The sequence below is a fragment of the Cynocephalus volans genome, chromosome 6 (assembly GCF_027409185.1).
Source record: "Cynocephalus volans isolate mCynVol1 chromosome 6, mCynVol1.pri, whole genome shotgun sequence".
In the NCBI taxonomy this organism is placed as follows: Eukaryota; Metazoa; Chordata; class Mammalia; order Dermoptera; family Cynocephalidae; genus Cynocephalus; species Cynocephalus volans.
Genome location: NC_084465.1, coordinates 80230544 through 80302632, shown reverse-complemented (window position 1 = coordinate 80302632; position 72089 = coordinate 80230544). Strand labels below are relative to the sequence as shown.

The following is a 72089-nucleotide window of genomic DNA, read 5'->3' as shown; positions in this document are numbered from 1 at the left end:
CAATGAGAAGGGAGGGTATGAGACTGATGAAGAAATCAATGCAACTGTATTTCGCATGGTGCTGGATTATTACAAAACTGGTATCATCAATTGTCCTGATGGCATCTCTATCCCAGACCTGAGAGATACTTGTGATTATTTCTGCATTATCTTTGACTTCAACAACATTCAGTATCAAGATCTGTGTGCTTTACTGCATGAACTGTCTAATGACGATGCTCATGAGCAGTTTGACCACTACCTCAAAGAACTGATCCTGCCCATGGTGAGCTGTGCCAAGATAAGGGAGAGAGAGAGCGCCTCGTTGCTGTGCTGGCGGATAAGGATCCTATGATCTGTGATGAAGACCACCTCCTCACCAATGGGAGAGGACTATTCCCAAATTCTTTATAGCTCCAAGCTCTCTAGATTCTTCAAATATATTGAGATTTGGGATATTGCAAAAACAGTGTTAAAGGAATGGGGCCTGAAAAACATACTCATTGGAATTGAAGGTTACCCTACCTGTAAAGAAAAAATTAAGAGAAGACCTGTCAGCTGGTCTGAAGTCATCTATAAGTATGTGCAACACCTCTTTATCCAGATGTCATGGGAAAAGAAAGAAGGAAAGAGTCACCATGTGGATTTTCAGTGTGTTCTAAGCAAATCTCTCACTAACCTGGTAGCTGCTGGAAAGGATGTCTTGGAGGACCAGGAGATATTAATGCACCACTCACCCCAGGTGGATGAAGTTGTCCAGAGAAATGCCCCACTTTCTCAGATGGCTTCTAATGACTTTCAGGATTAGGGCCAGCTGTGGGTCTACCCTTTGTCAGAGGTTTTCTCTCTCTGGGATGCTCGCAGCCGACCTCCCCATCCTCCCTGTGGTTTGTTTCACCCCGAGTAGGAGACATGCTTCTCCCCTAATTCTCCAATAATTAATGTGTCCTTTTCAGTAAGTCCATGCTTCTGACAAAGGATGAAGCAGCACTCACTGGTTAATTAAGCTACAAGCTTTACAGCAGCCCTGGTGATGGAGTTTGGATGTGTTGTCCCCTCCAAAACTCATGTGGAAATTTGATCTCCAATGTGGCAGTGTTGGAAACTGAGTCATGGGGGCGGATCCCTCACAAATGGATTAATGTTCTCCCTGGGGGAGGGAGGATTAATGAGTGAGTTCTCGCTCTATTAGTTCCTGCAAGAGCTCGTTGCTTAAAAAGACCCTGGCACTTTCTCTCTCTCTCGTTTCCTCTCTCTTGCTTCCTCTCGCCATGTGATCTGCTTGTACCCTCCAGCTGCTTGCCACTTTCCGCCGTGAGTAGAAGCAGCCTGAGGTCCGGGCCAGATGCAGCTGTCCAAGAATTATAAGCCAAATAAACCTCTTTCCTTTATAAATTACCCAGTCTCAGGTATTTCTGTTACAGCAACACAAAACGGACTAAAACACCTGGTAAATTGAAAATTTGGGGTCTGGTACTGTTCACTGAGTCTTTGCATAACCGCAAAAGCAGGAAAGGAAGTCAAGACTCCTATTGCCTCATATTTAGCAAAGCAGCCCTCAGCCTTTATACTTTGTTCCTGGTTTCTGTTTTGTTTTGTTTCGTTTTATACCAGGCAGATTTCTTAGTAGCAAAGGGACCCAACTTAAAAGGAGACAATCTCCATCTTCTAAAAGTAGGCACTAATGGGATGCTCACGAGAGGTTAATTAAGATGCCTGGTGGCCTCCACACCCAGATTGCATCTGGGAAGAACTATGCTCTCATTCCAAATGTCTAACTTTTAAGAGTTTAAATTCAGCTTTCCTTCTCATTAATGCAGCAAATAATCCAAAACCTCACATACAGATCCCTTGGCACAATGTTTAAGAAACTATTTTAATTTCAAGTTTTTTAAGCCTAAACAAAGTAATGATTCATTTGGAATGAAATTGCAACTCAAGCAGAAGAACCTCTCCAAATCACGCCTATTGGAATATCCTGGCTTGGGATCTGGAGTGAAGCTATAGGTGTCAACAACCTGGGGCAGTACATTGCTGTGGGTGGGGCTGACAGACCTTAGACACGGAATAAAGTTTTTCAAGATGAGGGCAGAAATTTCTCCCAAATGCTCGGTTTCCCAATAGAAAGTCTTATAAGAACTCCAGGGAGAGGGCATTTGGGCTGAAGTTGAGTGGGAACCATCATCTGTGCAGACTTGGTCTTGTGGCATCTTTCCTTGCACTTTTCATACTATGGAATTTGTTTGGATATCAATATATTTCGGTAGCTTATCTGTTCACACACTGGGTAACAAGATGATACTGTATCCCCAAAACAAGGGGGAGGTGAAGGGAAATTAGGTCTAGTCATTTTGTTTGATGATACCCCAGAAATGGCTCTCCCCAGCCACCACAGTGCTGAACCACCTTCCTGACGTCTCCATGGCTACTGACAGCAGAGTTATATTTAGAATCCAGAGCCAGATACAAGTGTTTTAGGATTATCTCCCACTTTGTCGTAGAAGTTGACCCCCCCAGGCACCCACCCAGAGCATTTAATCATCATAAATTGTGAAGAGGCATAGAGTTTCCTTAAGGTTCTTTAAGAAAAGAATGTGACTAGTTTTCTTCAGTTCCATTCCCATAAGATACTATAGGGAAAGCTGCTTGATTCCATTTTGTGAATGCCCTAGTCACAGTCCTCCAAAGATAAAGTCAGGTGTTGAAAGCTCCCCTTTCCAGAGTTGAGGAAAAAGAGTGTTCTTAAGAAGTATGTTCTCTGGGCATGTGACCAGCATCACAGTGAAAATCAGTGCTCTGTTCCTTACTCAGAAAAAGTAGTAAACTGAGCCACCCCCTACCTAGAGTTCTTCTGATAACCATTGGCATCCATTTGCAAGGCTGATGGCCAGAGTTAAGGTTAAGGGTTAGGTTACTTGTAGCCAGAAGGCAGTTTCATTTCTGTGAAACTAATTAGCTCATATTTGAGGTCAGGTTTGGCTTTGATCTTACCAGTAGCATATACATACATATTTGCAGTTGACTGGCCCAGACACTTGTTTAATGATGCTTCCTTTATGCTTCTTAGAAGACTTCCATGCCATTACAAAGGAAATTTGAATTATCTAATATCTTTATATTCCATAAGGATGTTCTTATTCCATAAGAACTTCTCCTGTTGTACAGCTCATGTATTGTTAACATTTCAGTGTAAACACGACACAGCTAATACTTTAAAATGAATTAGTTCTTACATAGGGGAAGACAGATATGAAAGCATGGCGTGTACTTGACACTTTGTTCTATATAATCAATTAATTTCTCAGGCTTTCAAGAACTAGGTCTTCTTTCCTTCGAATTGGGCTAAACATGCTCTCAGGAAAAAAGGCTGGGTTGTGATCATCTCCTTTGGAGTCAGTTACTGGCCCAATGGGCAAGGGGCATTTCTCTAATAGAAAAAAACACCAAACCCAAGGTTCCACTTTTTCTAAGTGCCTAAGTAAGTAAGCCAGGCTGTTTATAGAGAAGCATTTTCTAAAAAATGTTTTAACCCAGAGTATCTTACTCAGTTTCTCAGCAAGCCAAGATGAACCTGAATTTGAGGTTTAGAATCTTAGGTTTGTGTCTGCATCATATCATGTATAGTTAATTGATTGGGATACATTTGCCATGGAGGAGTTGGAGAGAGGGCAAAGAAACAGTGTTAAAATGTGTCAGGCTAGAGTGTTTAATGGTTTCTCCAAAGTGGAGGAAAGTTATTGAAAGAATGACAGCAAAAAGGGCAAGAAAGATAGAAAGCTGGATTTACTGCACAATATGCAATAGTCAATATTATTTAAACTAAATCCTAAGAGAACAGTGTGATATCTAATGTATACAGATCTATGAAAATACTGTGGAATAAGCCCAAGAGGGATAGATGAATTTGCAAATAGTGTTCCAAAGGGTCCGTCTTAAAGTAAAATATTCAGAGCAAAAGCTTTAACTTAAACTCTGTCATAAAGACTGATATGGAGTCTTTTCTTTCTTTTTTAAATCAAGTGTCAATAGAAAGTTAAATCAAGGGTTTTTAGTAATTTACTTAAAGCCACTTCCTGCCATCGTTTTGAAATTGTTAAAATGGGCAAGGTGAACTCAGAAAGCAAACCTGATGCCTTCATGAAAGAAGGAGCCACATTTGTGTTCTGGGTGGAATCACATCTGCAGGAGAACATTACATTATCTCTTAAAGGCAAAATGCTTGTAGGTTTTGCCTCTTTACTTTGTATTTACTTTTTTAAAATTTTTTTATTTTTTATTTTAATTTTTATTTTATCGATATACATTGTGGCTGATTATTGCTCCCCATCACCAAAACCTCCCTCCCTCCTCCCTGCCCCCCTACCCCCCAATAATGTCCTTTCTGTTTGCTTGTCGTATCAACTTCAAGTAGTTGTGGTTGTTATATCTTCTTCCCCCCCCCCCCAGTTTGTGTGTGTGTATGTGTGTGTGTGAATTTATATATTAATTTTTAGCTCCCTCCAATAAGTGAGAACATGTGGTATTTGTCTTTCTGTGCCTGACTTGTTTCACTTAATATAATTCTCTCAAGGTCCATCCATGTTGCTGCAAATGGCAGTATTTCATTCGTTTTTATAGCTGAGTAGTATTCCATTGTGTAGATGTACCACATTTTCTGTATCCACTCATCTGATGATGGACATTTGGGCTGGTTCCAACTCTTGGCTATTGTAAAGAGTGCTGCGATGAACACTGGGGAACAGGTATACCTTCGACTTGATGATTTCCATTCCTCTGGGTATATTCCCAACAGTGGGATGGCTGGGTCGTATGATAGATCTATCTGCAATTGTTTGAGGAACCTCCATACCATTTTCCATAGAGGCTGCACCATTTTGCAGTCCCACCAACAATGTATGAGAGTTCCTTTTTCTCCGCAACCTCGCCAGCATTTATCGTTCAGAGTCTTTTGGATTTTAGCCATCCTAACTGGGGTTAGATGGTATCTCAATGTGGTTTTGATTTGCATTTCCCGGATGCTGAGTGATGTTGAGCATTTTTTCATATGTCTGTTGGCCATTTGTATATCTTCCTTAGAGAAATGCCTGCTTAGCTCTTTTGCCCATTTTTTAATTGGGTTGCTTGTTTTCTTCTTGTAAAGTTGTTTGAGTTCCTTATATATTCTGGATATTAATCCTTTGTCAGATGTATATTTTGCAAATATTTTCTCCCACTCTGTTGGTTGCCTATTAACTCTGTTAATTGTTTCTTTTGCTGTGCAGAAGCTTTTTAGTTTGATATAATCCCATTTGTTTATTTTTCCTTTGGTTGCCCGTGCTTTTGGGGTCGTATTCATGAAGTCTGTGCCCAGTCCTATTTCCTGAAGTGTTTCTCCTATGTTTTCTTTAAGAAGTTTTATTGTTTCAGGGTGTATATTTAAATCCTTAATCCATTTTGAGTTGATTTTAGTATACGGTGAGAGGTATGGATCTAGTTTCATTCTCCTGCATATCGATATCCAGTTATCCCAGCACCATTTGCCGAAGAGGCAGTCCCTTCGCCAGTGAATAGGCTTGGTGCCTTTGTCAAAGATCAGATGGCAGTAAGTGTGTGGGTTGACTTCTGGATTCTCTATTCTATTCCATTGGTCAGTGTGTCTGTTTTTATGCCAGTACCATACTGTTTTGGTTATTATCGCTTTGTAGTATAGCTTAAAGTCAGGTAGTGTTATGCCTCCAGCTTTATTTTTTTTGCTCAGCATTGCTTTGGCTATGTGTGGTCTTTTATTGTTCCATATAAATGACTGGATAGTTTTTTCCATTTCTGAGAAAAATGTCTTTGGAATTTTGATGGGGATTGCATTGAACTTGTATATCACTTTGGGTAGCATGGATATTTTCACTATGTTGATTCTTCCAATCCAAGAGCATGGGATATCTTTCCATCTTCTTGTATCCTCTCTAATTTCTCTCAGCAGTGGTTTGTAGTTCTCATTATAGAGATTTTTCACCTCCTTGGTTAACTCAATTCCTAAGTATTTTATTTTTTTGGTGGCTATTGTAAATGGGCAGGCTTTCTTGATTTCTCGTTCTGCTTGTTCACTATTGGAGAATAGAAATGCTACTGATTTTTGTGTGTTGATTTTGTATCCTGCTACTGTGCTGAAATCATTTATCAATTCCAGCAGTTTTTTTGTAGAGGTTTTAAGCTGTTTGATATATAGGATCATGTCATCTGCAAACAGGGACAGTTTGACTTCATCTTTTCCAATCTGGATGCCCTTTATTTCCTTCCCTTCTCTGATTGCTCTGGCTAGCACTTCCAACACTATGTTGAATAGGAGTGGTGAGAGTGGGAATCCTTGTCTAGTTCCTGTTCTTAAAGGAAAAGCTTTCAGCTTTTCCCCATTCAGGATGATATTGGCAGTGGGTTTGGCATATATGGCTTTAATTATGTTGAGATACTTTCCCTCTATACCTAACTTATAGAGGGTCTTTGTCATGAATGAGTGCTGAACTTTATCAAATGCTTTTTCAGCATCTATAGAGATGATCATATGGTCCTTGTGTTTGAGTTTATTAATATGGTGTATCACATTTATTGATTTGCGTATGTTGAACCAACCTTGCATCCCTGGGATGAATCCCACTTGATCGTGATGAATAATTTTACGTATGTGTTGCTGTATTCTGTTTGCTAGCAATTTAGTGAGGATTTTTGCATCTATATTCATCAAGGATATCGGCCTGTAGTTTTCTTTTTTGGTTATATCTTTACCTGGTTTTGGTATCAGGATGATGTTTGCTTCATAGAATGAGTTTGGGAGATTTGCATCCGCTTCAATCTTTTGGAATAGTTTGTAAAGAATTGGTGTCAATTCCTCTTTGAATGTTTGGTAAAATTCTGCTGTGAATCCATCTGGTCCTGGGCTTTTCTTTGTTGGGAGCCTTCTGATAACAGCTTCAATCTCCTTTATTGTTATTGGTCTGTTCAAATTTTCTATGTCTTCATGGTTCAGTTTTGGGAGATTGTGTGTGTCCAGAAATTTATCCATTTCCTCCAGATTTTCAAATTTGTTGGCGTATAGTTGTTTATAGTAGTCTCGAATGATTCCTTGTATTTCAGATGAATCAGTTGTAATATCACCTTTTTCATTCCTAATTTTTGTTATTTGAGTCTTCTCTCCTCTTTTTTTTGTTAGCCATGCTAATGGTTTGTCAATTTTATTTATCTTTTCAAAAAACCAACTTTTTGATTCGTTGATCTTTTGAATTGTTTTTTGGTTTTCAATTTCATTCAGTTCTGCTCTGATCTTAATGATTTCTTTCCGTCTGCTAACTTTAGGTTTGGATTGTTCTTGTTTTTCTAGTTCTTTAAGGTGAAGTGTTAGGTTGTTCACTTGCCATCTTTCCATTCTTCTGAAGTGAGCGTTTAATGCAATAAATTTCCCCCTCAATACTGCTTTTGCAGTATCCCACAGGTTTTGGTATGATGTATCATTGTTTTCATTAGTTTCAATAAATTTTTTGATTTCCTGCTTGATTTCTTCTTGGACCCATATGTCATTAAGTAGAATGCTGTTTAATTTCCATGTGTTTGTATAGTTTCCAGAGTTTCGTTTGTTATTAATTTCTAGTTTTAATCCATTGTGGTCTGAGAAGATACATGGGATAATTCCAATTTTTTTGAACTTATTGAGACTTGATTTGTGACCTAATATGTGATCTATCCTGGAGAATGATCCATGTGCTGATGAGAAGAATGAATATTCTGAGGTTGTTGGATGGAATGTTCTGTAGATATCTGCCAATCCCAATTGGTCTAGAGTCTTGTTTAGATCTTGTGTTTCTCTACTGATTCTTTGCCTAGATGATCTGTCTAATATTGACAGTGGGGTGTTCAGGTCCCCTGCTATTATGGTATTAGTGTCTATTTCCTTCTTTAGGTCTAATAGAGTTTGTTTTATAAATCTGGCTGCTCCAACATTGGGTGCGTACATATTTATGATTGTTATGTCTTCTTGATGGATCAGTCCTTTTATCATTAAGTAGTGTCCCTCATTGTCTCTTTTTATGGTTTTTAGTTTAAAGTCTATTTTGTCAGATATAAGAATAGCTACTCCAGCTCGTTTTTCTTTTCTGTTTGCATGGTAAATCTTTTTCCATCCTTTCACTCTTAGTCTGTGTGAATCTTTATGGGTGAGGTGGGTCTCTTGTAGGCAGCATATAGTTGGGTCCTCCTTTTTGATCCAGTCAGCCAGTCTGTGTCTTTTGATTGGGGAATTTAAGCCTTTTTCATTAAGAGTTGTTATTGAAAGGTATTGATTTATTCCTAGCATTTTATTGGTTGTTTGGTTTTCTTAGGTGTCTTTTGTTCCTTGCTTTCTGATTTACTGTTTGTTTTCTGTGTTTGTTGGTTCCTTAGGTTATAGATAGCGTTTTTGTTAGCTTGTTTTCTCTTCATGAGTGCCATTTTTATTATACTAGTGTGTATTGATTTTTCTTGGGTTTTTTATGGCAGTGGTAGTTATTTTTCAGGAACCAAACCCAGTACTCCCTTGAGGATTTCTTGTAAGGGTGGTTGTGTGGTAGTGAACTCCCGCAGTTTTTGTTTGTCTGAGAAATATACTATTTGCCCTTCATTTCGGAAGGATAGCCTTGCAGGGTAGAGTATTCTTGGTTGGCAATCTTTGTCTTTCAGTATTTTGAATATATCATCCCATTCCTTTCTAGCTTTTAGGGTTTGTGATGAGAAGTCTGATGTTAGCCTGATTGCGGCTCCCTTATAGGTGATTTGACGCTTCTCTCTTGCAGCTTTTAATATTCTCTCTTTGTCTCTGAGTTTTGCCAATTTGACTATGACATGTCTTGGAGAAGGCCTTTTTGGGTTGAATACGTTTGGAGATCATTGAGCTTCCTGGATCTGAAGATCTGTGACTTTTCCTATACCTGGGAAGTTTTCTGCCACTATTTTGTTGAATATGTTTTCAATGGAATCTCCATTTTCCTCCCCTTCTGGAATACCCATGACTCGGATATTTGAGCGCTTAAGGTTGTCTGATATCTCTCTCAGATTTTCTTCCATGTCCTTGATTCTTTTTTCTTTCTTCTTGTCTGCTTGTGTTATTTCAAACAGCCCGTCTTCAAGTTCAGAGGTTCTCTCTTCAACTTCGACAAGCCTGCTGGTTAAACTCTCCGTTGTGTTTTTTATTTCGCTGAATAGCTTCTTCAGTTCAGCAAGTTCTGCTACATTTTTTTTCAGGACATTGATTTCCTTGTACATTTCCTCTTTCAGATCCTGTATACTTTTCCTCATTTCATCATGATGTCTAGCTGTGTTTTCTTGTATCTCATTCAGTTTCCTTAGAATTATCACTTGAAATTCCTTGTCAGTCATTTCAAGGGCTTCTTGTTCTATAGGATCTAGAGTTTGAGATTTATTAACTTTTGGTGGTGTACTTTCTTGATTTTTTGTATTTCTGGTATCTTTTTTTTGATGTTTATTCATTGTGGCAGGGGGTTTCACAGTCCACATGTTTGACACTATTGACTGACTAAGATGTTGCTGTGGTTGCCAATTTGGTATGGCTACCTCAGTGACTACTCAGTTGGCCACTAGTGCCTTGCGTGTGTGGTTGCCTCGGGTCTTGGGCCTCTCCAGTGAGCCACCTCTCTGGTCAGCTTGGACTCTGCCGGGCTGCTAGGTGACGGGGCGGTACCGTAGGGTGTCGCTCCTGCCGCTGCCGCTTCCCCCGCTGCTCAAGTCGCTGCCGCAGGCACCACTGCCGCCAGCTCCGCTGCTTATGGAACTGCAGGACAGGAGCCAGCTGGGGGCCGGGTGACCACAGGCCTCGCTTGCATCAGCTGTAAGATGGGGACAATAAGAAGGCTGCAAAGACAGAAACCATCTCTCCTCGACTGGAGGGAAGCGGTGGGGTCATCCACAGACAGGACTCTTGTGTTAAGGCAGACGTGTCTAGGTGGAGCCAGGGAAGCCTCGAGCGAATATCAGGATTCTTGGTGATTACTCTCCTCCCCTTGACCAGTAGCAGTTCTTCTTCACTGCGGCTGGCTTTTCAAAAAATCTCATTTAGTTTCTGAGGTTGGGAAGTCCAAAGTCCATTTGGTGGTGGCAACAGCAACCCAGGGTCTCACATTGCAAGATGGTGAAAGCAGAGAGAGCAGAGAGAGCTCCCCTGTGTTTTCTTTTAGTAGTTTTATAGTCTGGGGCCTTACATTTAAGACTTTAACCCGTTTTGAGTTAGGTTAACACAATTCTTAACTATGAAAGATTGAATGCTTTACCCTAACATGGGGAACAGGGTAAACATCTCTACTTTTACCAGTTTTATTTAGAATTGTACCAGAGACACAAGAAGGATGAAAAATAAATGAAAGGAAGAGATTGAAATGAGAAAAGTAAAACTATATTTACTCATGGACATCTTAAATACATATGGTAGAAAATCTTAAGGTATCTACAAAAAAGCTGCTAAATTTAATAAGTGAATTTTACAATTTCAGAGGGTATAAGAACAATATCCAATATCAATTGTATTTCTATATTCTAACAATCAATGATTGAAAGATGAACTAGTTAAAAGAAAAAAATTTATAATGGTATCCACAAATATGAAATAGTTCATGACAAGTTCAACAAAATATGTACAAAATCCGTATAGTGAAAATTATATAAATCACTAAGAGAAATTAAGTTAAAGACATGGAGAGATACACAACATTTATGGATTGGAAAACTTGATTTTTTAAAATGACAATCCTTCCCAAATTAATCTGTAAATTCAATACATTCTCAATCAAAATCTCCACAGACATTTCTGTGTTTCTGTGTGTGTGCGTGCACGCATGCATGCACTCACGTTGAATTTGACAAGCTGAGACTGATATTTATATAAAAAGGCAAATGATCTAGAATAGCCATAACAACTCTCAAAAGATAAAGAGACCTACACTGCCTAATTTCAAGACTTACTGTATAGCTACAGTAATCAAGAGTATGGCACAGGCATAAACATACAGACCAAGAAGTAGGATAGAATCCAGAGACAGATCCACATATATATGGCCAATTAATTTGTGACAATTGTGCCAGTGTAATTCAATGGACAAAGGTTAGGCTTTTCAACGAATAATGCTGGAGCAAGTAGACAGCTATATGTAAAGAAAATGGATATCAACTCTTTCCCTACATGAAACTCAAAAATTAATCAAATGTGGATTATAGACCTATACATAAAAGCTAAGACTAAAAAATTTTTAGAGGAAATATAGGAAGAGTTTTTTTGCAATATTGAGGTAGGCAATGATTTCTCAAAAAGAACAGAGAAAACACAAACACAAATTTAAAACATGATAAATTTGATTTCATAAAAATTAAAATGTCTGCTCTTTATAAGATATAGTAAGGAAAATAAAAAGGCAGGTTACATTCTGGGAGGCAATATTCTCTCTGACAAAGAAGCTGTCTCCAGAAGATAAAACTACTCTTAGTAATAAGAACATAAAATAACAACATAATTTTTTAAATAAAGGAAAAATATTTTAATACTTTCACCAAAGAAGATATGAATGGCCACTAAGTACATGAAAAGTTACTCCACATCATTAGTCATTAGAGAAATGCAAATTAAAACTATAATGAGAGACTTCCAATCAAGATGGTGGAATAGACAGCCCCCAGTGTCACTCTGTCTCACAAACCAACCAATTTACAACTATAAAAAAGCAACAACAGCCAAGCTGGGGCCACTAGAGCTCAGGGGAAGAGGAGAAGAGACCTACAGAGTTCATGAAAGTGGGAGAAGACACAATGAGAGAAAGAAAAAACTGCTCAGAGCATTTTGGGCCACAGCTGCTTTAAGGCTGGAGCTGCTGAGTGCATGGAGTGGGAGCCAGCAGAAGATGCAGCTGTGCCCTTCAGATGAAGTTGCATGGAGGCAGCAGGGGGGAAGAGGGCCTTGGTGGCCCCCAGGCCAGCAAGACCACTAATAGGGTTCCTGTGAACCTACACAGGAGCAAGAAGCCACAATAACTGAAAAAAAGGGAGCCATTCAGAGGCCAGTGAGTCAATGAAAGTGAACTGCACACAGCCCATCCCATGGGAAGTGTTTGGAACATGGGCAGTGGGGGAGATGGGCCCACCACGAGTATACTGGGGCACAGCAAGGACAGCCAATCTGCCCCCAAATCAGCACAGGACCACTCAGAGGAGACAGGTCAGGAATACAGAATTACATTGGGTGTAGTTTGATGAAAAGACTCAGGCCCAGATCAGAGTTTCTACACAACCCAGGTGCAACAGGTCTCTGGAGAGCCAGAAGTACCTGTGAGGTCAACCATTAAACCCTGAGCTGCACAAAAAGCTTTACATGGGGAAACAGCAGCAAAGCAGCAATTTAGCTCAACCACTGGTTCCCCCAGGAAGTTCCCCCATATTAGAAGCAAATGACAAAAAATTAATTCCCACCAGGGGACCTGAGGTGTGGAGCTGAAGACCGGATGCACCTACCCACAACCAGGCACACTGCCAGTACCTTGGGGCCTGACTGAAGTCCTGAGGCACAAAGCCAGGGACCAGAACCCCCACAACCAAGCACACTGCCAGCAATAAGGAGCATGCCAAAAATATCACCTCCATGTGGGTGGCCTGTCACAGCCAGCACAGTAACCACGGCTGCTGTGACAGTAGCTAGCTGTCACAACCACCACACAGATGGTCCACCAGCCACTGGAGTACATTGACACAAGGAGAGTCACCAGCAGCAACTAAAGAAAAGAAGAGGATGCCTCTCTCCACAAAGCCCATTCTAGAGTGACAGAAGCAGCATCTGCTGTGTGATAATGTTATGGGACCTGAACACACCTCTCAGCATTGGACAGATCATCTAGGCACCAAAACAACAGAGTAACCATTACTCTTTCAGAGGGAAAGAAGTATTCTAGGGTTATCAGAGGTGGGAAGGAGGAGAGGGGCGGGGGATAGGGAGTGATTGGACAACGGGCATAAAGAATAAGTACAATTTGTAACAATATATATACTAGTAATATTGATTTGATTAACATATGTCAACATTGAACCCCCAAAATATGTATAATCAATTATGATTCAAAAAAAATTTTTTAAATGAATAAATAAAAAATAAAACTATAATGAGACAGCACTACACATCCATGGGATGCCTAAAGTTAAAAAGACTGACAACAGCAGGTGCTGACCAGTATGTGGAACAACTGATGGCAATGTAAGTTAGTACAACTGTTTTGGAAAACATTTTAGTAGTTTCTTATTAAATTAAACATACAGGGCTGGCTGATTAATTCAGCAGTCTAGAGCACAGCCTTATAGCACTAAGGCTGTGGGTTCGAATCTCCACATCACCTAGCCACCCAAAATAATAATAATAAATAAATAAACTTTAAAAAAAGCGATGGTAAACATACACTTACCATATGATCCTGCAATTCCTCTTGCAGATATTCACCCAAGAGAAATGAAAACAATCCAAATGAAGCCTGGTACTTGAATACGCATAACAGCTTTATTCATGATAACCCAGAGCTAGAAAACAATGCAAATGTTTAACAGCAGGCGAGTGGGTAAACAAAGTAAGGTATATCTACATAACAGAATAATACTCAGAAATAACAAGGAATGAACTACTGGTACATGCAAGATGAATCTCAAAATCATTGTGGTTAGCAAAAGAAGCTAAACACAAAAGACTACATTCTATATCATTTTATTTGGAAAAGATAAAATTAATCCATAGACACAGAAAGTACAGTAGTGTTTTCCTGGGCCTGGGAGTAAGAGACTGAATGTAAAGTGGAACAAAGGAATTTTGGAAGCTAATGGAAATATTCTATAACTTAATTGTTCTGGTGATTACATGAGTATATACTTCCCTCAAAACTGAGGCCACCAGAGGAGAGGAGGAAGTAGTGAGAAATTGGTAAAGAGCCACAGAAAATGATTACATTGTGTAATGATAAATGTGGTAATTATACTGATTTAAGGATCACATATCACACACAGATACTGATATTCAATGCGGTACCCCACAGATATATACAATCATGTTTCAATTAAAAAAAATAAACATAAAAAAGTAATTGAAATGTAATTTTATAAATATGCATTTTATTGTGTTCAAATGTGATTTTATAAGAATGCATTTTATTGTGTTCAAAATTATCAATAAAGATGTAAAAAGCATGTACTTATACATATTCCTAAAATCAAATCATGCTACTAACAGTGATTTCATCCTTAAAGCAGTCACCCATTGGTGACACTCATTCTGGCTCCTAATGTGTTCCTCTCCATACAGATAAAAAGCCATTGCTATTTCGCAATAGCTACTGGTTGGATGTTTTTCTCTGTGTCTTTCAGATAGAGGAAGTTGTCTTTGGGCTCCGTTCTTCTGCTGTGCCTCCTTGCCCTCTTTTCAACTTCTTTCTACAATTAGCAGTAGAAAGGGGCTGGACATACGGATATCATGTAGCCCAGGATTTAGGTATTTGTGTTCTTCCTCCCCATTTGCATCCCAATCAAGTTATATTAATCTATGCCATCTCTTTCCCCTTGCTTCTCACTGTGTCTTGATTCAATAAACCATGTGATTTGAGTATCTTAATTTGGTCTGTGAGACTTTAGACTCTGACCTCTGAAATAGTTTTCTGGTAGCATGCTTGTAAGCTATGATAGCATCAAGGTAGCTTCTCATCATGACAAGAGCACAACATATGCTGTGAAATCCATAGACGTACAATAGGATCAGTCTTAAGAATGGGAATTGTTAAGACAATGGAACAAAAAGTATACATGTATCAATGAAATACACTATAGAGAAAACCTCAAGTGAAAGTGGGTAGGTAAACAATGAGAAATGGTAGGATTAGAAAAAAGTACTTTCATATAACAGTGAAAAAAGTACGGCTTATTGTGATATCAATGCCTGATGTTGGTGAGACAAGGTCCCAATCATGATGATAATTATTAATTCTCAAAGTTATAGTGTCAAAGAATATGTTCATATCTTTTTAATTACATAACTCATCCATACTTTTGTCAGTGAACTTTGAATCATAAATTTTCAAAATTTTAGCATAATTGTTGAGACAGTTTGACCGGGGCAGGTTGAGACATATAAAGATATTCCTCTTTCCTGCTATAGAAAATTAGTAGTTCTAAGTCACACAAAGATTAATATAACACAGATAATTTAATTGTAAGTTTGGTTCTGAAATAGCAAGATAATGACACAGGTGTCCAGAAGAACAGCTTCAGTAATTATAGCAGATTCAAAACATTAACAGAATCACTGGTTTGACATAAGTCATAGGTCTATCTCTTTTCAATGAGGACAATCAACAGAAAATAAAAATATCAATCAAATATCAAATAAGAGTTGGACTCCACTCTGGGATCATAATCTAAGCACTGCAAATGATGCGAAAACACCTTGAACAAGAAAACTACCTGCCCTTCAGGCCCTTACAATCTAATCTTTCTTCTCCAACCAATCTACATGCAACAGTTTGCATGTAATGCAAGCTGGTATATCAGTTATAAGGTGGAGCAAAGAAAAAACAATCATTGTTCAAGATACTTTAAAACAAACTGTATTTGTCACCAGTACTGAGAACTCCACTCCTATCCCCACTATCAGTGTACTCCCTGGGATCATGAAGGTAATGCACGCACATCAGATACTGATTTGCCTTTCTGAATCTTGAGAGATGTATTAGCCTCTTGATGCCCATCAGAATCACAGGAGCAGATGAATCAAGGCCTCTATCGCAGTTCAAAGAAAGAAGACGTGGAAATTTATAGAACAAGCTTCTCTGTACATCTTTCACAGATTTCCTCTCATGTAGGACCTTCGTATTACTAAAGCCATTATTATGCAAAAATTAGCATTTGAGACCATTATCAAGAGGGTGACAAGAATGAACTTGGAGTTCAAACCAGTGATCATGTGGGCCCCTTGATAAGCTAAATTATATACAATCAAGGCTGATATTCAACCAGTAGGTACAGGTGCAGCCATTCCGGTTGTTCATATGTTAAAATGTGTCCCCTGTGAATTGATAAATAAGTGCTCCCCATTAAGTAATTCCAACACACACACACACACACACACACACACACACACGCACACGCACACGCACACGCACACACGCGCGCATGCGCACACACATATATGGAGCACTATTTTTCTCCCTGGAAGCCCTAGCCACCACTAGGTTTGATTCATTGGTACCTCTGCCATTCAATTATTTAATATTCTGAATCTATTCCAACAGTATGTGCCAATCCACACACATGTAAAGACAAATTTACCACAATATCCCTTAGGAGGATGGACTTTTCAGTTCACGATGTTGCCTGAACAATGAAAGGAAGCATCAAATGGACCACCCCTCCCTCCAATTGTTTGTGGGTATTTTGCCTAAGTAAACAAATGTGAACATACTTCTAACTGTATACTTAACACACAAATTTTAGAGACTTGGAAGAAAAAAATTTGTTACATATGAAACAAATTTTTAACCTGAGATTATTGAATCTTAGTTCTTCACATCTTCACCAAGCAAAACTATTTTTTGAACCCCTGATAAGTTATATAATTAAAGAATATTTTTTAAAAGATTTAAGCTTTAAGCTCATTAGAAGAACTAGACTCTCAGTAATCTAGTCTAGTGAAATTCTCATTTATAACCTATAAGGATTATTCTGCTTTGAAAATCCTTGAGGGCCTCTAACAGTTTTATTATCAATTAGGGGAAGAAACAGACAGATATGCAAAGTGATTAGAAGTTATTCCTAGTCAATGTTTTAAGAAAATGGACACTATTGCTGTACATAAATTAAGATGTTTCTTTCACACCATGGCAATGTGGACATGCAAATCATGTCACAGTTTCTTATCCAAGTACTTTGTACCACAATTTAAATGTGTCTTTTCCCTCCACGTTCAAGTTCGCCCTCCTCTGCTCATTTGCTCACTCTGCTTTCCTTTGACTGTAGTGACATCTAATGTCACAATCAGAGAGTATTTCAGCTCAGCCCCTGTCAAGCTTTCAGATTGACTGGGCTCTTTGGGTTGCAAACCTACGTTCTCAATGGACAGACAGCTCACTAGGATAATTTGTTGGCCCAAGAAAAACATGGAAGAAATGGAGTTAAACTTGTTTAAAATTAAAATATAATTAGTTCTTGAAACACTTTGAATCATAAATTTTCAAAACTGGCTGCTTCTCATCCTGAGAGAAGTCTCCCCTTTATGAAGTCATACACTTTTGGAAAATACCTAATATTATATTAGCTCACCCTATGCTGAAAGAGTTTTCTTATTTAGTTCCTGGGGTTAGTGGGCTCACTTTAATAGCTATACAATAAATAAGAGAAGCTAGTATTTATTGGAAAATCATCATGAAATGTCATTTTTTAATTTTCTTTTCCAAAAAAGCGAACTTGACCTTTGCATTCTCTGTCTTATCCTCAGTAAATACAAGATAGCCTGGTCCAAAGTAGGCCCACATGTCTGGGAAGGTAGTATCTGCTTTCTGTCACTTTTCATGTTCTCCATCATTTAAACTTCATAACAACCCTATAAGATGAGCATTATCATTGTTTCTATTTACATTAATAACTGGTCTGAGGTCACAGTGGCTACAGATTCAGATGTGAACCCAGACATCCTGGCCCTAGAAGAGAAGGGTGGCTGGAAGCTGGCTACAGAGGGAAAATGGCCCTGTGATCACTGTTCCTCACATGACTCCTGTAAGTAATAAGCTGTCATGACCATTGTTAAGGCAATGAGGAAAATGCTAGAGGAGCATCATGAAATGTGCAATTAAAATCAGTGGTCACACTGTGAGGTATACAGCCAAAAGAAAGTTCTCCTTTTGTGTTTGTGTCTTCCTTCCAATCAGCACTGGAGAATCAGTTCTCCATCATGGCCCACCATGGGCCCCCTCCTCCAGATGTTAGAACCTGTCTACTTCCCTCCCTTAGGACCCCTGATCTCAACCACCATGTACACTGCCTTCCAAAGCAAAAAGAAGACAAAGTCTGGGTTTAAAAGATTTAAGTCTGAGGCCAGACTCTGCAACTTACTATGAGTGTGGGCAAGTCACTCAACCCACTGTAGGTTCAATTTAAAGTGGGGTAAGTGGAAGCTTTTACAAAATGTCAACCTGAGCCCATATTCTTCTAAACTCTCCTTCCAGTAGAGTAGGGAAAAAACTATACTTTCTTGGAAATGACAGGAAGGTATACTCAGCCAAACTGAAAATTCAAAGAATCTCTCTAAGATATTACAGGCAATATCAGAGGGAGAGAAGGACTGATGTGCCCATCATCTAACACATATAAAAGAAAGCCTATGGGACATAAATGAAAGGACCCCCGCCCCCAACAGATTTGTAGTGGAGCCTGAAAATAAGGTTAAGTCACTGGATGTTATGGGAGAAAAATTCAGTTCTGTTGCAGTTTCCAGGAAATACAAAGACAAACTTGGAGACTCCACGCAATGGGGAGCTACAAAGGCACCCACAGTATAAACTGGGCAAAGATGCTGGCTTAGGAAACTGAGGTCACTCTCAAGGTTTAAGAGCTGGCTGCATCCCTTACAGAGGCATCTGATCATATGTATATAAAAACGAGATCTGTGGTCATAAACAGAGAATAATTTGAAACCAGAAAAGAGGTTTAAAATAAAAAAGTGTGATTGCTATCTTTTTTTTTACTGTAATGGAAGCAATAAAGAGTAAAATGAATACTACAAGAATCAAATAAGCTAATTAGAAAACGACCTTGAGAAATTCAAGGCTCTGAGGAGGAGGCCAAAGAGATAAAAAACTATAAAGGACACATAGATAATAGTGTCGTATCTCTAATACACGCAAAACAAGTTGAACAGAACGAAAATTAATAACCAGCTGGATGATAAAAAAATATTTCTAAGAACTGAACACAGACTTGGATGTTTATATTAAACAACTTCATTGAGTTCTAGGCAAAATTAAAGAGTAGCAATTTATACTTTACAACATCTTGATGAAATTTCTTTTAATTTTAAGAATAAGCAAAGAATCCTGTAAACATATGGACAGGGGATAAAAAGGTCACAAAGTAAAGAGAATCAGCTTCGCCTCGAACTTTTCTTCTACACTAAACCGTAGTGTACACTAAGTAAGTAAAACACTGAACAGCTACATGTATAATATACGGAACTACAAATAATTCAACATCCAAGCAAGCTCTCATTTCCATGAGAGGAACAGAAAGACATTTTAGACTTAGGTTAGTAAATATTATCAATCTGCCCTTTCTCTAAAATTACACATACTCACATACAAAATTACAGCCAGCCTATTAGTAAATCAAAATAAATAAGCAATGAGAAAGATGTGACATAAGAGAAATGTCAATGAGAAATGAAGCCAATGAAAATAAATGCCAAAAATTTTTAATTTAATTATGAAACAAGCAAATGCTAAATAATTTTATTAATTAGGATGCTGTTGGCTAAAAGTAATAGAAAACTCTGACTCAGCTGGCTTAAACAATAGTAAAAATATCTTTTTTCTTAGAACAAACCCTAAGATACAACAGTTTCAGACTGATTAAAATAGTGATTGTGCAATTAAACACAAATACACAGACACACACATGCTATACACATGCGCACACACACAGATTCTCTCCATCTTTTTATCAGGCTCTTTAAAAAATATCAACATTGTCCTTCCAACCACCCTCATGATATCAAGATGGCTGCCACAGTTCCATGCATTACATCTAGACATGGCTATACCCAATGGAAAAAGAAGCCATTTTCTTTACATTTATTGATTTTTATTAATAAGAAAAAATTTGCCTTACATTTCCCCTCACACTTCATGGGCAATAATTACATCACATGTTTATGTTTAAACCTACAGTGGCTTAGAAAGGGGACCACCACAACTGGGTTGATAGACCAGGGGTTCTCAGCCTAAGCATATTGACATTTTGTGCTGGATGATTCTTTGTTGTGGGAAGCTGTCCTGTGCACTGTAGGCTGTTTAAAATTATCCCTCCCTTCCACACAGTAGATGCCAATAGCACCACCACCTCCCAATCAAAAATGTCTCCAGGCATTGCAAAATGTCCCCTGACTGAGAACCACTAGAACAGACTAATCAAGACTTCCCTCTGGGGCTAATTATGGAGTCTCCCTCCCCTAAAAATGGAACATAGAAGAAAGAGAATACCTGAACTAAATTGATATCTTTAAGAACAGAGGCCAATATGAAAGAAAAATAGTCTTAAGTAAGAAAGCAATGGTATTTAGTACAATAATTCTTTAAAAGGAATACATAACAAATGTTAATAATATGAACTTAAAATTAAGAGGGAAATGAATGAAGAGCTTTAGCAGTATTGAGGACTGTTAGTGTGTTGTTTGATCATCAAGCACACAAAATATCAGTTTGTACTATAAGAATTATAATAGACAATTTAGTTGACTTTTACAAATATGTCTTTGAGTATTAATTTTCACTGTGGGTTTGTATATATAATATTTAGCCCTTAAGAACCTTGACCAAGTATTACATTTGGCTGTGTGAAGTGGAAGATCCACTGAAGGGAATATATTCTCTTTCAGAGAATACTCCTTTATTAATATTCTTAAAAGCTATCAAAATAAAATGATTTCCTGCACAGAGATTTATAGTTCCCCTAGAAACATAATTTATTTTATAGCTTGCCCTTTCACATCTGCAGTTTAAGAATAAATTTAGTTTTTACATGTCAAAATGTAACTTTAAAACTGTAATTGATCACATAATGAATATTAATTTTTTTAATATTAATTTGCTATCTTGAAAAGATTCTCTATCCTCTCATCTCACAGTAAGACTATACCCACTCTCTCCCCAGCCCTTTCAGTGGGCTGGCTGTCCCACACCTCTGCCAGGAACCCTACCTCTGTTTACTCCCCAGAAACATTGCTTGCTAGTTTCCCACTCATTTCCCTAGTTCTATGAATCTCCAGCTCTGCTTTCTTATTCCCACTATCTGTATCTGCTCTTCATGCATTTGAGAACTATTTTTGGATTCTTCTTCAGACTAACCATGACTGCCTCTCAATTCTGTCCACTCCATAACTTCACCCATATCTTCTAAAAAAGGCCCTCCCTTAACTGAACTCTGGGGAAACAGGCCAGTCTAGATCCCTGATCTCCCACCATAGAAAGAAAAATGCTATGCCTATTCAAGACATGGAAACATTTTTATGGAAAAAAGTACAAGGGTTATTGCCATAGGCTACTGGTAAGAGCCTGACTGAAGGACTTGATCTCTAATCCAAAAGCTACATTCACAATTCTACTTAATCTTATTTAGCCTACAGGACAAGTACCAAGAAATAAATCTAATTTATATCCACACTGTGAGAATACCACATGTTTACTGAGTATTTAGTTGTACTACCCTAGGGCTAGCCAGTTAGCTCAGTTGGCTAGAGTGCAGCATTATAACCCCAAGGTGACAGGTTCAGATCCCCACACTGGCCAGCTGCAAAAAAAAAAAAAAAAAATTCTAAGTTTTAGATGTACTACCCTGATAGTTCAGGGCCTTGATATATATAATGGAAATAAAAGGGTTATTATTTTGCAATGAGAAGTGTAACCATTCTTGACAGAGTAAGAACCTATAGGTTGCAGACATTTAACATTAGGGACTTATAAAAACATTAGGTCACAAATCAAGTTTCAACAAATTTTAAAAAACTGAAATCATTTCAAGTATCTTTTCAGACCACAATGGAATAAAACCAGAAATTAATAACAAGTGAAACTTTAAAAACTATACAAATACATGGAAATTAAACAACCTGCTCCTGAACAACATATGGGTCAAAGAAAAAATTAAGCAGGAAATCAAAAAATCTCTTGCAACAAATGAAAATAAAAGCACATCATACCAAAATGTACAAGATACTGCAAAAGCAGTACTGAAAGGGAAGTTTATTTGAATAAGTGCTGACATCAAAAGAATAGAAAGATTTCAGATAAACAACTTAATGTAATACCTCAAAGAACTAGAAAAACAAGAAAAATCCAACCCTAATGTTAATAGACAGAAAGAAATGAAGACCAGAATAGAACTAAATGAAATACAGGCCAAAAAATATTACAAAAGATCAATGAATCAAAAAGTTGGTTTTTTGAGAAGATAAACAAAATAGAAAAATGATTAGTTACACTAATTAAAAAAAGAAGAGAGAAGACCCAAATAACAAAAATCAGAATGAAAAAGGAGACATTACAACTGATACCACAGAAATACAAAGAACTATTAGAGACTATAATGAATAACTATACACTAACAAATTTGAAAATCTGGAGGAACTGGATAATTTTCTGGACACATATAAACTTCCATGATTGAACCTAGAAGAAATAAAAAATCTGAACAGATCTATAAAGAGCAACAAGATGGAAGCAGTAATCAATGGTCTCCTAATAAAGAAAAGCCCAGGACTGCATGACTTTACTGTTGAATTCTACCAAACCTCAAAGAAAGAATTAATACCAATCCTTTTCAAAACATTCTGAAAAACCAAAACAGAGGCCATTCTCCCAAATTCATTCTATGAGGCCAGCATAACCCTGATACCAAAATTAGACAAAGACACAACAAAAAAATAAAACTATAGGCTGATATCTTTGGTGATCATAGATGTAAAAATCTTCAACAAAATATTAGCAAACAAAATACAGCAGCACAACAAAAAGATTATACACCATGATCAAGTGGGATTCATCCCAGGGATTCAAGGATGGTTCAACATACATAAATCAATAAATGTGATACACCACATCAACAAAATCAAGTACAAAACCCATATGATTATCTCAATAGATTCAGGAAACTCATTTGACAAAATTCAATATCCCTTCATTATAAAGACTCTCAACAAATTAGGTATAGAAGGAAAATATCTCAACACAATAAAAGCCATATATAACAAACCCACAACCAATATTATACTGAATGGGGAAAATCTGAAAGATTTTCCTTAAGAAAAGGAGCAAGAAAACAATGCCCAATCTTACCACTCCTATTTAATGTAGTATTAGAAGTACTACCAGAGCAATCAGGCAAGAGAAAGAAATAAAGGGCATACAAATTGGAGAAGGCAAAGTCAAATTGTCCCTGTTTGTAGATGGCATGATCCTATATATAGAATAGCCTAGAGACTCTACCAAAAACCTCATAGAGTTGATAAATGATTTCAGTAAAGTTGCAGGATACAAAATAAACACAAAATCAGTAGCATTTTAATAGTCCAACAACAAACTAGTAGAAAAAGAAGTCAAGGAAACTAGCCCATTTACAATAGTCACTAAAAAAACAAAATACCTAGGAATCAATTTAACAAGGACATGAAAAATCTCTACAATAAGAAATACAAATCATTGCTGAAAGAAATTAAACAGGACACAAGAAGATGGAAAGACATTCCATGCTCTTGGATTGGAAGAATTAACATTGTGAAAATGTCCATATTTCCCAAAATGATCTACAGATTCAACACAATCAGCATCAAAATGCTAATGACATTCCTCACAGAAATAGGAAAAACAATCCTAACATCCATATGGAACATCAAAAGACTCCAAATAGCAAAAGCAATCCTGAGGAAAAATAAATAAATAAATAAAACTGGAGACATAACACTACCTGACTTCAAATTATACTACAAAGTTATAGTAACCAAAACAACATGGCACTGGCATAGAAACAGACACATGGGCCCATGGAACAGAATAGAGAACACAGAATCAATCCACAAATAGCCAAGTGATCTTCAACAAAGGCACCAAGAGCATACACTGGGGAAAGGACTGTCTTTTCAATAAATAGTGCCACAAAAACTGGATATCCACATGTAGAAGAATGAAACTAGACCCTTACCTCTCACCATATACCAGAAATCAACTCAAATGTATTAAAGAATTAAATAGAAAGTCTGAAACTATAAAACTTCTAGAAGAAAACACAGGGGAAACGCTTCAGGATATAGGACTGGACAAAGACTTTATGAATAAGACCTTAAGAGCACAGGCAACAAAAGAAAAAAATGAACAAATGGAATTATATCAAACTAAAAAGCTTCTGCACAGCAAAGGAAACCATAAAGTGAAAAGACAACCTACAGAATGGGAGAAAATATTTGCAAACTATACATCCAACAAGGAATTACTATCCAGAATATACAAGCGACTAAAACAACTTAATAGTAAAAAAGCAAATCATCTGATTAAAAAATGGGCAAAGGATCTGAACTGACATTTCTCAAAAGAAGACATACAAGTGGCCAACAGGTACATGAAAAAAATGCTCAACAACACTACATCAGGGAAACACAAATCAAAACCACAATGAAATATCATCTCACCCCAGTTAGACTGGCTATTATCAAAAAGACAGAATTATTAATGCTGGTGAGGATGTGGAGAAAGGGGAAGTCTATACTGTTTGTGGGACTGTCAATTAGTATGGACATTATGGAAAATAGTATGGAGGTTCCTCAAACAATTACAGATAGAGCTTTCTTACGATCAGGCAATCCCACTACTGAGTATATACCCAAAGGAATGGAAATTATCATATTGAAGGGATACCTGCACTCCCATGTTTATTACAGCTCTATTTACAATAGCAAGATATGGAATCTACCTAAATGTCCATCAACGTATGACTAGATAAGGAAAATGTGGTGTATATACACAATGAAATATTATTCAGCCATAAAAAAATAGAAATAAAATTCTGCCATTTGCAGTAGCATGGATGAGCTTGGAGAAAATTATGCTAACTGAAATAAGCCAGGCAGAGAAAGAGAAATACCGCATGTTCTCACTCATAAGTGCGAGCTAAAATATACATAAATAAATAAGGAAGGATGGAAGGAAGATCTTAATCCACCGAACTTTCAGAAGGAAAGAACAAAACTGTGGTAACTAGAGGTGGGAAAGGGGGGAGTGATACAAGAAATGGGTTAACGGACACAAAACAACTAGTTACAAAAAATAAGTTCTATTGATGTACAGTCAGTCAAGCTAGGCATCTATAATTAACATTAACTTACTGCATGTTATCAAATGACTAGAAGAGAAGAGATCAAATGCCTTCAACACACAAAAAATTAGGTTTCGTAATGATGAATGTACTAATAATCCTGACTTGATCATCACACATTTACACAGGTACTGCTATTCAACTCTGTATCCCACAAATATGTATAATCAATTATGTTTTAATAAAAAGAAAGAAAAAGAAAACTTCAGAAAAATACCAGCTACCTGGTATTTCTAATTTAAATATTAATTACAAATATATATATTTTTATTTTGCCACAATGTTCATGAATATATTTCAAAGAATTTTACTTTTGAGAACAATTTTGAATTGAACCATTTGTGGTCTATTACACAATAAAACCAATTTTTGCTAACAAATATTTCAAAATCGTATCATTCCAATGACTTTTATTACCTCCTTTACTCTCAAAATTGTCCTGGTGTGAAGAACAAATTACATTTTCACATTGATGGGAAAGAACCAAAGACACTGATAAGCTCACACACCACGGGACCTAGTTTCACTTCCCCATAGGAACTTGACTTCCTCTTTCTCATCTCATCCTTGATGAGAGGAACTTGACTTCCTCTTTCTTTCTCATCTCTTCCTCTTTCTCTATCTATTAAAATGAATAATATGTAAGAAGTTTAACAGGAATGTCAAGAACAAGTTGAAAACTTTCTCAGACCTCCCTGTAACAGGGAAATTTAGGCATCACTGCCCAGCTGTTGTTTTGCTTCGTAAATGCTGGATTTAAATTAAAGTTATAGATCAAGTGCCTTAACCTTCAGCAGGAAACATTCCATTTAAAGAGCATGTTCCAGGGAAGGTTCCCTTTAAGAATCCTATACAAGGAAGAAAGCACAATTAGACAAATACACAAGTCAGTGGGACAGTAAAAGAATAATACAACCTGGCCACAAGGAAGTTTCCATTAGGAAAATGATAAAACTTATTATATCGAATAAGAAAACCCATATATCCATCTTTATGGAATGAAATTCATCCTTCCTGCTTTTCAGAGATGTAGTATAGAAATAATGGCTACCTTCTTAACATGGTAAACCAAATCTGGCACTATGTGTAAAGTTAAAACACTAAAAGCACACTCCCTTTACGTTCAGGAGCAAGACGATTGTATTCTTCAGCAGCACATTTATTAATACATTCAGAGCAATGAGAGAGAGAGAGAGAGAGAAGAAAGAAAAAAAGGAAGGAGGGATAGAAGGAAGGGAGGGAAGGAAGGAGGAAAGAATTTATGAGGACTACCCTGGATTAGGGACCAGCAAACAGGACCACAGAGTATACATTTTAGGCTTTGCAGGACATACGGTTTCTGTCCCAAGTACTTGACTTTGCTGTTGTAGTGCAAAAGTAGCCATAGACAATACATGAACAAATGAACATGGCTGTGCTCCATCCACGAAATTTCTATTTATGGACACTGAAATTTGAGTTTCATATAATTTCACATATCACAAAATTTAATATTTTTTTTCAATTTTTTCTCCAACCATTTAAAATTGTAAAAACCTTTCTTAGCTCCTGGGCTGTACAAAAACAGGTGGACCAGGTTTGGTGACCCCTTCCCTAGATCATTTTAACAGTAATTAATTTCGTTAATCTAATTACTGGCAGTTAATTAATTAAATAGTATCTAACCATTTGATAAATATAAAGAAATTTATCTAATTGCCTGTTTTCCTATTTTTTGCACAATAAGGTAAAGGTTTTATAGAAAGATGGTAAAGAGTAATCAAATTACGAAAGTGCTGGATTTTAAAACAGCATTTTTATTTCCTTCCTTCTTGCTCTCTCTCTCAGAAAACATCTGATCTCTCTAGCTGTTAATTATATTCCTGTAAACAGAGTAACCCCTAGGAATTTTATTTGCTTTATATCTAATCTACAGGCCTCACTGGACACTCATGAAGAACAATGGCATACACACAGTTCCTACATTCACTCGGGTTTCTTTCTTTTTTTCTTTTTTTGGTGCTGAACTCCAGCCAAACATTAAGTTACCTTGGGAAGTGAACGGTAGAAGAGAAAGAACTCGGCGATGGTATTTGGCCTCATTTTACAAGGACACTCAATCTTAATTTAGAGAAGGAGAAAAGAGGTTTTTTTTTAGCGTGAGAAGCATGAGAACTAGAAAGTAGAGATTTTCAGACAAGCCTACTTTTGTAAATTTGCAGGTGACTACACTCTTGTTTCTCTGCAGGTGGGGTTGTAGGTCAGGTGTGTGTGCATGTGTGTCTATAAATCCACACCCGTTTTTAACCAGAAACAGCCAGAATACACTTCCAACAAGAGCACTGGCCAGTTCAGGTAAGCAAGCAAAATTTCCAGATTATTTAATCAGTGGGAAAGCTCTGCTATCTTTAAATGACCAACTTCTGCGATCTAGAAGTGAGGCTTTCAGTAAAGAGTGCAGAGAGTGAGATGAAGTTGTATTTTTCTTCTTTTACTGAACTGGTTTCCTTTGCTGGTTTCATAGTTTTATTCCCTATTTATATTAATGATATTAGAATAAACTGGCATCAATCAAAAATGACTCTTTAAAAATTATTCTACAAGTAACAATGGTTCTTCCTTGTATTCTTTCAAATTTTGCTTAAAATAAAGAAATTTGAAATATAATGTCTAAGTAAACGACTTATGTTAAATTACTTTTGAAAAGTAAAACACTAGTGTCAGAAAATGCTAACTGGCTTGTGTTTCCAAAACCTAATTTGGTTATGTGCCTCCCAAGTGCACTGTAAGCTGCTGCCAGGCCAAAACCATGTTGTATTCATCTGTTTTCTCCCAAGTAATATAAACTTGCAACTGGTACTAAAGGGCCCTCAGCAATTCACACTCCATTTTACCAAGGGCAGCATTGTTCATTCAAAAACAATATTGTACAAATTTTATTGTTTGTTATAGAGTATATTTAATATCTATTTTATAATTTATCAAACAATGTAAAACAGAAAACCAAAATTTTTATTTTTTAAGTAGAAGGTATTTGAGAATAATACATAAATACTTGAAATTTGAAAAAAAAAATTTTTGGTTCCCACTCAACTCCAAACTTGGTAGCTTTAAATTAGCAAAAATGATTAAGTTGTACTTTATCTTTTTTCAATGTAGATTCCACATGTTTATCTCTATCTCCAACATAGAGAACATTTCTAATGCTTACTCCATATTGATTTTTCTTAACTTTTCTTTACATCCAAGATCCCTGTAAGAATCTCAAGACAATTTTGTACCTTCTGTCCCAGAAAATGAAGAGGCACATGAAATTTTACAAATAATTTCAGGGTTTTGGGAGCTTCCTGTAGCTCATCCATAGACCTTCTAGAAGCCCACTGGATCCAGGTTAAGACCTTACCTGGATGGTTGCACTTTTTTTTCCCCACTGCTGCTTTTAAGCTGACTGAGACTGCCCTCCCCAGCCTGGGTTGTGTTCCAGATTCAGTTCTCCCTATCCCCTAGTAAAATCTACCCTTTCTTGTTTCAGTCTTTAAAGTATAAAATGACCAGTCCTAAGATACAAGATGACACTCTGAAATGTTTTATGGTTTAATAAGTTACGGGAACTTAAACTGAGGTCCTTATCAGGCAACATGGTTATTGTTTAACAGGGTTTTTAAATACCTGAATACAAAGAAAGTTAAAAATGGGTCTACTGCAGATTAGGGAGGAAAATAATTTAAATAAAACAAACCTAGAGTGGCAACCACTTTCAATCCGGAGAGAGGACAGAAGAGAGACACTACCGGGAAAGGAAAAATACTAGAATGAGAAGAATGAGAAAATGTCTGGAGAAACTTAGGATCTAAAAATTTTCCCACCAGGAAGTTACTGTTCTCCATGAACAATACAGTCACTACTTTACAAAACTAGACTATTACAATTGCCAAATGCTTACTCGTGCCGAAATATTATGTTTTATTAATATTTCAGTTTTCCGCAATGCTTAGTGCAATTAAATACAGCAACTTCCAGGTTTGAACAAAATCACTATATCATTATTCACTATATTTTGGCTAGGGAATTTCACTATTTTGATGCAAAATTCACTAAATAACTTAAATCATCAGCAAAATATGTCTTAAAGGATCTTTAAATAAATGTCAAGGATGTCTGTACATTTATTTCACATTTTCAGGTGAAGTTTGAAAACTTCATGTGTCAACCATTTTCAAATGGGTTTTATATGCTAAAAATGTTGTAACTAAACAACATTTCACAGATATTAAACACTTCATGTTATATATTTATCCAGAGGCTTAAGGCCAGATTAGACTCAACTCTGAACTTCTGATTATATCTTAACATGAAAAGCATAAAGTACAGCACAGTGAATTAAGAACAGATTTGGATTCTAGCTAACAGAGAATGTAATCACAAGTCTACTCTTCTCTACACATGTTTAATTTATAGGACTGTGACAATACTTGAATTTTTTTTTTTTTTTAAAGATGACTGGTAAGGGGATCTTAACCCCTGACTTCGTGTTGTCAGCCCCATGCTCTCCCACGTGAACTAACCGGCCATCCCTATGTAGGGATCCGAACCCTTGGCCTTGGTATTATCAACACCACACTCTCCCAAGTGAGCCATGGGCTGGCCCTAATACTTGAATTTTAAAAGAGCTATGTTATAAACTAAAGGGCAAAAGGCTGAGTAACTGTTGAAAGAATGAGAAAGGTAAATGACTATAGAGGAATTAAAGGACAAGAATACCCATATTCTATTTTTCCTCTCATACCTCTTTTAAGCATTATTTATTTGTGCCTAATCTTATCTTGGTATGGAGTTAAAATGTTGTTTTAACCTATTGTTGACATCCATTTGTTTGCACCAAAAGAATCGAAAGGCAAAGAATATTTCTACAGGCTAAAAGTCGCCTTTGTGTTGCACTTTACACTTTAAAGGCTGTAAACAAATCGACCTTATTTGAGTTTCACAGTGGCGCTGTGAGCACCACACTGCAGCTGAGAAGCAGGCTTTGTGTGCCCCCATCCACTTCTCTTTTGATTACATTGCACTGTGCCCACGATGCTCAGAACATGACTTTTCATCAACTGAGCATTATTGAGTTGGACTGAATTTTTTATATATTTAAAAAATAAAATATAAATGAGAGTTTAGGTGGTTATACCATGTCTAATCCAAGAACCAGAGCAATCTGTCAGCACAGGTTTGGTCTACCTCTTGGCGAATATCTTTTCATAACAACCTTAAGTAACCTACTGGATTCTGAAAATTATCTTCTGTTATCTAGCTTCTTCAGAGAGACCCTCCAGGAGAAAGGATGTTACACGCAGCATTTGCGCTATGCCTTATACTCATCACAGTTTCTTCCAATCTTGCCATCGCAATCAAAAAGGAAAAGAGACCACCTCAGACCCTCTCAAGAGGTACTGTAATCTCATTTTATTTTCTAAATTCAATCATTGGGATTTTAAAAAAATACCTTCTGTCTTTACCCTAGTCTAGTAAAGCAAACTCAATTAACTGGAACATTTCTGTTGTGTATGACTTCAAAATATATTTTTAAAAAGACAGAAAGGATCAGTTGATTGTAGGCAGTGAATCAAACCAACTGGCAAATAAGAACAACAATTTGCTGTATCTTTTGCAGAAATAGTGAAGAATCAGCTTGCTGTCTATAACATGGTAATCAGATTCTAGAAAATAATGATTGATTAATATGTCATAATGGTGTTCTAAAAGCAATTTAAGATTTCTCAAAATTTGCTCAAATTCCAAGTCCTCTCTTTATTAAAGCAAGAAAATAATTTGGAATGATTTTATAAAAGGTTACCCAGAAAATTATACTCTATCCCAACCCCTGAAACTTTTAGGTAACCAAATCCTTGCTACATTAAGTCCAGAAGACAGACGCAGTGGTTTTAGACATCATAATCTAGATTTGTCATTGGCTATGTGTTTAGAAAACAATTCCATTTTTGTACTTACTATTTCAGTTTGGCCTAAGAAACAAGCATATCTTCATCTGTAAAGAAACACTTTACAAAGAAAAAATTCTCAAGATTCTATAATTCCAGAAATAGGAACAGAATCATTTGTCCGTACATGGCTAATTTAGAATTAGCAGTATAACCGAAAAGCACTTGAGCACTATTTGTAATATAATGTGAATGCGGCACACAAATGGAGACCCACAATAGTATAATTTCAAATTCTAAAACATGACTTGCTTCCCAAGTTCATTTGTTTCTTAACAAATGTATTGAATGCCAGCCAAGTGTCCATCAATATTTACCTAAATTAATTAATTCTACTTCAGTTTAACAATCACACAATTTATCTAGAAATTCAGTAGGTTTTTGCAAAGGAAATTAATTGAAAGGAGGAATATTTTTCTAAATATAATTTATCACATGTCTCTCTATGTAAACATAATAGTTGTGAAACAGTGAACTCAGTAGCCTTAAAGTGCCAAAGATGAAACTAGTCATTGCCCTTAAAGAACTTCCAGGGCTGAGTTAAGCAGCATTGCTATATCTACAACACAAAGTAACAACATTCTATATGCTCACTTTTAAATGTCTATTTAAAACTTTTGGCGAATTTTATAAAAATTATATTGAATATGTATAGCATATTTTCAACAACTTAATGGGTCTATTTCAATTATTAAGGAATTATTTTAATAAAGAAGATGACTGATATTAGCTCAGAAACCCATTATTAAGAATTAATTTATATTTGGCTAAGCCCTTTACCATCTATCGCTATGTAGGAAACAACTGAGAGAACAAGGCTCAGGATGAATGAGGATTAAAGGTAGGGGTGAGCAGGAAGAGTTTGGGTACCGGGTTCAGAGCAGCACATAGAGCCCCTTAGAGCAGAGGGCGGCACTAAACAGTTAAGTAGAGAGACTGGGAAGGAGAAAAGAGAAGAATAATTGGAAGAAGGTAATACAAGGTTCAATAAAAAATACTCACACACAGTGACCCCAAAAATCCTTCCTTTGAACCGAAAGAACTGCCCAGCACATAGTCTAGTGCTTGTCATATAGTAGATAATAAATGCATATTAAATGAATAAATGAATAAAATCTCAGAAGACAAGAAAGCATAGCCAGAGCTAGAGATAGAATAATGGTAATAAACAAAAACCCAGAGGAGAGTTTAAACTCTGTACTGTATTTGGCCCGTTGTGATTATGAGAGTGTATAAAAATAATTATAATACAATGTGATTCCCCTACGTTTGCTATGAATGATTTTTGAGTAGGAATTATATTGTTTTACCTTTGTGTTTCTAGGGCTTAGTGGAGTAAGGCATATAGCAGATGTCCCTTTAATATCTGTGGAACTAAGCTGAACAGGAGCAGAGAATGGGAATTTTTCCCATTGTTAAAGCTTCAGAATTTAATGATATTTAAAACAAAAGAGGGAAAACTGAGCAAGGGCCTAGTCTCACTTGCTGTTTTCAGAACAACTTTTATTCTATGACAATATTTAAAACAAACAAGAAAATCTCGGTCCAATCTAGCCTCCAAATATTTCTATTTTCACATTAACTCAAGTTAATTCAATTTTTCTCATCCATAGACAGATATTTTCTGAAAACACTCTGCAATATTTTTGGGTATTTTGTGCATTCTTCTCCTTGACAATCTTATTCTTTAATTTCTAACACACATTGCCAACTACTCATATCACTTCTTTAAGGCTAATGGGTTCTCTCTCTACTTACTGCTTTCTGTTCCCCTCTTCTCTACTCTTCTGGATGTTTCTAAACACATGTGTTTTATTGTGTCTCTCAACCATAAAATACCCACATCAGATTTTTTTCCACGTAAGAACTCAGAGCAAACTTTCTCACATTGTATGCTGACTCAGAAAAGGTCAGTATTTCTTGGAACTCGAGATACAAGGGCACTGTGGAGTACAGTCCAAAGTATTCCTGACAGTGTTACAAAATATGCAAAGATTAACTGTTATTTCCTGTACATTCTGAAAGCCAGAGCTTTTGCATGGTACAGAGATGTTCTTTCAATCACCACTAATCATAACCACATGTATTATGCACTCAGTAAATTGAAGGCCATGAGCCTTGAAATGTAAAACAGTATAAAAACCTCAGTACTACAATCTGAAAGGGCATCATCTCTTCCTATCTAGTTAAAATTGTGTATCCTCTTACATTGTTTGTATATGTCAGCGAACAGCTTGGTGGCTTAGTTAAATGTCTGTAGGTAGCTATCTGTATATTAAATATCCATTCTGAATCTCATCTATAGTCTTGAGTTAATCCATTGATTTCATTCTTCTATTTCAGGGTGGGGAGATGACATAACTTGGGTACAAACTTATGAAGAAGGTCTCTTTCATGCTCAGCAAAGGTAAAATGCCTCTCAATTTTAATAGATAAGAGAGATACCTTGTAAAAGAGCCCAAAACAGGTGTATTAGCTTTTGAAAGGATACCACAGTATTTTTTCTGCTATTGTGTGCTGTTTGGACAAATATAGTTGCTATTAGAATGTTTTTAATAAAAAAGAACTCTAAATACCTTTATATTAATTTCTTCATTATCCAACCAAACTTTTGAATATAAGTTGAATAAGCAAAACATTATTGCTCATTAGGCATTATACAAGCATAAATAGGAAACAGGTCTAGACCAGCAATACTTAAGCCTGTCTGATCATCAGAACAATTGGGAGAGCTTTCTTTAAAATCCATATTCACAGTTAATCAGTCACGTACTTAGTGTCTACTGCTATATGACTGGCACTGTTCCAGATTCAATGACCAATTGTGACATGATATTTATCCTGAAAGACTTACTATGCATTTGTGGATGAAGCTGAGAAACATATTTTTTAAAGCTACCCAAGAATTTATAGAAATACCTAAAGAAAATTCAAATACAATACTCTTTAAAGAAGCAGAAATATCCACTGGATTAGGGCCCACCCAGACGACCTCATCTTAAATTGATTACATTTGCTAAGATTCTCTTTCCAAATAAGGTTACATTCACAGGGGTAGGACTTTAACATATTTAAAAAAAAAGAAAAGGAAATATTCCAAATTAAATGAGAATTGAGCAAAACATTGTTTCAAAACTAAACAAATATTACAAAAGGAAGACATCTAAAGAATAATCTCATTTCCAAATATAAATGTAACAAACAGCATATTAGCAAACAGTAGCCAGCAGAACAATTAAAGAATGCACCCTGATAAAGCAAAATTGAGTCTTGTACTGCCAGGATAATTCAAGATTAAGAAATCTATGAATTAAAAAAATTTAATATTTATAAGGAGACAATACATACAAGTATCTCCTATCTCCACAAATGATGAAAACACATTTAATAGAATAAAACATCATGACTGAATTTTTTTTTAAAAACTTGTATTTAAAAATATTAACTTATTTAAATTGATCCTAACAAGGAAATATTCATTCCAGCCCCCCCAAAAAACAACAACAACAAAAAAACGCAATAGCATGCTTACTGAGAAAACAAATAGAAGTGTCCCATTAAAGTCTGGATAAGACAAGGATATTTACAAACACAGCAATCACTAACATTATTCTGAAGGTACTAACCAATGCAACTAACTACATGATAAAAATTAAAAGTACAAAACTTGGAAAGGAAAAGGTCGAATTACCTTTATTTGCAAATGATGATTGTATAGTAGAAAAACTAAAAAATCAACAAAACACATCCAGAACAATGAAAAATTTAGTTAAATTAGATGAGAATAAATTAATATATAGAAATCAATAACATTTATATAATAAACACTTTCAAAGTAACTTACACATTTAAAACAACAACAAAGGACTGGCCAGTTAGCTCAGTTGGTTAGAGTGTGGTGCTGATAACACCAAGGTTAAGGGTTTGATCCCTGTACTGGCCAGCTGCCAAAATAAATAAGTAAATAAATAAATACATAAATAAACAAATAGACAACAAAGAAGAAAATATCCCAGACAAAAATATGACAGGAAATGTACAAAATCTATGTAAATCTAAATGCACTAAGGGAAAAAAATTCACAAACCAATGAGAATGCATATCGTATTCTTGAATAGGAAGACTTAACAACATAAAAATGCCAATTTTTTCTACACTTTAAAATATTTTAAAACAATCACAATAAATAGCTATAAGAATTTTTTAAAAGATGATTCTAAAATTGAAATAAAAAATGGTCATAAATAGTTAGAAACATTTTGAAAAGAAAACAGTAAGTATTAGGCGTTTATCAATATTAAGTACAGAGCTATAATAAACCGGTATGTTACTAGTAATGAATAGAACAGAATGGAGAGCACAGAAATAAAACCATCAAATATAAATAGATTAAACACTTAGAGTGGCTCAATGGAATAAAAAACAAGACCCAACTATACACTGCTGACAGGAGATTTCACTTCACCCTTAAGGACACTCATAGACTAAAAGCAAAGGGATAGAAAAAGATATTTCATGCAAACCTAAACCAAAAGAGAGCAGGAGTAGCTATACTAATATCAGATAAAACAGACTTTAGGTCAAAAAAAAAAAAAAAAAATCCTTGGTTCAACATACAAAAAGTAATAAATGTGATACACCACATTAACAGAATGAAGGATAAAAACCATATGATTATCTTAATAGATGCAGAAAAAGCATTTGACAAAATTAAACATCTTTTCATCGTTAAAATTCTCAACAAATTAGGTGTAGAAAGAATGGACCTCAATACACTAAAGGCCACATATGATAAGTTCATGGTTAACATGTTCAAAAAGGAAAGTTAAAAGCTCTCTCTCTAACATCAGCAAGAAGACAAAGATGGCCACTCTCAACACTCCTATTCAACACAGTAACTGGCAAGACAAAGAAATAAAAGGCATTTGAATTGGAAAGGAAAAGCTAAATTGTCTCTTTTTGTAGATGACATGATCTTATACATAGAAAATTCTAAGGATGTCACCAAAAGACTGTTAGAATTAATAAATAAATTCAGTAAAGTTGTAAGATACAAAATCAATATACAAAAATCAGTAGTGTTTCTGTACATTGACAACAAACTATCAAAAAAAGAAATCAAAGAACCAATCCTATTTACAATGGCTGCAAAAATAAAATAAGATAAAGTACTGAAGAATAAACTTAAGCAGGGAGGTAAAATACCTCTATTCTGAAAACTAGAAAACATTGATGAAAGAAATTGAAGACACAAATAAATGGGAAAAAAAATCGCATGTTTATGAACTGAAACAATAATATTGTTAAAATGTCTATACTACCCAAAGAAATCTACAGACTAAATGTAATCCTTATTAAAAGTCCAATGCCATTTTTCACAGAAATAGGAAAAACAATCCTAAAATTTGTATGGAACCACAAAAGAACTGAATAGCTAAAGGAATCTTGAGCAGAATGAACAAAGATGGAAGCATCACACTACCTGATTTCAAAATCTACCAGAAAAGACTGTCTCTTCAATAAATGGTGCCAGGAAAAGTGGACATCCACATGCAGAAGAATGAAACTAGACCCATACCTCTCACCATATACCAAAATCAACTCAAAATGGATTAAAGACTTCAATATAAGACTTGAAACTATAAACTCCTAAAAGAAAACATAGGGGAAACACTTCAGGAAGTAGGACTGGGCCAGGCCAAGAATTTATGAATATGATCCCAAAAAACAGGCAACAGCAACAACAAAAAATAAACAAATGGCATTATATCAAACTAAAAAGCTTCTGCACAAGAAAAGAAACAATTAAAGAGTGAAAAGACAACCTACAGAGTGGGAGACAATATTGTCAGACTATGTATCTAACAAAAGATTAATATCCAGAATATAAAAGGAACCCAAACAACTTAACAATAAAAAATAAATAACCTGACTAAAAAATGGGCAAAAGAGCTGACCAGGCATTTCTCAAAGGAAAATATACAAATGGCCAACAGACACATGAAAAATGCTCAGCATTTTTTTTGGCATTTCAAAAATGGAAAGTAATCTGGAGGTTCCTCAAATAACTATAGATAGAACTGCCATATAATCCAGCAATTCCACTGCTGGGTATATACCCAAAAGAATGGAAATCATCATGTTGTAGGGATACCTGCACCTCCTTGTTTATTGTAGCTCTATTTACAATAGTGAAGAGTTGGAACCAACCTAAATGTCCACTGTCAGATGACTGGATAAGGAAAATGTGGTATATTTACACAATGGAATACTACTCTGCCATAAAAAAAGAATGAAATACTGCCATTCACAGCAACATGTATGAACTTAGAGAAAATTATGTTAAGTGAAATAAGCCAGGCACAGAAAGAGAAACACTGCATGTCCTCACTCAAAAGTGGGAGCTAAACAATAAACAAATAACTTTTTTAAAAAGGAAGAAAGAAAGATACAACAATCACAATAATACGTTGAAGTTTCAAAAGGAGGGAACAGAACTGAGGTTACCAGAGGTGGGAAAGGAGGAGGGATGGGTAAGGGAAGAATTGGTAAAGGGACATGAAAACAATTTCATTGTATAATGTTGAATATACTAATTATCCTGATTTGAGGATCACATATTTCACACAGGTATTAGTATTTAACTCTGTACACCACAGATATATACAATCAACTTTGTTACAATAAAAAAAAAGTAAAAAAAAAAACCTATTGCAAAGCTACAGTAATCAAAACAGCATTGTACTGGCATTAAAAACAGAGACATAGACCAATGGAACAGAATAGAGAGGCTAGAATAAATAAATTCATACTTTTACATTCAGTTGATCTTTAATAAAGAGTTTTAAAACACATGATGGGGAAATGTCAGTCTCTTCAATTAATGGTGCTGGAAAAACTGGACATCAACATGCAGAAAATGAAGTCAGACTCTCATCTCACACCATATACAAAAGTCAACCCAAAATCAATTAAAGACTTAAATATAAGACCTGAAACTGTAAAACTACTACAAGAAAGCATAGTGGAAAACCTCCATGACATCTGTCTGGGCAATGATTTTTTGGATATGACTCCAAAAGCACAGGCAGCAAAAGCAAAAATGACAAATGAGATTACATCAAACTAAGAAGCTTCTGCACAGCAAAGAAAACAATCAACAGAGTAAAGAGACAATCTATGGAATGGGAAAAATTATTTGCAAACCATACATCTAAGGGGCTAGTATCCAAAATACATAAGGAATTCAAATAAATCAATAACAAGAAAACAACCCAGTTAAAAATTGGGCAAGGGACCTAAACAGACATTTCTCAAGACTTACAAATGGCTAATAAGCACATGAAAAAATGTTCAACATCACTAATCATCAGGGAAATGCAAATTAAAACCAAAACGAGATATCATTTCACCCCGGTTAGAATGACTATTACCAACAAAACAGAAAATAACAAATGCTAGAGAGGATGTGGAGAAAAAGGAACTCTCCTACATTGTTGGTGGGAATGTTAATTGGTATAGTCACTGTGGAAAATAGTATGAAGGTTCCTCACAGAACTAAAAATAGATCTATCTTAAAAGCCAGCTATCCCACAGCTGGCTATACACCCAAAAGAAATGAAATGGATATATCAAAAAGACACCTGCAGTCCCATGTTCATTGCAATGCTATTCATGATAGTCAAGAGATGGAATCAACATAAACATCCATCAATGGATAAATGGATTTTTCAAAACTGTAGCATATATACACAATGGAAAATTATTCGGCCATAAAAAGTAATGATATCCTATCATCTGGAGCAACTTGGATGGAACTGGAAACCATCATGTTAAGTAAGTGAAGTCAGGCACAGAAAGACAAATAACTCTATTATCTCACTCATGTGGAATTTAGGGGGAAAAAAAAGTGGTTCTCACAGAAGTAGAGAGTAGAATAACGGTTATCAGAGGCTGGGGGGTTGTGGGAGGGAGGAAAACTGGTGGACTAAATGTTACAAAACTACACTATCTACACTAAATGAATCATTGTGCAGTATATACATGTATTGAAACAACACTCTTTACCCCACAAATACATACAAGTAAATGTTAAAAAAATAAAATAAGAAGATAAATACATGAATACATAAATAAATATGTAAATGGGTAAAGGACCTGAATAGACATTTCTCAAAAGAAGACAAACAAGTATATTGGGGGGGGGACCCCTGGATATTGCTAATCATCATGGAAATGCAAATTAAAACCACAATGAGATTTTACTTCACACCTGTCAGAATGGCTCTTATCAAAAAGAAGAATGATGTTGAGGAAAAAAGAAACCCTTGTACATTGTTGGTAGAAATGAAAATTAGTTCAGCCATTAGGGAAAACAGTATGGAGGGTCTTCAAAACACTAAAAATAGAACAACCATATGATACAGCAATCCTACTACTGGGTATGCATCCAAAGGATATGAAACCTGAGTGTCCATTAAAGGGTGATTGGCTAGAGAAAATGTGGTATATCTACATATACCATGGTATTACTATTCAGCCTTAAAAAAGAAGAAATCCTGTTGTTTGTGCCTACATGGAAGAACCTAAAGTATATTACAGTAAATGAAATAAACCAGACACAGAAAGACAAATACCACATGATCTCATTTATACGTGGAATCTAAAAAAGTTGAATTCCTAGAATGTTTACCATTCTATGGTGGTTACCAGTGGCTAGAGTTGGGGGTATTGGGAAGATGTTGGTCAAAGGACACACAGTTTTATTTAGACTGGAGGAATCAGTTCAAGAGATCTATTGTATGTAATGGTAACAATACTTAATAACAATACTTAATACTACAATAACAATACTGTATACTTGAAGATTGCTAAGAGAGTAAATTTTAAGTGTTCTCACCACAAAAAAAAAAAATGAGGAAATGTATACTTGTACTTAGTTTAATTTAGTTGTTCCACAGCGTTTACATATTTCAAAACTTAATGTACACCATTAATATGTACAACTTTTACTCATCAAATAGACAGATATTGATTAGAGTGCAGCCTTATAACACCAAGGTCATGAGTTTGGATCACTGTACCAGCCAGCTTCACCACCCCAGCCCCCCCAAAATAGATAGACACCACAGGAATTTTTTAGCTAATGAAGCGGTATTTTAAAGCAGGGTAGGGGAAATAGATTATGTATTCATTAGTGTTAAAGAGAAGTTAGTAGCCACCTGGGAAAAATAGATAAATTTGGATTTATACCAGAATAAATTATAAAGATGTAATCATAGAAATGAAATCATTAAGGTGCTAGAAGATACTATTGCAAAATTTTATTTCTTTAATTTTTGAAGTAGGGGAGGGCCAAGATTAGGGTGGGGCAAGAGAGGTGCCTCTAATGCACCTGGAGGCTCCCCTCGCTCCAGCCTAGTCCTAGCCCATAATATGGCCTTTAATATGGCTTGAGTATGGCCAAGGACAAAAAGAAAAGAAGAGAAAAGAAAAAGCCTAAAAGAAACAACTAATAGTCTTGATTAAATGAATTTTTTGCATAACCAAAAACTTATCATGAGCAAAGGAAAAAGACAAAAAACAAAACAAATGGAAAACTGCAGTATATATCACAAGGCTGAATTTCTCTAATATGTATAGTACTCCTATAAATTAATAAGAAAAAGATCAACAAGTCAATAGAAAAAAATGAGCAAAGGATACGATAGTACGTAGAATAGAAAAATAAGTAACTCAAATGTTGGAGTAAGATTGACTGTTTTATAAGAAAGTAAAAACACATTAATTTCTCTTTTTTCACCTATTGGATAAAAAAATTTAAAAATTGATAACCCGTTTTAGTGAGAGGAAACAGTTACCAGAGACAATATAAACTGTACAATAGATCAGCTTCTATGGAGAGCATATATCAAAAGTATAAATGCACACACTCTTTGACCCAGAAATTCTACTTTTGGAATTTACTCACAAACATACCTACCCATATTTATATGTGCAAAATCACATATAAATAACAGCATGTTTACATTTTTACAAATCTATATATTTAAAAGCAATCTAAACACAAGAGACTGGAATAATTTAAATACTCATCTTTGGGGGGACTAATTAGATAAATTAAAATATATCTGTATAATTGAATATTATATAGAAGACCAATGGAATCATATCTAAGATATGTTAAAAAAGCAAAATTCAAATACATGTGTGCTAGTATTTTTGCTTTTCAAAAAGAAAGGAATATATACATAAATACAGCCCTGCATATGGACATTTAAGAGTATAATACAACATACATATCCATATTCAGGTATATGACCTGAAACCCTCTGGAAGGAAACAAGAAATAATAACACTGTTTACTTATGGAACATAGCAGTGGAAAGAGAACTTTTTTCTCTTTTTAACTTTTGAGTTTTCAATCCGCTGAATTTGCAATTTATTTCTTTAGAAACTTTAGAATTTGAAAATATAATTCGCCAAATGATGCTAAGCAGCTAGGCTTTTACAGGCTCTGATTTTTTAGACAGTACCAAAAGAACAGCTACCAAAAGCTACTCTTTCTTCACAATCTGAAGTGCTAGTTAACGAGGTTTTAGACCAGAGACCACCTGTTTTTATACAATGTGCAAGTTAAGAATGATTTTTGCATTTTTAAACTTTCAAAAAAAAATCAAAAGAATAATATTTTGTGACATGTAAAAATTACATGAAATTCAAATTCCAGAGTCCATAAAGTTTTGCTCACTTTTTCTTTTCTTTTCTTTTTTTTTTAACATATTTTGTATGGCTGCTTCTGTGTGATAATGGCACAGTTGAGCGGTTGCAAATGAGACCACATGGCCTGCAAAACCTCAAATACTTAGTATCTGTCCCTACTGAAGAAGTTTTCAGAGTCCTGTGTTAGAACGTTCCTACTTCCAAAAATACTCCTGTGCTTTTACTGAAATGGAATAGTGTCTTGGTTTGAATGTGTGAACAACTCATTCACAGCTAAACTGCTAAACTGTTAAGAGTACGTGAGTCACCTATGTTCTAGATAAATTTTTTCGTGTACTTTAATTTCCTGGAAATCTGATGCCAAAGTTAGTTTTCCTAAGGTTACTTCTATCTTTTTCCCCTACACGTAGCTGCCCTCGTTTCCAGCTGTTGTGCAGGTGCTGGGAAGAAATGGTAGCCATTCACGAAATCAGAAAAACTCGCACCCCTAAACTGATCTATGACTTGTGACACTTATATCTACCTAAGCTTGACCAGAGGAAGAGTTATCTTGTAGAAAATTACTAGGCTGATGTTTAGAAGGTATGAGTTCTAAATCTGCCTCTAAAAACATCAGTAAGTATTTTTAGGATTAGTTTTCTACTAATAAAAAGTGGGAATAATATTTCATTCATCAGATCTCTAGTCTGTCTTTTCACCAATGAGTTTGAGGATGTTGGCAAATGCTAGCTTTCTAACTATATTCTAAATCTTAAAACGTAAGTTACAGAATTTATCTTCAGCTAAAATTTACATGTATTCCAAGTTTGAGGATTAAATAAAATTATTAACAATTCAAAGTTTGTGTTTAATACTTACTGAGACTAAAAATATTGGGTATAGCATAGGCTCATGTGAAATGCCCATGATCCTCTTGGGATTAAAGCAGCATTTAAAAAATCATAATATATATCCAAATTATAATTATTTTATCTTTCGCTATAGTTAATGTTCCAATTTTTCTCTTAACCTAAAGAGCAAAGAAGTCAGTCAGCTACCATAGTAACTTCTGCTCAGAGTTAAAATCAAAATGACCCTGAAAAATGTATAGATAGGGAACCTTACTTAGGTTCTCTGTGCATTGTAGGTTGGTACAAGAATGAAAGGATGTGAAAATCGTCAAATGTTAATATGCTTTTTGAAAAACTAAAAACAACCAAATAAAAAGTCTTTGACTCTCCTGAAATCATATATCAAGTGTTCATTGGGAATGAATATCTTTTTCATAATACCCCTTCATCTCTGGAGACAGAATTGATTTTTATTTATCTAACTGCACTGCAGTTACGTAAGAATCACCAGATAAGCTTGTTGAGCTTCAGATGACTGATCGCACCCCAGACTGAGTGGTTCTGGGATAGAGCCTGTGAATTCACAGTTCTCATAAGCTACCTGGTGATACTGATGCTGTTGGTTCTGGTGTTCAGTTCACATATTGAATAACACTTCTGTGAACTACATTACTACAATATGTAAATCTGAGATTTTTGCTTTAAGTCTTGTTGAAAGTACTAAAACTTAAAATCTAATTCCACTGTACATTTTGATTAAAAGTTAATCACTTGGCTTAACTCCACTTTCTTTGTTTAGTAACAAGCCATTGATGGTTATTCATCACTTGGAGAATTGTCAATATTGCCAAGGTAATTTTAGCTCCTGAGATCTTATTATGTTTCCAATATGAAGTAGAAAAGTGACCTGGTAAGAGTAGCTAAGAAGGCACTCAGCAATTCCTAATTAAGAAGAAAAGAAAAAAAAAAAAAAAGACAACTGCCAGAGTACCACCATTTTACTAAGGTGTTTAAAGAATACAATGATTGTTAGCAATCTACTGAATATATTTCTATTATATGCTGTTTGGAATTTGATATTCCTCTTCTTCACACACACACACAAAATGGAGGGGGGTGAGAAAACTTTCTAAAAGAAGTTTTAACCAATGAATCAATGAGTTACATGAAAATATAAAACTAGTGCATTAATTGATGTGATTATCCTTTGAAGTCTTCATGGACAGACTCTCTCATTGCTTCCCTATGAGGGATAAAGTGGCAATAAGCCAATGAACTATTAACACCCACATTATAGATGCAAAAAAAAAAAAAAGCAAAATATTAGCTTTATTTTGCTATGTTATATTAAAGATGTCTTGATCCTTAAAATTAACTGACATTTTGTTTTCTCCCCCAGCACTAAAAGCAGTATTTGCACAAAATGAAGAAATACAAGAAATGGCTCAGAATAATTTCATCATGCTGAATGTCATGGTACATGAGCTCTACAATATTTTCTTAATATCACAATTTAATGAGAAATTTGAATCCCTTTTTTTCTATTTTTAAAACAAAAACAGCTAAGTAGTGGTTGAAACAGAATGTCATAAAGAATTGTAAAAGGCAAACGTATACAATTTACTGAAAATTTAGTTTGCATAAAATATCTTTGAAATTGTCAAAAATAATCAATCCAATAACATTCATATTTTTCTTCTCCTGCTAGCATGAGACCACTGATAAGAATTTATCACCTGATGGGCAATATGTGCCTAGAATCATGTTTGTGGGTATGTGTGTAGTATCATCTCATCAGATTTACAAAATTAGTAGAATCTTAGCATTCTCGCTTTTATTTCTTTTTAAAAGGCTAGTTCAAGTACTATTCTTTTTAGAGGAAGTCATTTCTAATCCAATTAGTAACAGCTCTTGGTTCTACAATCAAAATTCACTATATTAATAATTTGTAACTTTTAAATATTTTAAAAAGCAGCTTAACACTATTAAATCAATACCCCATTGTACTTTCAGTACAGAGCCCCAAACTGGATTGACAGACAGCTGTGACACACTAACAGGAGAATTCAGGCTTACTTCTCATTAATCTACATGTATGAAAACTAATTTTGCTTATAAATTTGCTTGACATTAGTTTTAGAGTAAGAGGCAAAAATGATGTAAGAACATGTTAATACTTCAGTGACTTGTTTTATTTTTTCTTGGCAGATCCTTCTTTAACAGTCAGAGCTGATATAATTGGAAGATACTCTAATAGACTGTATACTTATGAACCTCAGGATTTACCAGTATGTAAGTCTTCATAAATTATCTTGATCAGTGATACTAGCTGATCCCTGATGGTTTGCTAAAAGGGTTCCTGATTCCCTGGGTCAGTGCTTCTCCACAAACAGTGCAATTCACAAATCGGAATGCTGGGTTTGATGGTGTTTAAAACGTAAATGCCTAGCTCCCACCAAAATCGGAATTTCTTGGGCACCTCAGAATCTACTTTAACAGGGATGCCTGAGGGTCCTTATGATAACTGAATTTTGAGACCACTAAAAGAAGTATAGTACACATTAAAATGATACCAATCTTAAGAGAGAGTTCATTCTGGTGTCAGAAATTACATGCGATTTCCTAAAAGGGTAATAATGAAATCTTTTTGTCTGCCTTCAATTTCTATACACAACAAGGTACAGTTTTACTTAGGACTTTAATCTATTTTTTACAAAATTCACTATTAATTACTTGTAATAAGAAAACTATGCTTGCCAGTTCCAGCAATACTAATACAAAATGATCAGTTAAAAAATAGATACTCCCTCAAAACCCCTCTGATAATATTGTTTAACATAAAGAAAGTTGATCCACCAGCTCTGAATGGTCTAATTTCTAAATTTAAATGTACGCCTTTAGCATATTTTTTAAGTCACAGATGAATTCCCATGTTTTTAAAGCTATTACTTTAAATTGGCCAGTTTCAGATTCTACAGTTAATAGATTATGACATTTGATACTTTCATTTACTAATAGCATAACCTATGTTTACCCTTTTTTCAGTGATAGAAAACATGAAGAAAGCATTAAGACTTATTCAATCAGAGTTGTAAGAGATGATAGAAAAATGCCTTCACTTCTAAGAGGTCAAATCTCATGAAGAAAACCACCGGCTCATTGACAAACCCTAAGTGTGCAAGTATATGGATTTTGTAACATAACTATTTAGATTTTTTAATGTATTTGCAATATTCTTACAGAGGTAAAATGATATTTTAATAAATTTGTCAAAACCTGAGCATGACAATGTAGTTTGGTTTCTGCCTGCATCAGTAGCAAAAAAAGCTTATCGGAAGCCAAGAGTTATGGTGGAGACAGGAGGACCTAAATAAAAGGTGTCTATACTCGTTTTCTCACCTCTCAATCACTCCACCAACTGATCAGATTTTAATTCTGCCCTCTCCACTCTATCGAATCTGCTAGGGTAGGTCTGAAGTGATCTCCATGTTGCCAAAGCACATAGATGCATCTCTGTCCTCTTCTTATTTAAACTTTTAGCAGCATGTTTTTCAGAATTAACCACTTACTTCTTTTCCTTCTTTAAATTAAAAGACATTTAAAACCTAAATACAATAAATTTAAAATATATTTTAAAAATTCAACTACATATTTTCCTTAATTTAATTACTGGGTAGATTTTTTTTTTTTAATAATTGGGAAAATTTTTATTCAAAATTGTTCAGTGAAGGGTGGGGTTGGGTTGAGAATACTGACAGAAATGAATTTGGTAGATTACCCAGAGGTTTCTTTAGCCCTGAGAGTTGAGAAGTAATTGTATTTAGGTCCCAGGATACGTGACCCAACACAACTCATTTTTTTTTTCCCCAAAGATCTTTATAGAATGAGTTTTCTTTGTTTTCAAGGCAATCTAAATTCATTGTAGAAACGTTAAATAATTTTAAGAAAAGTGAAAATTTCTCAGGAATATAGAAGAATTTCTCCAGTTAACTAGCAGGAAAAGATTATATCTATTCTGAAATGATTAAATATCCAACAACCAACTCAATTCTTCACAGAAAGCTTCCAGAGGGTCAATACCATGTTTCCTATTCCTTTAAATAACCACAAAAATATTCCTGCTGATGGAAATCCCATAATTACCTGTGAGTAATTATGAGAAGGTAGAAAATGTTTTAGATGGGTAAATATTTTCCTAACCCATAGGATTTACTGCATTTAACAAAATTTGAATTGTTCTGAGATATAAAAGTTCACTTTTATATAAGATAGGTTTACATAGATTTTGATGAGTCAGAGAGAGAAAGTTTTCCTCCAGGTGTTATTTGATCACTATTCTACTACAGACTTTAACTGATCTATTTGGATAGAAATAGGTCACATGACCATCAGTACTAGATATCAATGTATCCTATTTGCAAAATAATATTAAATATCCTATTTTTATTTTTACCTTATATCCTATTCTTATTTTAATTTTGCATTTTAGATCAAAGTCTGGAGTTAATTTTTTAAATGAATGCTTAAAGAGCAAAATATACTGGAATTCTCTGATTTAGTAGTTTAACATATGAAGACTAAAGTAATATAAGGGTACTACAAAAAGTTTACGGGAAAATAAAATTGAAAGATAATACAAATCTTTCCATGAACTTTTTGAAGTACCCTCGTATAGCTGATTTCATTGTTGCATAAATAGTGCAGAGGCAGAAAATATCAGCCGTCATTTGCAATAAACTACAGAAGAGATCTGTTGACTATTTAGTTGTTGTTTTAAGAATAAAATTTAACATTTATCTTTAATTAGTATAAAAATGTTACTAAATGGTAAATCGATTGTTCTAATAAAAATTTGTATGCCTTATATTTTAATAGACATATTTGTTATATATATTCAATTATGAATATAATTTATGTATATTGATATTTAATACACATATATTATGCATATCATTATTTGATAATCAGTTATATCAGTCAGTATAGCATTGTAACAAATTTAGCTTTCCTTCTCTACCATACTTTAACAATTAAACTCTATATCCTAGTTGACATTTCTACCTAATATCTTTACTTTATAAAATTAGTTGTTTGGATTCAATCCCTTCTATGTTCCCCCTATCTTTAAATGTAGAACTACACTTAGTGTGTGTATGTGTATCACTTTGCTTCCACTACTTTTTTCCACATAATCTCCAATAAATTATTTCTTCCCTAACACATCTAATGTTAAGAAAAGAATTACTAACATCAACTACCTGAAATAGTATGCACAATTCTGTGAACACAGGCATTTTTATACAGATTTCAGAGCTTGCATTTGCATTTCAAAAAGATATAATAGTCAAAAAAGCTATTAAAGGGATTAAAATGGGGTTCCCAGAAAAAAAACACAGGGTTGCCTGTACTTTATCTGTACAGGACATTTGGTTAAATTTAAATTAGAGATAAACAACATTTTAAAAAATATAAGTATGTCTTGTGCAATATTTGGGATATATTTGTACTAAAATATATTTGTTCTTTATATACAAATTTAAATTTAACTGGGCAACATGTATCTTTATTGCTAATATGACAACCTTAGTTTAGAACTACCGCACTAGATTCTGCACCAGATTCTGCACCAGATTCTACTCCTCTTCTTCATCCTCCCCATTTTTTTGGTCTAAAATAGCAATATTTCTTTTATATTTCAAATCAATCTCTCAATTTTTGAGTTCAAAAAACTCTCAATTAATTAGGTTATAGTATTTAACCTTTCCCAATTATCCAATATTTAAATTCTACTCTGTGCCAGATACTGTTTGTTGCTGTGCTGGATAAAAGTAAGGTAATTTTGGTCTTTCTGAGTAATTCACAGTCTAGTGGTAAGATATATCACTGACGGAAAATAACCCCTTACTAAACAATGTAATAGGATGATGTGAAATCAGTAAAGAGATGGCCCAACCTTCTAGTAGAACCGTCAGGCTTCTTACAAGATGCAGCTCCCATGAATCTTGAATGATATGAGAATGTATCCCATCAATATGAAAATAAATATGAAATGAAAAATAAGGCATACTGTAGAGACTAAATAAATTCTTATTTATTGGTTTAACCCTAAAATACAAACATATACAGAGTTTTCTTACTAGGATCTTTCAGAATTTTAGATTAAATAAGAGTGCGTCAAGCTTCAGTCAAACTTACTTTTTTAAGACATTGACTTACATACATACATAAAGATTCATAGGGATTTACTTAAGAGCTCTTTTTTCACTAGCACTTCTTAAAACACAATTATACACAATCTGAACATTCATGAACATCCTTACAAGATAAAAAAAAAATAAGCATTTTTTTCTGCTTTTCACACTTGTTTCTTGTGCAATGTCTATCTTTTTCTCTAAATGGAAAGCCCTTGGGAACAGAAAGGCAAAAAACCTCTACCCCCACCCCCACTCTCTATCATGCTCACACACACACAATCTTACAAAATAAATTGCATGAGTGCTGCGAGGGGGTACAGGATTGTGGGGAGCTCCCATAATAGGGTGCCATTAAACACTTCACTCTCCTGGTGTTGACAGTGATACAGTTTATGAATACCAGTTTCTGAACATCTTTTCTGGAATGAATCCACTGGAATGCAACTGAATTTTTGCTAAGTACTGATGACTGCAACTTCTGGAAGTACATTATAGTTATTTTCCAGAAATGGATACTGTTACAGGTTGAATTGTGTTCCTGCAGCAATTCTTAGATTGAAGTCCTGACCCTTAGTACTTCAGAATGACCTTATTTGGAAATAAGGTCATTAAAGATGTAATTAGTTAAGATGAGGTCATACAGGAGTATGGTGGGGTCCCTAATCCAATATAACTGGTGTCCTTATAGAAAGGGGAAATTTAGACACAGACATGCACACAGTGAACACCACATGAACATGAAGGCAGAGATTGAGGTCTCTGCAACAGAAGCTAAGGAATGCCAGAGGCTGGCAGCAACCCTACCAGGTGAGAGGCATGGAAGAGATTCATAGTTCTTGAAAAGAACCAACCCTAACAATGCCTTGATCTCAGACCTCTAGCTTCCAGAACTGTGAGACAAATTTTTGTTATTTAAGCCACTCAATGTGTTGTACTTTGTTATGACAGCCCTACCAAACCCATACAAATGCTTTCTCCCATCCCCAATTTACATGCTTCCCATGGTAGGTAAGGAAACACCAAAACTTCCCATCACACACTTAAAAAGAAAACCTGCTAGAATGGAAGAATTGTTTCTTACAATAAGTTTGTTAGGTCCTAGTTCTATCCTCCGAACAGATTTCTGCCCAATTAAATGTTATTTCAGTAAAGAGTTTTATATCATGGGTTAAGTTAATCCAGTTTATGAAATACTTAAAGCCAATGCTGTCGTTCTAACTTAAAAGCAAAAGTCATTCTCAGAGAAAGAGCTGATTATTGTGTTTGGCATTTTTAGTTTCCCTTAAGGCAAACAGACATAGAACCCTTGCTATGTTCCAGGCACTGTACTGAGGTCTTTGCATGGATTATCTCACCAGTACCTCACCGCTGATGTGAAATACTGTTATCCTCATTTAAATTGTCTGTGCCTGAAGATGTGCAATAACTTGGTAAAATAGTCACACAAAAATGAGTGGAGCCAGATCTCAAACCCAGCAAGTTTGGCTCCTGAGTTCACACATGTAACCACAGACTATTCTGTTTTGGATTTGTTGTGAAAAACAGAAGATCCAACTAACACTGACATTATGCAACAACTGAAAATATTTAGACTATGTTCTTTATTAAAGAAGTGCAGTTAACATTGTTTTCAATTACATTGTATAGCAAAAACATAGGCAATCCCTCCATACCCAGCCTTGAGCTTCCACCCTGCCCCCAGCAAACCAAAGGAGGAGGTTCTATCAGCCTTTGGTGGTTCAGTGTAACTGTGATGCTCAACCTGAGAATCTTGGGGGCCAAGAGGGGAGATATAAGGCAGCATTATTTCAATATCCTGTACACATGCAACCCTGTTAAAAAATTACTGCTCTAAATGACCCAGTGCTCTTACTTCATAATGCTGTGCACCCATAGGAACACTGTAGGCAGGTGACCATCCTTCACTCCTTTCACACCTCTTCCTGAGTCATACACTGCCCTCTTAACATTACCCACTACCATTGCCCCCCACCAGACCTGTTTTAAGTAACCCTTACTTTGAGAATTTTACCCTCATCAATCTCTTGTGCTTTCCCCAGTTCTTTCAAAACCTTATCTGCCCTTTGTTCAGATTTCCCTTAGAAAGTACTCATGGTTGAAACAGCTCAGTACGTTAATGTTCTATAAGGTATTTGTGATTAATGATTCTTCCACTTGTATTTTCATGTTTAACAGTGGAAAGCTGGGGACATCAAAGCTTTAGAGTTCCAAGGTGTCAGTAGTAGGTGATGAAATAGAATAAGTGGGATGCTCAACTACTTCTAAAAACCATCTGTTCTATCTACCTAAATCCTAGATCTGATACCATATTAAAGCCCTACTCTTCCAATTTTATTAATCTTATGGAACACTTAAGAATTTTATTTACACTAATCATGTAACTCTTTGGTATCCTAAGAAAATTTGCAAAGTAAAGCAATATGCCTCAAAAGAGCAGGTTTAACTTGATTGGCTTTCATAGCTGGATTTGGCAAATTACATGTATAAATTTGTATAAATCACCCTAGAAGTCTTAGACAACTATGTTTCTTGGTTCAGGCATGTTGATACCAGTCTGGAAACTTGGTAAAAATTCCTTGATAATTTGTTTTGAAACTGTCAAACTCTAAAATAAAAATAACTAGTGAATTTTCTGTCTTTATTTTATTTTAGGGTTTTCTCAAAGAAGGACAATCTCAGAGCCAAGCCCTTCAAAGAAACACTTTATGTGATGTGATTAATTTGAAATTTTTGTCCTGTGGAGAGCTTCTTGCAAAAGCAATGGTAGCTACTTCAAGGAATAACTCTCCACTACAAATTCATTTTCCAGATTCCATAAGCTTACCGTTAAGGGACAAAAGCAAGCAAACATTTCAGGAAGAACTGTAAAGTGAAGTATCAGCCACATGTCTGTCAGTTTAAAATGAAGACTAATGTTCATAAAAAAGATAACCCACTATGAGTAGTGTCCCTTTTTGCTATCAACCTCTCTGCCTTTGCTAGGAAAAGGGCAATAAAGATCTCTTTCTCGCTCAGCTACTATGAGCAGTCAAACCTGTTGACATAAAGGCACAATGCCAAATGCTTTGTTCATTTATTTCATTCCTTGCACTAGAACATCCAAGTGCAGAATTCATGAATGCACCTGCTCACCCAAATCTGATGGCATTTTAGCCTCTTTCTTACCCCTTTACTGTAAAAAGGTTTCTCTAAGAGAGCCTGAAAGTAATCTTTATGGGCTGCCACAAATGCACACACCCTTTTGGAATTTTATCAGGCAATCATAGCATGGGGCAGCTCAAACAAACCAGGGCCCCATAGCGTCAGTTGCCTTCACTTAGGAGCTGGAGGAACAGGATACCAGCCCATATCCGTCTCCTTACCAGTGGGTGTTGGCTCATTTTAAGCAGATGGTGGGTTTATGATTCTAATGTGCTATGTATTTCTCAATAGACAAATATTTGCACTGGACCGGAATAAATAAGAAAAAAGTTCCTCAGCTTAGCTTTCAAAGAATATCTGAAGTTTTAGGACACCTCAGCATTTAAACTACTGTAGGAAGTAAGTAAATGAGTCATGAGTCCTCTCTTTCCTGTTTCTTCTGCTTAAAACCTGCCCTGAGCTATCAAAGAAAGTGTGGAAGGTGCAAGCATAGTGAGGAGTATTTGCAAATCACTGTTTCTCCCACTTGGAGAGCTCTTGAAAATACACAATATAAGCATATTTTAGCTTTAATAAAAGGATTCATGTTAATGTTCCAACTAGAGCCAGAAAATGTGGCCTATCTACATTTCTTTCCGTAGTAATTTATGTTGTTCCTTTCCACAGTATGACAGTGGTCATTCTGTTTCCTGGATGTGAATGCACTGATAAAGGAATATGAGTAACATTCAACAGTTTAACAGAAGAATTAGTCTCACTCTGCGCTGTTAGAGCAAGGGCATTCAGGCCTGTCTCTTCTGTATGGGCTTGTTTTTTATGCTCTTTGTTTTTCATATACCTGTCTAAGAGGTGGATATTAGTATTTGATCTAGCTTTCCTGCAGAACTTGAAAGAGCTGCCCCAGTGCAGGGCTAAGAGACAGATGGACTTAAGTGGGGCAATGATGTTATGAAAAACACATAATTTTCTTCAAAGCAGTAACCAAAGAAAAGAAAGATTCAGCCATTGGAATGAAAATCTATTTCACAAGTTCAGTCAATATTTTAAGTCCTAAAATTTGGAATTTTGACTTTTGAATTTAATAAGTAGGAAAATCTATTGAAGAGGAATATTCCCCCCAAAAGAGAAGTAGTTTGTACCATAAACTCTCTCATCCAACATGGCTGGAAAATTTGATTTAAAAAAAAATAATAATTTGATTTATCTGAGTTTCTCTATAAGGAAAAAGCAATAACAGTGAGAGAAAAACACAATTTCCAAGGGGCTTCTTACATTTGCCTCCAGTAGGAAGATCCAGAGAAATATGGTCATTCGGTCTTCCAGTCATCCAAGAATGGCCTCAGATGGCTGGTACTAGGACCGAAAATCTCAGCGACTGCTGGGAGAAGGTAGAGTGGTAAGACATAGAGGAAAGGGAAATAAAAGAGAAAGTCATAGATGGACATCTAGGAGAGATTTGGGATAATACTAGGGAGAAACAGACAAACATACACCTACTTTCTCTCTCTCTCTCTCTCTCCCTCCCTTCCTCCCTGCAACTTTGAGAGAATTGGAGAAAAGAAAAGGAAATTAAGAAAAGCGAGGCAATGAATTATGACATACATTTCTATTAATATTCTTTGAGAAGTACAAGTAAAAATGGGAATATTTTTTAATTCCTTTTGTTAGATGGAGGCAGATAGTGCCTGAGAATTATCTGACTTAGAGTCATTACTTTGGTCAAACATTCTGCTTAATTATGATACATCGTTCATGAAATATTATCTTCAAAGCATAGATATTAGAACGTATCTGTCTTAAATATACAACATAATTAAGTTATTCTTGGATTATTCAAGAGCCTTCTAATATCTCAGATTACCATCATGTCAAAATAAATGTACAGTTCTCTCTCCCTACCTTACTCAAACTCTCAACAGAACTTCACAAAGTTAATGCCTCTCTTGAAATATCTCTTTTTGTCACTATAACTCTTCATACTCCAGATTTCCCACCTGCTTTTCTGCCCAATGTTCTCTAATATCCTCCCAAACTCTTCTAATCAACCTCCAAACTTTGAAAGTGCTAGGGTTCTGTCCTAGGCTCTGCTTTAATTTCTTATCTACAATCTCTCCATAGGTTTACTCATCTAATTCATTTATTTAAAATCTACTTACATGCTGATGACTTGTAAATTTTATCCCCAACCCTGATTTCTCTACAAGTGCCAGAGTCATGTAAAACAATACACTTGACATTCATCGTCAAAGGAAAAGTTATCTTAAACTTTATTACATCTAAAAGTGAAACCTTTGTTATCACCATTCCCTAACGTAGCTACTTTTTCATTTTTCAAACCAAAACCCTCCCATGGTTTTTGGAAAATCATCCATGATTATTTCTATTCTTTTTTCCCCACCGCCAACTACTTAACAAGTCCTGTTGATTCTAACAACAAAATATATTTCTTCCCATATGTTCTTTTCTCTATCTCCAAGGTCACCATTCTAGGCACATTTACTATGATCCCTTATACACATTACTACAATGTCTGTGATATAGTTTGGATATTTTGCCCCCCCATCCCACTCCACCAAAGCCCATGTCGAAATCTGTTCCCCAATGTGGCAGTGTTGGTTGGTGTTTGTGTCATGGGGGCAGATCCTCAAGAACAGATTAATGCCTTCCCTGGGAGTGGGGGACAGTGAGTGAGTTCTCACTCTATTAGTTCCCACTCTATTAGTTTCTGTGAGACATGGTTGTTTAAAGGAACCTGGCACCTCCCCTCTCTTTTGCTTCCTCTCGCCATGTGATCTTGCACCTGCCGGCTGCCTGGCTGCTTTCTGCCATAAGGAGAAGTAGCCTGAGGCCTGCAGCAGATTCAGCTGTCCCAGAATCATGAGCCAAATAAACCTCTTTTATTTAAAAATTACCCAGCCTGAGGTATTCTGTTATAGCAACACAGAAACAGACTAATACGGGCATCTTACCTATTTTCCTTGCCCTGGTTTTTTTCTTTTTGCAAGTCAATAAACATCCTTTATTATTTAAATGAGAACAATCTTTTTTAAAAATGGAACAAGAACAGGTCTACTCTCTGTCATAAAACTGCTTCTTGGCTTCCCAATGGACTTCCTACATACTGAAATAGGAAAACTAAAATTAAACTGGCTTTAACAATAAAGGGGATTTATAGACTCACATAAGGAAAATTCAGAAGTAGAACAGCTCAAAATTGTCATCCAAGTCCCATTTTCTGCTTTCTTCTGCCATCCATAGTGTTGAATTTCACCCAATGATAGCTCATGTCTATAAGACACAATCAGGATAACAGGTTTTCCTGTTGTTTTCATGTCTGAAAGGAGAGAGCAAGGGTCCTGTGATTTTTCCTAATTGGCTCTCTTGGGTCATAGGCTCACCCCTGAAACAATGACTTGACCACTGGATTGATATATGCTGACTGACCTAAGCCAACCAGGATCCATAAATGGGGCTGCAGACAGAGTCAGCATCCCCTTGAAGTACATGATCAATGCACGAAGGAGGGTAAGACTCAGAAAATCAGGAAAATGGAAAAGGGGAAAATGGAAGTTAGGGAGACCACCGAGAATAGCAATGATTCGTAGCCTGTAGGTGCTAGTGGTTCATTTCCATTCCATTCCATTCTTCTCTCCAACAGTCTTGTATCAGTCTCCTCTTGCTCAACATGTCCAGGTACTCAGACTTATATTGTTCGAAACTTTTTCCTACCTCCAATAATTTGCACTCGCTGCTCCCACCTGAAACACTCCTCTCCAGCAGCTCTTCAAACTGGTTCCTTTTTGTTTTTCTGATCTTAACTCAGAACACCGCCTCTTCTGCTGTGGCCTGTTTAGTAAACCATGACAGTTGTACACACCATCTAACTGTGGCCTTAGAAATTACCGTGTCTCTGTGCAATTTCATCACATACAATATAATGACTTAAAAGGTCATTCCACCTTTAATTACAACAATTTATGTGTTGTGAACTAAAATACCTATTTCATTTCATCTAAAAATAATTAGTGATTGCTCTCTGCCTCTGAAACAAAAGGAAACTCTCAGAGGCTTAAAAGGAACCAATCTCTTGAAACCTTGCTTCCTCAGCAGACAAGAAATTCTATTCTAAGAGCAACAGCTCAATTAAAAGAAGGAAAATAAACTAACATTTGGAGCTGTTGAGACAGGGATCATATCTACAGCAGCCACAGCAAACGCAGCAGCCGTGGTTACAGCAGCAGTCTCAGCCCCTGGTCAGTCCAATACCTTCCTTTCGGAAGCACCGTCGGAAAGAATCCCAGCTCTCACTAGAACGCATCATTCTTCTGAGGGATATCAAGGGCTTAGACTGGTCTGTTGTGGTACACAGAATCACCAAGTTCAGGCTTTAGGAACATAACAAAACCTTGAAAACTGGATACTGTGTATGAAAACAAGAATCAGCAACATGTAGTACATTCACCACTACAAATAACCAAAAAAAAGCTATACGTTGGCATGAAAGCTTACAAATGTGCTGTGATATTTTGGAAAAGGCTAAATTTAGGATCGTTGCTTTAGAAAAAATAAAATTTACAAGAGAAATATCAGGATTAAATGAGGTACAGAGACCTTCGATATTGGAGAGGCCTTTATATACAGAAGAGCGGACGAATTGGCAGCACCAACAGTTTCCCCAATAAATTTCACTGCGCTTTGGCTGTGTCCCTATGAAGTCTCACTCTACCAGACTTTGTTAAATATTGATTACCAAGTACCTATATGTGGTGACAGTTACTACATGAATGTGTATTTGCAAGACAGCAACAGATATTAAGTGTGTCCTCATTTTAGAACTGGCTGGATGCTTGATGCCTTTTGACTATTCAGTTTAGCATTGCATCAACTATTTAGAAGGTCTTGAGTTGTCATTTCCTTGTACATGTATGTCATTGTTGCAACAATGGCAGATTCCAGCACCTGATAGGCTGAAAATGTAAAATATGGTATTTTCCCATGACACAATTTATTGTAAGAAAGACCATTATTTTTTATATAATACTATAAATGACTTAAAATGTTGCCAATTCAACTATGACACATGATCAATTGTAAAAGGCATTCTCATTTCAGGAGCTTTAAAATGGTGAAAAATATATATCTTAAAATAGAAGAAACACAGTTGTAAAAAGCAGAATTTAATGCTAATCTTGATTTCTAAGCTTAGGTTTACTAATTCCCAATGTGCTAGATCCCAGAAACAATTGATTTACTAAAAGAACAGGTAACTTCTTGTGTTTTGTTTTGTTTAAAGTTCAAAAACAACTAGTTTTAAATGAATAAAATTTTTTAGTATATCTGGAATTTAATATTTTTAATCTCTGTACTGAGCTCTTTCTGACCTAGAATTTTAATATTACTTTCACTTGCCTCTATACTCCAGAATGTAAGAGTGAGGGGGTTGGAGCCAGAACTTGGTAGATGCTTGACTTTGGACAAGTTATATAACTTCTTTATGACTCTGTTTTTTCATGTGCAAGTAGAGTAATAACAATAGTGGTTCTCTTATGATACGTTGGAAGATTTAAATAAGATTTTATATATATATATGTATATGTATATATATATATACATATACATATATATATATATATATACAGGGCTTAGAATGAATGGTGCCTAGCACACAGTAAGTACTGATTAAAGTAAGCCATTATTATCATTGCACATCCACTTAAAATACACACATAAGTAATAGAGAATTAAGTTCTGTTGGCATGCCCGTGGGAGAAGGAACAGTGAAAAGGGAAGGAAAGCATCCCCTGTACCATAACTAAGTAACAAACCATATCCAAACTTAATATCTTAAAAGTGCTATTTTTTTATATTCACAATTCTGTGGGTTGGGACTTCATGCAGAGTACATACAGTTCCATGATGTTAGGGACCTCAGCTGGGAAGACTTGAAGATGGAGGGTGGGAAAGTTAACTCAACCACTGAGGGCTAGAATCATCCTAAGGAGTCTTCACTCACATGTCTGGCAGTTGATGCTGGCTGTCAGCTGTGACTCCACTGGACTGTCAGCCAGAAAATGTATCTGGGTGTTCTCCATGCAGTCTCTCAAGGTGACCTAGTTTGGGTGTCCTCACAGCATGGTGGCTGGGTTCCAAGAGCAAACATCCCAAGAGAACCAGGCAGAAGTTTTATTGCTTTTATGATCTAGCCTTGGAAGTCACAGAGTGTCACACAGTACCACCAGATTTATGAGGAGGAAACGTAGAACCCACATTACAATGGGAGGAGAGTCAAGGTCATATTGAAAGAAGAGCACGTGGAATGGATGATATTGTGGCAAACTGTGTGGAAAATACAATCTGCCACTGACAGTGAGAGAGAGCAAGTGAGAGAGAGAGAGACAAACTTTTAAGATAACCCAAAAGATGAATACCTTATGGCACGGCCACACAGCAAAACAATTTGGAGATGCACTTAATTTTGAAAAGTCAATTAACCACTGCCTAAATACAGAAACTCATTCACAACTGTCAAAAGCATATTAGGCTGTACATTCTGAAAGAGAGCATGTCTATAATAAAATTTTCAAAGTTACTTATATTAAGTAGAGCAATGATAAACAAAATAAAGTCTTTGTTAGATATATAGATATTCAGCACCTCTTATAAACTAGGGAAGGAGAGAAAACCAATACAGCTAGCACGTGACTAGAAAAGGAGGTGAACAGAAATGACTTTATTTATTTGTAAGGGTTCTGTTTATTTTTAGGATTTAATTATAGAATTGTTTTGATTTAAAAATAGTGACCCTTTATTATGCACTTATGTGCAAAGTACTTTAGTGCAATGCTTACATTTTTAATATCTGATCTTTGCAACATTATGAGGTTAGATTATTTGCCCCATTTTATAAATGAGGAAGCTGAAGCTCAGAGAGTTGAAACAATTAGACCAATTCCACCTGCTTCCCAAATTCATGCACTTTCCATTATGAAAGACTACTTTTGGGCGGGCCCCGTGGCTCACTCGGAAGAGTGCAGCGCTGGGAGCGCCGAGGCCGCGGGTTCGGATCCTATATAGGGATGGCCATGCGCTCACTGGCTGAGCGTGGTGCAGACAACACCATGCCAAGGATTGCGATCCCCTTACTGGTCAGAAAAACAAAACAAAAAAAAGGACTACTTTTGATTTGTTTATAAAATTTTCTAGGAAATATTTAAGTCAAAATTTGCCAAAATAGACACTTCTAGCCTGAGTTGGGAACAGGGCCAAGTTGACTTTCAGCATTTTTGTGAAGACCGTGAACCAAGAGGGAAACTCGAACTTGAAGTTCCAGATCTTTTAACATGGCAGACTTTTCCATAGGCCCATTTTTTTTTTCTCTAGTCTTCTTCACCACCTTCTTAGGCTGTAACCTGAACTTAGCTCAGGGACATCTTTAGATCTGCATTTTTTTTACTATCTAGATTAACATGCCCTCCCCAATTTATCTTAGATAATAAAGTATTTTATTGATCTAGTAAAATTTTGTTATTAAGAATGACTTCTTTCATGATAGTGCAGTAGAGGGATTTTATTGTAGTTTGATACCTAAGCTGAAAGGAATCCTGGATATTTTCAAAATGTGCATCACAGCACAAAACAAATTATACAACATTGCAAAAGATAATCGAATACTGATGCTTTCATCTAAATAATACATAAAGCTTTCTTATAAAGTTGGCTATTCACCTAACATCTTGCTAGAGAAATTAAGAAAAAATTGTCCTTCTTGAAGAAGCGTAACCAACTCTCAATGTACAAATTCATAGCAGAAAATGCAGAAGCAAAATTAAGAATATTAAACTACATTCTTTCCTCAAAGAAGCTAGTTCTGACTATGTAAAAGAGAAAAAAAATGCCTTTCTTGAAGCTTCTCCCAGTAAGAATTTACATAACACTCTTATAACAAAATGCCAAATTCACCCTGACTGGTTTTAGAAACCAAAATATTAATTGAACAAATTTGAGAGTAATTTTAGATGTGTGCAAGTACACACACACACATGCGCGTGCACGCACGCATGCACACACAGTAGAGTGAGCCAAGAAATGAAAGGGTGGGGGGTGGGGGGTTGTTATTCTTGGTTTGTTTTTTTCTAAGAGTTTCTGTATTATCTAAAGCTAGTTACTGAGGTTTAAATCTTTTCCTATTCAAAAAGCTTTTATATCTGAGACCCTGATTTTTTTAAGTTTTAGGTTCAAAATTTAGAATAACCAATTAATAGTATGTTCCTTACCATTTTACCATGGAGTGAGAATTATCATTTATAGAAAAACAGCAGTTAAAATATTTCTACAGCTAGCAAGGGATTACCCAAGAGATTTGTTTCTGCAGTTTACCTCTTGGTCATCTGACCCAGGATGGATGGACCTGGACAAAACCACCAGAGACCAATCAAGCACTTCCTGGCTTATGTAAATGCACTGGCTGTTCAACCCAGTCCCTGAAAAGGGAAATAATCTTTTCAGACCCTGATACTTGAAAAACTTTCACCCTCCTGTGAATCATGACTACTCAAAGGAACACTCTTTACCATCCTGAACTTATCTTTGAAAACAGGAAAAACATTCTCTTGTAGAAATGAACATCATTATTCATTTCTATCTAAGGATCTAAATTCAAATCCATTGAGTAGGAGGTAATTTGAGCCACTTTCCAATCTCTGATTAGGAACTACAAGTGAAACCAGAGGGAAAGTTTAACTCATTAGTTAACAGAAGCTCACCCTCATCTGCTGGGGACAGCTTCATAGAACACAAAGAATTTTTTAGACACTCGAAGGATATAGAAAGTCCCTTGGATTAGAAACACTTCCAAGCCTTCATATCCATTTCCCTGCAAGTAATTTTTTGGGTTGTTTTGTTTGTTACCTCCAGAGTTCTCAGAGTCTCATAGACGCCCATCAAACACCATCAGTCAACAACTATGTAGACTGTTAAATTAGTTAACACATCTAGAATTCTCCCCAAACCCTCAGGGAATGCCTCATTCATACTGTAGGAAGCAATATAAAATAGACCAGTTAAAAAGAAATATAGTTTATCTTCAAGTTTAGACTAACTGGATCTAGATTATCCAACTGCTATTAAAGGCTTTACTTCAGTGAATGAATAAAAATGGTCTGTACTTAATATGTAAGATAATCTGCATAAGACACATTTATTTCAACCTATTGATATTTGGTTTCTTGTTAAACTGCTTAAGTTTTTAACTAGTTTGCTCTCTTAAATAGGTAAATATTCCTATTTGAAATCTTATTTATACCATTTTTTGGTGTAGGTTCACTTTTCCAAAGGCATATCAAAGTTTCATGTCAAACTAGGCAGATATTAGATACTATCCAGATACGTACATACTCAGATTCATCAGTGGCAAAAGTTTAGACTAAAAGAACACAAAGGGACCAGAAAAAAATAATGGTGTATGACTCTCCTCAGGAGTCGTGCAGCTACCGCAGAGCTTTCCAAACAGAACTAAGAGACCATTTATGAATTCAGGGCAAATGTCCTTGGACCTTAACATCAGACAAACCTCCAGCCTCCTCTTAAAGGGGCAAATTTGAAGCACCTTCCTAAGTGGCTCAAACTGACAGCTGTGAATTTACATAACCTGAATCTTGGCTTGAAGAAAGATCCACTTCCAGGAACACTTCTGCTCACTGGCTTGCTGCACTGCTGCAGTCAGGTGCAGTCTTTCAGCTTCTTTCAGCACTCCTTGGCAGTGTGTGCTGTGTCCAAGAACCCAGGTTTTAGAGGGGTGCTGCATTCAGATTCCAGTTCAGCCAATTCTTTGACCTATGTTAATTTAGACAAGTCACCTAATTTGTCTCAAAGTCTTCATTTCTCTATGTAAAAAATTGTAATAATAATGCCCACTTGAAAGATTGTTGTAAGGGAGATAATGTTGCAAACACCTAGTTCAGGGCCTAATAAGTGTGTCATAAACAGTAATTATTATTCAATAAATATTTATCCAGGGCCGAGCCCGTGGCGCACTTGGGAGAGTGCGGCGCTGGGAGCGCAGCGACACTCCCGCCGCGGGTTCGGATACTATATAGGAATGGCCAGTGCACTCACTGGCTGAGTACCGGTCACGAAAAAGACAAAAAAAAAAAAAAAAAAAAAAAAATTTTATCCAATATCACCATTATGACCTACAAAGAATCATGAGTCAAATAAATGGAATGGAATCCCATTCTAATCTTCATATACTCGTATTTTAAGCTCTTTACTGCAACAATTGAAGTGTAAAATGAGGGAGTACTGATTCACCACTAACAGGAATATCTTCTGTCAGCCTGCACATATAGTCCAGCACACACTGCCTGTATATGATGGCATCTTACAATACTTGCATTGTTACATTTATATCCTTGTGCTAATAGCTTGAAACTTGGGGCACTCAATCTCCTTTCCATCTGCAGATTCAACCTCTATGCCTCCCTCATCTTTATATTTTGGTATATGGTATATAGCTCAGTCTTTAGAATCAGATAGGGGTTAGATTCCTGGATCCAGTATTTAAAAGTTGTAAAATCTTGGACAAATTATTAACCTCTATGAATTTATTTACCTCATATATAAAATTGGAATACTAATAACTCCCTTATAATGGTATTGTAAGGATTACAAACAAATGATTGTATGTTCTTGGCTTCAGCTGGCTCTCAGTAGATGGGAGGAATGTTATTAAAGTTCTTTGTGTTATTTCTCCCTAATTCTAAGTTTTAGACTTAAACTGAGCTATTTTGGTCATGACAAGGATAAAAGTCTCATTCTGTACTTCCAGTTCTAGGCAAGATGGAGTACATGTACTTCTCCCTATTTCTCCTGCTATGTACAGTTTTAAACCATGGGTACCACTTAGGAAACAAGCATGAGAAGACTCCCAAAGATAGGGAAGAAGGCAAACCCGAGGCCTCGGGACCAGAACAATGACAAGTGGTGACTTTTCTGAGTTTTTGCCTCAAATATCCAAAACTCAGGACTTGAGAATCTGGCAACTTGAAACCACCAGTGGGCACAGACAAAATAAGCTCCAAGAAAAGCCTGCTCTCTCTAGACAAAGGAGCAAGAAAGGCACAGCCCAGCAAGACAGAAAACGTTTGGACAATAACCACTCTACTCTAGACAAATATCATGGGAAATGTTGTGGCTCCACTACTACCATTGTCAGCAAAGGCCAAATGGTGAGCTGTGACAGCCACCACCACTTGGCAATGGTGAGGTACCCCTCCTAGGTGTGATGGTGTCAAGGAAAATAATTGGGAAGCAAGGACTTTCACCACTCCCAGAGCTGATGAGGCCATCTCCCCACCCCCCGTGATGTCAGTGAAGGGCCACCCCAGCAGTAATGAGGAACCTCTCCCCCTCCCAGGCAGGATGGTGTCAGTAGGGATTTAGGGGGGAGTCATAACTTCCACACTCACTTAACAGTAATGAGGCATGCATCCCCACCCTGGGTGTCAGTGGAGGTTGAGTGGGGAACCTGGATTTCCACCACCACTGCTTTCTCTTACCAGTATGGTGTCAGAGGTATCAGTACTAAAACAGAAGATTTAAATAAGATCCAGAGTTTCACAACATAATACCAAAAATGTCCAGGATACATTTGGAAACAAACAAACAAAAACACTCATTCTTCATATCAAGAACCAAGAAAATCTCAATTTGAATGAGAAAAGACAATCAATAGACAATCAATTATCAATACTGAGATGACACAGATGTTGGAATTATCTGACAAGGATTTTATCATTTTTTTATTTTTTTGAATATTCATGAGATACAAAGCTGATTGTCCCCCCTCCTGCCATGATGTGGGGGTCAGATTCATATTGGGGACATACCCATTACCAGAAATTGCTTTGTCCCCTTCCAATTATCCCCAAACCTCCCTCCTACTCCCCTCTCCCCTCAAATTCAATTTTTAGCCTTAGGAATGTTCCATCCTCTGTTGGATCATGGCACTACTGTGGTCTTTCTTTCCTGCCTTCCTTTCTCTCTTAGCTCCCACATACGAGTGAGCACATGACGTATTTATCCCTCTGTGCTTTGCTTGTTTCACTCAACATAAGTTTCTCCAGGTTCATCCATGTTGTTGCAAATGGGAGTATTTCATTCTTTTTTATGGCAGAATAGTATTCCATAGTGTATATATATACCACAGTTCCCTTATTCAATCATTTAATGGACATTTAGGTTGGTTCCATATCTTGGCTATTGTAAACAGAGCTGCAATAAACATGGGAGTGCAGGTATCTCTTCGACATGATGATTTTCATTCCTCTGGATATATACCCAGAAGAGCGATTGCTGGATCATATGGAAGATCTATCTGTAGTTGTTTGAGAAAACTCCAAATTGTTTTCCAAAGTGGTTGTACTAATTTACATTCCCACCAATGGTGCAGTAGTGTTCCCTTCTCTCCACACCCTTGCCAGCATTTGTTATTCACCATCTTTTTGATCATAGCCAGTCTAACTGGAGTGAGGTGGTATCTCAATGTGGTTTTAATTCGCACTTCCCTGATGACTAGTGATGTTGAGCATTTTTTCATGTATCTGTTGGCCATTTGTATGTCTTCTTTTGAAAAATGTCTATTCAGCTCCTTTGCCCATTTTTTAATAGGGTCATTTGTTTTTTTACTGTATAATTGTTTGAGTTCTATGTATATTCTGCATATTAGTCCCTTGTCAGATGTATAGTTGGCAAAAATTTTCTCCCACTCTGTAGGTTATCATTTCACTCTGTTGATTGTTTCTTTTTCTGTGCAGAAACTTTTTAGCTTGATATAGTCCCATTTGTTAATTTTTTCTTTTGCTGCTTGTGCTTTTGGGCTCATGTTCATAAAGCCTGTGCTCTGAACTAACTGCTGAAGTGTTTCACCTATATTTTCCCTTAGTAATTTTACAGTTTCAGGTCTCATACCTAGGTCTTTAATCCATTTTGAGTTGATTTTAGTGTATGGTGAGAGATGCATATCTAGTTTCATTCTTCTGCATATGGATATCCAGTTTTCCCAGCACCACTTGTTGAAGAGGTAGTCTTTTCCCCAATGTAGATTTTTGTTGTCTTCTGACAAGGATTTTAAAGCAGCCATCATAAAGATGCTTTAATCAACAATTACAAACATGCTTGAAATAAATGAAAAAAAAAAAACAATCAAAAGTCTCAGCAAAGAAATAGAAGATATAAAAAAGAATCAAACGAACATTTTAAACTGAAAAAGTACAGTAACAGACTTAAAAAAAAAAACTCAATGGATGGGCTCAATAGTAGCATGGAGCAAACAGGAAAGAATTAGTGAATTTGAAAACTGAAGGAAAAATTTATTCAGTCTGAACAATGGAGAACAAATATACTGAAAAAAAAAAATGAACACAGCCTCAGGTACTTGCGGGATTATAACAAAAGTTTTAACATCCATGTAACTGGCATCTTGGAAGGAAACGAGAAAGTGTCGAGACTGAAAAAGTATTTGAAAAAATAATGACTGTCAAATCCCAACTTTGGTCAAAGATATAAACCTATAGAATTCAAACAGGAAAACCCAGAGAAATTCACACTAACATATATGATAATCAAATTTCTGAAAACTTAAGACAAAGAAAGATTCTAAAAAGCAGGGAGAGAAAGAACACATTACATATAGGTGAAAAACAATTGAAATGACAGCAGATTCCCCATCAGAAACCTTGGAAGCCAGAGGAAGTAGACAGGAAATGTTTTTCAAATGTTGAAAGAAAAAACTGTGAACCTAGCATCGTATATCTGGTGAAATATTCATGAGGAATTTAAAGGAAATCAAAACATTCTCCAGTGAAGAAAACCTAAGAGAAGTTTTAACCTAGCACCAACTTTAAAAGAGTGGCTACAGAAAATTCTTAAAACATAACACAAATGATAAAAGAAGGAATTGTGGAACTTCAGGAAGGAAGAAGGAATAGCAGAAAGAGTAAGAATATGAGAAATACAATAGATTTGCTTTCTCCATTTGAGTTTTCAAAATTGTTTGGTGGCTAAAGCAAAAATTATCATGTCATATGATGTGGTGCTCAAAATATATTGAGGAAATATTTAAAACAACTATATCATAGAGAGAGGAAAGTTGATGAATTTAAAGGGAGGTAAATTTTCTACCTTTCACTCAAACTGGTAAAATGTCAGTGCCAGTAAACTGTGTTTAGAGATGACAGATAGACAGACAATGTAATATCTGGAGCACCCACTAGAATATCTACACAAAGAGATGCACTGAGAAGCACTATAGCTAAGTCAAAGTGGAATTCCAAAAATTGTTCAAGTAACCCATAGGAAGACAGGAAAAAGGTCTCATTCTATTTAAGTTTGGGTAGAAATTGCTGATGGTTTAGCCATGCTCTTCACCAATACAAGTTGCACCCCAGCTTCAACCTCCCTGTACTCTGAATATTGATTATAATGCATGAGCCTTACTCAAAGGACCCCACTAATAGCCATTACAGTTGTGACTCAATATTAAACAAAAGGTGTGTTGTGAAAAATAATAGTCAGGCCTAGTTGAAAAACAAGAGGCCTGTTTTCCTAGAGAGCCAATATAGCCCTGATCTAGATCAAGAAAGACCACAAGAGATAAGGCATTTGGACTACACTGAATTGTCCCTATCTCCCCCTATAGTGGATTGAATTATGTCCCCCCAAAACTCACTGAGGCTTGAATTTTCTCCTAAGATTTATGTATTAGAAACTTAGCCCCCATTGTAACTATTAAGAGGGAAATCCTCTTGTGATAACTGAAAGATGGAGCCTTAAAGAGGTGATTGGATTGTAGGACTGTGTAGCAGTGAATGTATTAAAAATGGTGGTCAGAGGTGTGGTTCTGAGGGCTTTAAAAGAAGTAGAGAATCTGTCTTTCTCTCTCTCTCTGCTCTATCTGCTTCCACCATCTTGCAACATGAGACCCCTGGGTCACCGTCACCACCACCAGATGGGCTTTGGACTTCCCAGCCTCAGGAACTATAAGCAATAAATTCTGTTTTTCTTTGTAAATCACCCGGCCTCAGGTATTTCTGTTATAGCAACACCAAAAGGTCTAATACACCCCCTCTCCTGTTGACACACAGAATAGCTTTCATTATATTGTATTTTGTTATAAAACTATCAGCTACGTTAATGTGAAGGCTTTCCAAAGAGATAGCCCAGCATTCAATATAAACAGTAATAATCTTGACATATGCCATTTATTGGGTACCTATTACATATCAGACAGCTTGTATAAATTATTATTAATCCTTAATACAAGCTGTGCAAGGGAGATATTATCTCATTTACAACTATCTGGCCAGAAGGTGAGCTTGTATCTGCCTAGCTCCACCTCCACTCAGACTGGGACTGTACATAGAATTTTATTGCAGGATTTTTTTTTTTTTTACTTCACAGTGTTCTCATTAGGAGGAGATAGCAGAAGAAATTCTGAGTTCAGGAGAGAGAATTGCCATCAGGAACTAGATCACAAGATCACAAGGCTGAAAGACAACCCAAGGTAATTAGGATGTGTAGTGAGGACAGTGGACTGAATCTATGAACACCCGATAAAGACAGAACAAGAGAAAAATCCTTACAGTCACCATGAAGCAGGACAACGAGGTGCCAAACTACCCTGATACCAAGTCTATGTTCTCACACGAGGGGCTTCCTACATGCTGTTCAAGCAGGAACTAATCATATATAGGAATTCTAGAAACTGTAGGATAGAAGGCCATTAAATGTTCCTGGGTGTAAGAGGACAATTGAAGAAGCAAGCCTTACAACTAGATTCTGATACAGTGACTGAATTTCTATACACTCTCTGCAGAGTTCTTAATATATTTGCATGTCAGAAGCAATACAGATCTGACCCTGAGAATTCCTCCAATTCTTTCATGGTAACTGGTAGCCTTTTCTTGGAAAAATGAGATGATTTGGGATCTTGTCCTGTTTTTCGCTAAAGTAGTAAATGTTTGATAGACCCCTTAACTCTTCTGAGCCTATTTCCCTATTTGTAAAATAAGGGATCTGGAGTAACTGATCTTCAGAAGCATTCTCAAATGTAAAATCTGATGAGTCTATTGAAAATATTTTAGAGACAAACCTTTAAGTCTGTTTGTTTGAAGAACATTATAATTCCTGTCAACTTATGGGTTATATTACTCAATGTTCAGTAATTTTTGTAAAAGTTAACACAACTTCATAATGACCAATCTTTATAATTTTTTAGTGCTTCAGTATTGTTTAGTTATTCAACTGTCTAGAACATACACTAATATCACTGTTTTCTCATAGAACATGTATTTTTCTATTTTTTGTTTCCATGGCCATAAACTTCTCTTTCCACAGCAGCCAGATGTTATATAAGATGTTTCCCAATGATCACTAATGGGAATCACCACAGAGGATGTTGATACATCAACACGAACCAGCAGCCATAATGAAAAAAATATAACAAAGCACAAGGCCCCAAGCAGGCAAGATCACAAAAGAGAAGGTGATTTGATGCATTTGTGAAACGAAGTGACTGTCATCAGCCAGCACAGCTCTGGGTATCTGAGGAGCTGAGAAGACACTACCCTTTCAAGTCACATTTTTTTTAATGTTAAGTGGAATAATGATATCTGCTCTACTTTCTCAAGCAGTGGTTTCAAGAGTCCAGTGATATAATGTACATAAAATAAATTTATGCATGCAGAAGCATTACTGACAATTGAAGGCTATAAATAGCTCTATCTTTCTAGGAATAGATTGCACATTATCATATCAATTAAGCAGTGATTTGATTCTATAAAACATACATTTTGGTGAAACTTTTTTTTTTTTACACTAATTTAAGATTTCCTGAAGTTTGTCCCATGAAATGTTAGTAGACGTTTTAGAAAGAACAATAATAAAATCCCTTCCAAAATTTTTTTGATCAAATAGTCTGAAAAAATGCTTGGTTAAGCAAAGTTAAGCAGACTTTCTTCCTGCAGAATTTCATAAAGCCTTTAATATGCTGATGTGCAATCCTCCACGGGCACTGTATAATACAGTGATTTCCAAGCTTATTTGACCATAGAACCTTTCTTGTAAGGAACAACTCCTGGGACTAACACCCAGTGAGCATCATTTAGGAAACAAAAAACTAATAAATTGTTTTCTCTTGTATAGCTTTCTGAATAAAGCAGAACCTATTCAACATGGACCCCAGAGCTGGAATTCCAGACAGAGACATAAAAAGAAGGCAGAGGAGCTAATATCGACTCCAGCTGGGTTAACTGCATTTCTAATAACATTAACATAAATAGAATTTCTGGGCAGCACATATTTTAGAGACAATGCATCTTTCGTTTCCCAGGTTTTAAAGTAAAATTATAGGTAAGTGGATGTCATCTGGTATAAATTCCTCATCCACACCCCCAGAGCTTTCTCCCTTCTCACTCGCCCCACCCAGATTCTAATATCCCATGTTTTGACTATTTCCTTTCCTTCTCTATTCAAACCTTAAGGCCCTAAACTTTCTGGTGCATAACTGGGGGCCCTAATGAAAGATATAATAGCATACTAGATAAGAACTTACTCAGGAGACAGACTGTCTGAATGGAAGCTCTAGGTCAAACATCCACAATTCACTAGCTGGGTGGCCTTGGGAAAGTTACTTCACCTCTCCCAGCCTCGATTTCCTCCAGTAGAAAGTAAATTTAACAATATAGGAATCCTCACTGTCTAAATTTAGGAACTGAGTAGATTTGAATAAGTCCCTTGCTATCCAAACTTGCTGTCTGAAAATCAGGAACTGAATTGATTAACAGTATATCTATCATTTTCCAGTTTTACTACCCAAACTCAATAACTAAATAGACTTGATAATGAGAAATACTTGTGGTACCTACATCACAGAGTTGTTACGAGGATTAAATTAGTTAAGCACTTATGACAGTGTCTGGCACATAGTGAGCACCTGCTATTCCCATCATTCCAGCTAATGTGATATAATAATCCATAGGGAATATTAGTGACAGACCTATTCCAGCCAATTTATTCTTATTTAACACATGCTCTTAGTACTTTAACCCAAAGTTTTATTAAAGGACTGATCCTCACATTTTATGTATTTATGTGTTTGGTTTTGCCACAGGATCTTTTTTAGGAAAGAAAATAACACAGGTCTATGAACTAGGAGACCTCATTTCTAGCCTTGTTTCTTCAAAATACTAATTGTAACACAAGAGGCAGGGAAATAACTTCTTGAAATTTCAGCTAACTCTTCAGAAAACTGGAACAAATGCCTATCCTCTGCACCTCATGGGATCAGCAGAGAAAATAAATAGAAAAGTACTGCAAACGGTAATATGCAACACTCAGGAAAGAGACTGCTGTCACTCCATTCAGGTCATTACTTATTTCACTTGTCAGATATAACCCCCAAATTATAGTCCTAATCCTAAAACCCATGACACCCAGAAACATAAACAAGTGTTTTGTTGCAAGGGAAACCAGAGCATATCTTGCTGATTGGCATACCAGTGGTTTTGCAATAGGACATCTTAGGAACAATATTCATTGAAGCAACCAACATTTATTGAGGACCTACTAGGTACCAGGAGCTATTCTTGGTGCAGGCCTGGTTGAATCATGGAGCATGTGACTCATTATCTACAGAACCAGACATTAATGTATACTTCTTCTCTCACCTGCTATACTACTGACCCTTATTAAGTCACTCACTTATATCCTTTGCTCAAGATTCCTTTCTTTGTGAAAATGGCCCTCTGCTTCATGAGACTAGGAGTATTTGTAAGATCGCGTTACTAAAGTGTTTGCATTTCCTCAAAAGGAAAGTATAACTGAAAACCAGTCTATTTATCAGTAATGTATCAGGGGACTGATTTCCAATGGCAATGCCTGCTTTGTTCATTCATTTTCTTTCCTCAGAAATTTAATAAGCTTTATCTGAAAGGGCATATGTCCTTCCTGTATAGCAGTTCCAAAGGTATTTGTATAGCACTTAATGTTTAGCCAAACTTTTACAATCTCGCTGTTTATTTTCCTCCTAGCAATGTAAGTAGTTCATTACTCTCATACTCTTTTTAGAAATGGAGAAGCTGAGGCCCCAACCCATACACAATTTATCAAGTGTAACCCTAAAGATATCCTTAGTCTTTCAGTCAAGTGAAAAGTCAGCTATTGAGATGAATAACATTTTAGCTTTTTAAAAAAATTTATCCCTTAACTATAACTGACCATACAAAGAAAATTTAATCTTAGAAGGAAAAAAATAAGGCTCAGATAGGATATGCACCCAGTGCCATACAATAAAAAATATCACTGTGTTTGTTATTTAATATGAGAAAAACTCTCCTTTCTTTCTCTTCAATGTACTTTTCCCCTTATCCCAATGTCCTTTCCTCCTTATTCCCAATTACCTGGTCAATTATACACAAAATATGCTGTAAACTTATCTATACTAATATAAAATTGCAAAAAAAGAAAAAAAAACAGCTAGGCAACTAAAACCTTAGGTTAAAAACAAATGGAAAAAGTCACCAAGTGAATCACAACTGCACAGCCTCTACTGTGGAGCTGCAGTGCACTTAATTCAAAAGCAATTTGTTTTTCTGGAGAAAGATCATAAACCCTAGTCATCTGAGGACACTTCAAAGCCATGCTCTCTGACCTCAGAGGGGCCCTTATGGTCAGACAGTCACTTTACATGCCTTTAATGAGTCTCATCCCATTCACAAGTACTTGTTTGAATCTTTTTCTTCTCTGGTACCCAACTTCGCTTAAATAGACAAAACTACCTCCTGTTTGCAGAGGAGATTAAAGGCAACCACCCTGAACTTCACTAGCTTCCCTTCCCCTCTGCCCCCAATCTTTACCCACTGCTGAGAAAGAGATATTCCACTTTCTTGTCAGGGAAGACCCTTCTACCAAAGTTCTTCCATTGCTTCACGATGGCTCCGTGTCTTTCTTCAATTCCTGCAGTCCCTTGGGATCCTTTTCCTGCTATCATTAACAAGCTCAGATGGCCTCTAGTCTGCAATAAACTTTCATCAGTC

The 72089-nt window shown here is 36.0% G+C and overlaps 1 protein-coding gene, 1 non-coding gene and 1 pseudogene across 2 annotated transcripts; all 3 read left to right on the top strand.

Annotated features, from left to right (window-relative positions):
* LOC134381239 (BTB/POZ domain-containing protein KCTD20-like) overlaps window positions 1-787 on the top strand; it is a 1260-nt pseudogene extending 473 nt beyond the window's left edge.
* A 29646-nt stretch (window positions 788-30433) lies between these two features.
* Window positions 30434-45738, top strand: AGR3 (anterior gradient 3, protein disulphide isomerase family member). The gene is made up of 7 exons (XM_063098546.1): window positions 30434-30539; window positions 33435-33498; window positions 43443-43495; window positions 44043-44119; window positions 44352-44415; window positions 44852-44935; window positions 45689-45738. Exons 1-7 carry the CDS (start codon window positions 30434-30436, stop codon window positions 45736-45738), a joined length of 498 nt encoding a protein of 165 aa, XP_062954616.1.
* Window positions 34961-35034, top strand: TRNAI-GAU (transfer RNA isoleucine (anticodon GAU)). Its single transcript has one exon. It is a non-coding gene; the product is annotated as a tRNA-Ile (tRNA).
* Window positions 45739-72089: the final 26351 nt, after the last annotated feature.

Bases quoted from the DNA above. Each gene is read 5' to 3' on its own strand.
- AGR3 (XM_063098546.1), top strand. From the start codon at position 30,434: ATGTTACACGCAGCATTTGCGCTATGCCTTATACTCATCACAGTTTCT. The intron at 44,120-44,351 runs GTACATGAGCTC...TTCTCCTGCTAG, and splicing joins TCATCATGCTGAATGTCATG to CATGAGACCACTGATAAGAA. The intron at 44,416-44,851 runs GTATGTGTGTAG...TTTTCTTGGCAG, and splicing joins GCCTAGAATCATGTTTGTGG to ATCCTTCTTTAACAGTCAGA.